We start from the raw sequence: 72,089 nt of genomic DNA on the forward strand, positions 1-72,089 counted from the left end.
TTGAAAAGACAGGTCCGAAGGAGCCATGATGCCTTCTACTGTAGAGCCGCAAGAACTGGATGTAGCGCGTCCAGCACTTGAAGTGCGCTTTTTTGCTGCTGGCGTGCGTAGGCTGGAAATCAGAGCACGCATGGCATTCATTAGTGACGTTATCATTGCAATCACTTGCATATCTGGGCCATGGCCTTGATCGTGCCTGTTGGCTGGATCAGTCGTAGGCGCTGCACACTGCCCTGAGTGCGCCAACATTCCTGACCCTGCAGGCGTAGAAGGCTTTGGCAGTGGCGGTCAAGTTGAATCTGAGGCAACAGGTCCAGCCTCACCAAGCGCCGGGCTCCCTTGTTTTGGTACGGATTTTGGTGGAGGCGGACAAGCTGCAGATGCGTTTGGGGCATTCTTCTCAAATGCGACTGCTTTCTTTGACGACCTTCGGCGGCGCGAACGACGTCGCCGCACCTTTGCGGCGGCTTCTTTGTGCGTAGAATGGTCTCGCACCATTTGCTTCAATACCGCCCGCTCGGTCTTCAGACGGGGGCAGTCTTTCGAGGAAGAGTCATCAGGGCCATGGCAGTTGGCGCACTTCAAGGTAGTCGCGCGGCAAACGTCACCGCTGTGTGACTCGGAGCATCGCGGGCACACGATGGAGTTGATGCAGACGCCGCTCACGTGGCCGATCCTCATGCACTTCCTGCATTGAAGTGGCTTAGGCACAAAAGGTCGAACTGGATGACGAACGTGTCCAACCTTCACGTACGATGGTATGCAGTCACCCTTGAAGGTCAGCTTGATGCATGTAGATCTTCATAACCGCTGAGATTGATAGGTGGAAATGCTGTTGGTTGCCGGCTTGATCAACATGTGTAAATCTGCGTCACTGATGGCGATGTCGACGTTGTAGATTACGCCAGCCGTAGTGCCGCTGTCCTGGAGAATAAGGGTAAGGGGGCGTACACTGATGTTGCCGAGTTAGGTGATTGCGGTTAAACTCTCTAGTGCACTTCGCTACACCACATCAATGGCAATGACGTTTTTGAACGGGTTGATTCTGACATCTTTAATGCCTCTCGGTACGAGGCACTCCAGATAAATAGAAATGACTTGCCTGTTCAGTAGGTTCAAGTTGTTCGTGGAGTTCAACGGCACAAACAAGGCTGTACGCGCCGAGGAACTTCGCGCCGTGATGATCGTTGGCGTTCTTGATGGGGACACCGTTGACGTGCTCGATGAGGACGAATCGGCTTGTCTACGCAGTCTGCGCTTGGCCTTCTTACCAACAACCGGTATGAAGCCGTCGTCGGCCGAGGACGAGGAATCTTCACTTGGCACCGAGTACACAACAGTGCCCTGGCTGCTCGAGTCACTCTGGCGGTGCAGGCGCTTCCTCTGGGCGGCTGCTGCCGACTCACCGGGTTCCAATAGAGGCCCAGCAGCCTCCACTTCCATCGCCGTGGCAAAATATCGCACAAATTACCAAAAAACTGCAGAGACGTGAATGCAGCGTTCTGATACAGAACAACTTCATCGTCGTCTTCTTCGGGTTATTTGGTGAAAACTGAACAAAACGCCGTGTTTAGAGTGGTTGAAACTTCAGTATCAGGAAGAGGAATGTCGTTTTGGTCAAATAATCTTATGGATTTCTTCTGGCTTGGATTTATAACCTTATAAAATTGAGGGGGTTAGTACGCAGCATATCAGGAAGCAAGGTAGAAAAGAAAGATCGCTTAGTTTTTGCAGCTAGAGACTGGAACATTTTGTCAGCGCTGCGGTACTTTTCCCATGCGCGTGACGTGTTACTTTCTTTGGCGATGCGATAGAGTCGTATCTTTTCATTGTTAAGGCGCTTTAACGTGTTATTTAACCAGGAGGAAAGACGGTCGTTCGGTTACGGTAATTGTGGGAAAATGGGCTTTGATTAATTCATGCATTTCTGTTTTAAAAATTAGCCAGTTATCTTCAGCTGAACGACACGTGAACGTATCAAGAAAAGAGAAACTAAAGTGAGTTAACTTTTCATTCAAAGCGATGTAATCACCTCTGTAGTAGAGGGTTATTTTCTTTACTTTTTTCGGGTACGCTATACGAGATTGATAAGTACCGTGAATTACGGCATGATCCCTGAGCTCGGGCAAAAAGTTAGCGAAGAAAGGTTATCAGGATATGTGGTGAACAGAAGGTCGAGCAGACTGGAAGACTGATTATTATGCCTTGTTGGGGTGGAGATAAGCTGTGACAAGCCAAGCGTAAGACACGTGTTAAGAAATTCACTTTCGGTGTTGTTTTTCGGCATTGTTAATGCTATGTCCGACCACTTTATTGCTGGAAAGCTGAAATCCCCGAACAAAAGGATTGGCGTGCTGGGAAAGAGATGTGCCGTAGTGCAAAGTGCCTCGTGAAAAAATGCGACAAAGCTTGGTAATAAGAAAGACAAAGCATGAATAAGAAAGAAGTCACTATGTTGTGTCCTTTGTAGAAGTCATGTATGCCCCAGTTACACGATGCCGCAAAGCCATGCAAATCGACTGAGATTGCATTGAAAGGTAATGTAGTACGTCCGGCATATTTACGGCCGCATTCTTTGTGAATTTCATAATTTTTTGAATAAACAGTGTTCAAGAAAAAAAGCTAGGAGTTATTACATTTTGTACCTTACTTGTAGTAAAAAACCTTTAAATGTATGCTGGACAGAAATAATTATAGATAAAATTTATTTGGATGCTCAAACCTTTCTTCTGTCATTATCTGCAAGCATCACCTACTCACCCAAATTCGCGCTCCTTTGTGTTATGTGTTTTCAAAAGGACACTTAAAAAAATAAATCTGCTCCAAGTTGCTTTTATAAGATTTGATCGTCTCAGCCGGGCAGTGAAAATGGTCGAAGTAATCACTGAAGCGGCGTGCTGAAAACAATATGACAGTTAATGTAAGAAAAAGACGAAGTGAATTTTTTGTAAATGATATGTGTCCAAGATTATAAATTTTAAGTTGTGCTCCAATTACGCCGATAGGCAGTTGTTAATGTAAGCTGTGTTCACGTTCAGCATAATATTTCAGCAATATATACCTCATAGAAAAATATTATTTCCAAGTTAACATTTGGATTTAAGATAGCCATGTTTATTAATGGGCTTAAAAATAGATAAAAAAATCCAATCTTAAAAATATTCTGATATAGCGAAAGAAAATTGATTCCCCGGCAGGTGCCCAAAGGGTTCAATATTCTCATCAAGCCGAAATAACTGAAAAAATTTCCTTACCAAACGCGACCTAACAAAGTTTTTCCGGGAAGAAATCATTACCAAAATCAGTGATCTCTGACATATGATTCTGTCGAATGATGATGATTTTGCCCGTAACATCTTGCAGCTTGTTGGTAGTGTGTCAGCAGTAACAGCTAGGAGCCCTAGACACGGTCCTAGTTTTGTTTGGCCAGGCTTGTAGGCTGATGGTGCTCCAGGGGAGCCTAAGCATATGAACGGTACGCAAGACGTCGAAGGTCCTGTGCCCCTTGCAAGCCAAGTAGTGGACACCGTCAAACTCTTTAGGCAGTTTACTGGGGAAGACGAGGGAACCTTGGACGCATTGGATGCGATTGTGGACTACAAAAACAGTGCACATCTGGTTCTGGTGAAGCGCACGCACGCGGAAATCACGAACTTCTTCCCTGAACAATAAATTGACGCATCCATTCATGCTCTTACCGACTATTTTCAAGAATGTTGGGCCAACGGTACCATCCCTCAAGAGTGGAAATGCGCCAATCTAGTCCTCATCCCCAAGCCAGGCAAACCACCAACCTTGGCCAACCTCCGTCCCATCTCTCTCACGTCCTGCGTTGGGAAGCTGATGGAACACGTTATCCAGACCAGACACTCACGATACCTTGAAGACAACCATCTTCTACCAGACTCTATGTTCGGCTTCCGCCCTCATTTAGCAGTCCCGGACATTATGCTTGTTCTCCATCATCAGGTAGTCATGAGACGTACACTAGACACGAAAGTCATCGTCGGCCTCGATGTTGCCAAGGCATTCGACAACGTCCTCCATGAAGCGATTCTTCAACAACTTCAAGCTCTCGGTGTCGGACATCGCATGTATGCGTACATCGGAAACTTTCTCACCGACCGCACAGTGCAACTTAAAGCCGGCACGGGAGATCCTTCCATCATCTCTCCGGGAAACCGTGGCACGCCGCAAGGCGCCGTACTTTCGCCGATGCTTTTTAACGTCGCACTGATAGGCCTGCCGAAGCTACTGGCCGACATCCCCCACCTGCATCACAGCATTTATGCTGACGACCTCACACTTTGGATCACGCGCGGCAGTGACGGCCAGATGGAAGAGACTTTACAGACCGCGATCGAACGGATCGGAGATTATCTAAGTACAGTTGGCCTCACGTGCTCGGCGACAAAGTCCGAGTATATCATCATTCCTTCCCCGGGACGACGCCTTTCAAAGATACTTCCTGACATCAACCTCCAGGTGCAAGAAAACCCGATTCCTCGAACAGACAACATCAGGATCCTGGGCTTGCATCTCCAGGCCAACGGCAGCAACAACATCACGATCCTACGCATCGACCAGTCGGTTGTGCAGATCGGACGCCTCCTTAAGCGAATCTCCAACAAGCATCATGGCATGCGAGAGTCCAACCTCCGGCGCCTCGTTCAAGCTTTCGTCTGCTCCTGCATCACCTACTCTGGACCCTACTTACGTCTCACTCGTGCCGAAAGCGAACGGCTAGACGCGTCACTTCGAAAAGTATACAAGACGGCCCTAGGTCTTCCCATGTCCACAGCTACCCATAAGCTCATGGCTCTCGGAATCTCCAATACCGTGAGCGAATTGATCGAAGCAACCCTCACCGCCCAGTATGAGCGGCTCTCACTCACACACGCTGGCCGAGCGGTACTGCAGCAAGTTGGGATCTCCCCGCCGAGATCGGCCCCAAGTTACGCTGAACTTAAATCGGAATATCGCCTAAATCTCCGCATTCCTCCCATTCCCAAACGGATGCACCCGGAACACCACGCCGAGAGACGGGCCGACCGGGCTCGACAGTTCAAGAAACGCTTCAGCGGACGTCCGGACGTCACGTATACGGACGCCTCTTACCATCCATCGAGGCCAGCGATGGTGGCGGTAGCTCTCGCCCCTCACCGCAGCTGGTACACAGCCTGCAGCATTCGCAATGCAGAAACAGTCACCGCAGCTGAGGAGGTTGCCATTGCGCTCGCGCTAGCCGACCCTAATACCAAAGTCGTCATCAGTGTCTCTCAACAGGCTATTCGCAATTACGATGCTGGCCGTATCTCTTGCCAGGCGTTACACATTCTACGTTCTACAGCACCCTCTTCCACATCTCGCTTACTTCTTTGGGCTCCAGCCCACGAGTCGCTCAGCGGAAACGCCCAGGCACACACTCTCGCTCGAGATCTCAGCTGCCGAGCCGAGAGTATGATCAGCCACCCTGATTCCGCTGACACTAATATCCCACGCGCTTCTCTACTCACCACTTACACGGACATACTCCAGCACTACCGACTCCAAAGGTGCACATATCGTCCCGCACACCGCCATCTAACAAGACGCGAGGCCGTCCAATGGCGCAAACTACAAACTGGCAGCTTCCCACACCCCCTCTTATACAGCAGGATCTTTCCGGAACAGATAGCCCCCATGTGTAAACACTGCTCAACTCCGGCCACACTCATACACATAGTGTGGACTTGTACACATTACAACACAGACAACGCAAACACCCCAGAGACGTGGGAGTCTCTCCTGTGTACTTCCAAGCCAGCAGACCAACGCTGGCTTATCCAGCGCGCGGTGGAGGCCGCGGCATCCCAAAGGATCCCCGCCGACCTCCTCTAAGTCAGCGCAACCGGTCCTTTGACTGGTCCCCTGTTTTTGGGCGCAATAAAAGAGTTTACCTACCTTGACACTTCTTTTGAAAATGCTGAGATGTGTTTTTTTTTCGGTTTCCCTCACAAGCGATTCAGCCCATCTTCGGGAATTTTCTTGCTGGCATGTTTGGGTTACCAGCAAATGCGATGTCTTCGTAGTATTTGTGTGCTGGTACGTTAAGATATTAGATTTCAAACGGCCGACAAATGAATTTTTCAGTTTTGCCAATTTCTTATTTAACGAATTATTTCCCGCCTCCTCTACATTAGGTTGACGTCGTAGCCATGGTTGACGTCGGCATTGAGGAGTCCCTCTTTGCTCACGTGCGGTCCAGTAGCAGTTTGTATTCAGGTGAACGTCGCTGGAAACGACGGCTGCTTCGAACTTCGTCTTCGGTTTTGACGGCTTCTGCAGTATTCTGGTAATGTGCTTCTTCAAGACACCTCGGGTTGCTTTGGTAGCTCGCAGGGGCTGAGGGCGATAGGACACCCGCAAGCACCTCTTACGAAATGTCACGTAGGGGTGACTGCAGCCCGGCAAAAAGGAAGACAGCGAAAATTGCTTCAAAAAAATCTCTTAATTTGGGCTGACTTGCTCCCGCAAATAACTAAATCACTCGGTGGCGGCGAAGGGACAAGCGTGCTCGGCGGTCGTCGAACGGAATGCCCGCCGTTGTCGGCCGTGCTCAATTTAAATCTGATAGCGAACTTTCGAGATAAAGCCTGCAAAGTTACGAGAACAATCTGGAACAACCTAGAATCGGCTCCGCTTGAATGCGTTCAATCTAGGTAAATCTTGTCGCGTCTTGCACCACAAACAAAGCGATAAAACGACGTGTCGGCCGATTTGAAGAATGAACAAACAAACAGTAAAATGCATTAAAATGATTTGAAGCAATAACGACTCACCAACGATAACAACAGTCTGCTAGCGAAGTGCGGGTCACGTGAAAGTTTAATTGCAGGCGCGTTATGTATAGGCTGAATTTCTAGCCAAGAAAATATTCGGAGATAACTTGTAATTTTTGTCGATTACAGCGAATTTGTTATCCTTAGGCAGTTCATTTCATAAGCGAAGTTTATGCCTTTAAATAGGCCACGTAAATAAAAATACAGACCTTTACGATAATATTTAGGACTCTGTGAGAATCCCTTCATGGTCAGTGGAGGAATGAATTCTTTCAGATGACTGGAGTGCAAGCTCTCTCAATTAGAAGTATCTAAGAAAAGCACAGATATATCATCCGAAGCATAGCTGCCGCAATGCAGCACCTCCCGTCCAATCACGAACTGGTGATGTCACGAAAGGCGCACAGTTCTGCTGTGTTTGAATCACTAACGTTTTACAAAAAAACATCGCAATGTTCATCTCTACGCTGGCGGATTTGCAAAGGATATGGCGAGAGTTCAATAGTCGAAGAATTAACTTTACAATACTGCCTCTGCGTTCGCGAAGCAGTTTGCGTAATTGAGTTGCGCACTGTTCTAATTACATAGTAACCTGACACGACGTCGTGCTTTAAAGTTTGTAAAGAATTCAAATGTTTTTTTTTTTTGCGCTGCATTAATTTCAATGCTCCGTACAGAGCAATATGTCATCGGAACTGACACTTATGCTCAGATTTCGCTCTAACTTGAATTCGTTTCTTTGTTTCAGACAGATGCAGAAAATAATCTTTAATAAAATCGCAAGAGTGGTAGCACGTCGTCCCTGATTTTATTGCACGCGTATTGTTTCCACCGGCACTGATCTGTATTTTATCCCTCAATTTTTTGATCAGAGCGTGCATCTACAAAAAAGAAAATGATTTCACTATGGCTGGACGAATTTCAAACTATGTGGTATTTAATATTACAGTTTTAACAAACTTTACCATTTCTAACAAATCTTGCACATGCGTGCAAAAAAGTGAATCACTGACGTGTTCCGTAGAAAGAAAATACTTTTGGCTTTTTGCAACCTAGCTGGAAATGCTCTTTAGGCGGAACAAGATTTATTAGCATCAAAATGATAAGTGACGCTGAAGTGTTTGGGTAAACAGCAAATACAACATCACTACAATTTCTACACGACAGATTCAAAAAGAGCAATTTGGGTCTCATAAGTTTCGCGAGTCATTTCAGGTAGAGCATTCAACAGCTTCGAATGCTATAGAATTGCGAAAAACAATTTAAATCGATATCTCTATGATGTTTTTGTGCGTTTATGTTTTTTATTTTTCTGTTCTTTAATGACATGAACACGCAGCATTTCTGCGTGGTGAGCCTTTATTGGTTTCATTAAGCATTTAGACAATGGGATGTTTACATTCGTATCTATCCCATTGCAACATTTGCGAATGGGGGACGACGTGGTGGTGAAGGAGACCGGCCTGCCAAGGGTGAAGGGCCGCAGGGAAGCTGCTGAGGTGGTCCACGGTTTTGGCGTTGACCGCAAGTGCAACCCGGCGCGCATTGAGAACCAGGTAGTGCTCCGGGGACGCACTACAAGGAAGAAAAAGATAAGGATTTGTGGAGAAAACAGGTTATATATGGCGTTTTCTTGAGCTTTACCAATCTCCTGAGGAAACTACACAGAAATATTGTAATAATTTTCTTTTCTCATCTCTAATACGATTAAATTCGTACAGAGTACTGCTGTTGTTTACCGAATGATACGACGCTGTGGTCTGCGCAGCGCGGCTATGCATGGATTTGGCTGGAGTGTATAAGTTTGCATGGATCTGTATCAAGATACTGTTAATAATATTAATATATGTTTGCGGTGTTAAGTCAACCAAGGAGCAATGGCACTGGCTCCGTGCAGATGTAGAGCCATTAACCAATTGTCAAAATGATGTGAAAAACAAGAAAAAAGTAAAAGGTAGGAGCAACTGGCCTGCAATATGATAATCAAGGAAAGAACACTCTTACATAAAAAGAGCACGCAAAGCTCGCCAAAATGTTTCCTGCAATCGTTACATGAAGAGAATACAGAACTCATAAGAATTTAGAACGCAAAAAGATTAAGCACTAACTTGAAAATTGTAGGGAATGTTTAACAGAAGAGAGAAGATTGAAAGGAAATTGGCTTTGTTGTAAAACAAGAATAGGGACCTTTGAGCGACCTCGATTTTAGAGCTCTGTATTGCGCACCAAGGGACGTGTCGGAGCCTTCTTTTTTTGCAGACAGGTAAGCTGACAAGCTTAACGAAGGAAATACAGAAATACGAGAGTCAAAGTACTGTGCACGAAGCGGAAATTTAATGAGCAATGAGCTAAACCATATTCATGCTTTAGCGGAGTCCATGGGATCATTGTTAAGGATTTCGCGCGAAATAGAACCTCAGCCTGTGGTAACGTTTGAATTGACTTCATTTATTACTTCTGCTTCACTCACCATTTTTATGCCAAAATCAAAATTCACCAAAATCACGAGAGCGCCCTCGGCGACAAGGTACACGTGGAAGAAATGTGACGTTGTTATGAATAATAAAAAAATGGCGTTGAATAACTTCAGCGAAAATTCAGCGAAAAGCATGGAAGCCTGCTAAGCGTCTGTGGCTCGTCCATGGCAGCTCAGCTATGCGCTCGCGATAGCCGTTCTATATGCATATACCCACACGACCAGCCACGTGGCTATGACGTGGTATCATATGGTGTTATGACACCCTCATCGGATGTCATCGCGTAGCTTCTTATCACCCCATCTGGTGTTCTTAAGGTAAAAAGTCAACCCAAAGATTGCCAATTTCCAAAGATCAACAACAGGTAATAGGTCAAGGTCAGGGATCAAGGGTTCGACTCCATAACTGTGCCACATATGGTCATACACGGCTTACGTGGTTATGCTGGTCATTCAAAGTCATTCTCCGGCCTAGCGACGACTGCTTTAAGTAGCGTGGTAAAAATTTTCGCTTTAAAATTCATAATTTTTTTTACGCCTATATTTTTACACTCAAGTTGCGCCCGTATTAAAAAGAGGAATACTTTTGAAAGAAAACTACAATCTCTGCACATTTTTGGCAGCAAGAAATTCACTGAGAACAACGGTGTTGATGCCACTTGTATAGTTTGGTGAAATTTCGGTGGTGCTGTGCTTTTCAGAGTTGTTCCTAAGCGCTGAGAATAGAGCGGATAATTAGTTACGGCATCCCTGCGCTATTTAGGTCTTTCAAAGAAGGCTTATATGCTAAGCACAAGAGGGGCAACGGACACCCAAGTGAGAGCACCTGGGCTAACGACATTAAAACTGTAAAATACAAATGGCTAGATACACCAAGTGAATGAATATATCCAGCACCAAAGCTTACCACATTTACACCGGTGAAGAACCTTTGAAAAGGGGTTTAAAAACAATTAAAGCTTCAAAGCCAGATTTGACTGAACAGTTTCTTTTTATATAGGGATCAGTTGCGCTGGATACATTGCAATGAATGCATTTAACTCAAAGCTGTTATTTTATAAAATTGAAGAGAACCATCCTGAAGTGCAAGCTTAAAGTCAGTGTTTGTGAAGAACATCTTTCGTATGAAAGAATTGAATGTGCCTATCTCTTTCGAAATTTTCTCTGTTCTTTTTCAGAGTATTGAGATATCTGATCTTTTGTGTAAGACTTTCATTTATCCCTCTCCTTGTTTATTGAAATCAGGACACCAGAACACAGTGTAAATAATGTACAATATCTTCACAGTGCTGACATGTTATTTGGGGGTAACTTCTTAATTGATAGTTTTGAATGATTCTTGTGCACAAATTTGTGTCGTGAAAAAAGAAACTTCGCAATAGTATACGCATTTTTAAATGTTTTTCATTTACTTTTTAGAGGCTTGATAACTTGGTAGTTAATATTTACTGCTTATATTTAGCTACTGAAAATACTCTCTGATTGTTTACTCTTGCATGTTAAACTTATTCCCAAGCCCTCTTTTACCGCTGGAAAATGTCACAACTCTGATGGCATATACTGTCAGCTTAAACCTAGGTTAGGAATAACAGCCGCCCTTATTAATCCACCGCCCAGTTTTCTCCACTTGTAAATGACGCGCACTGGAATAAAAAAAATTTTGAAAACTTTTGAGTGAATTATCTTTATTTTATTTTCATTATTTTACATCGTTTACTCAATCGCTGCGGATAGCTCAATTACTGAGTGAATATACTTATGTGTAATTTATACTTCTTCATAAGTCTGACCAAGGTTTATCTCACATGATCCGGAGTGGAATGAATGTCGAGTTCTTTTGATATTAAGGTGATTGTTGAGTGTGTTATTTCTTGATCGTCGTTTCTCTCTGCTGCTGTTTTCAATTGAGTTGTGTAATATTTGGCGCACTATACAGGAGCTCTTACCTACGCGCTGGGTACACCTTTCACTTACCCAAAGAGGACATTGTTGTCGTCCTGGCGGAGGCCTGGGCTGGCATCTGTAGAGAAAAGATTGTGTGCCGTGCCTTCATAAAGCGAAGTAACATCTCAAGATTGATTCATCCTGGCCTTACTTTACCTGCACCCTTCTCTTTACCTGCACCCTTCTCTTCTCAACCTAAACCCAAACAAATGAGCACCAGCGCGCCTAATAACGCATAAGACGGAACATCTCACGCAGTAATCTTTGAAGACTTACGGGAACTTAGTTGAGGGAATAAATAATGCAAATACTTCTAGCGCCAACGAAAAAAGTACAATACAAATCCCCCAGTGCATTGGTATAACACAAGCCGAGCGGGCCGGAAAAGAAAATAAAAGACAATGTGAACAGCGGTGACTATTCGGCCTGTATCTACGGCTACGTTATGCATTTTGAAGGTTAATTAGCCTGTTTCTGGCTATATTAAACCGATTATGAGACGACATGCATACCTCAGAAGGCATCAGACATAACACAGCACGGCATAATCAAACGAGTTCCAGCCGCCTTGTGCCTTAACGCTAAAAGCACGTTCTCCTGGATATTATCTTGTGTTCCTGTTTTTAATTTAGTAATTAGGCTTCGAAAAAATATTGCCACCAATTCATACATTAAAATTGTTCCATATCTTCGGAAAGCAGTATTACCCAGCCATTAAACTTCCGTCATTTATTGGGTAAAGTACACGCACTAAAAGGTGATAAAAACATGCTTACTCTGAGGCTACAATCAAAGCCCAAAGAACGGAAGCGAAGAGCACGGTAGACTTCATGTCAATGGTTCGGATTCTCCTTGGCTAAAGTTTAGTTGCGAATGGGGCAGCAGGCCTGCTCACTTGGGATAAAACCTTGATTTTATATCTTATTGATGCTTGCATGATAAATCCATTCTTTTATATATGTTTCGTTAGCGATAACACAGTGGGCTCTGCAAAATGAAATACTTTACATACTGACTATACAAAAATATCAACCACGCAATGCATTGCAAATTTTCATAAGAATTTCGATAATCTAAGCAGTGAAGCTGTCTGAATATGTAGAGAATTCATGAATTAGGCAATAATTTTTTTTTCTGCGCAACTTTATTTGTGCAAACTGCATTGACGGCTGGCAAAGTAAAATTTTGCAGGACGGCTACACTTAGACGCATTTAAATGTGCAAGCGAAAATGTATTATCTTCGCAATTATATTTGTTATTTAGAGTATATTAAAGAAAATCGCTGTAAGGGGCTGAAATCGCAAAAGCGTTTTTGTGCGTTGCCTGCTAATTGGCATTATAGTCACACATCTCTGTGTATACATCGTTTCGTACTTCAAATCCGAACTGTTCTGTCTTTTTTTTTAAATTTCTTCCGGGTGCCATATTCTTCAATCAGCCAGTGCATGTACCTCTTTCCAAGCGTTTCCTTCTAGTAATGTTTCTTCCAGTTCTACGGCTCTGGGGCTCAATTTTTATGTTTTTGTGATCAGGTACATTTGCTGCTTTTGCTGCCTACACCGCGTTTATATTTATCACATATCTAATGTATTATCTGATTCTGATGCTCTAGGGAAAAGAATAATAATAAATATGAATCACAAGCAAACAAATAAACAACTAAATAAACTATTTATGAATAATTTGCCACCTCTACTTCATTACGAACAGTCATCAGCACTCCCTTTTAACTAGCATCAACTAAAATTTAAATGACAGTTGTACCCTCTCTTGCGCTTAGAGTTTTGATTTGGCTTTAAACTTTAGCTGTAGGGACTATTTTAAAATTTTATTCTGTGATAAAAAAGTCAAAATATCCAGTAATGGCAATCACAGGGCCTGAAAATTGCTTAGTATAGCATTTTTTAAAATTTTGCTTGTTCTGGTTATAGAACAATCCGTGATTCCATGATACATTCATTGATGCGTTCTATGAACGTTCATCCGTTACTAATATGCTGAGACAGCATAGGTTGGAGCCGCTCCAGTTGCGCAAACAGATTGCTAAGTTAAAAGTTTTTCACTTACTATATCATAATAAACCATGACTGCCACGTGAATCGTATTCACTTTCTGCACGACGAAGACCATAAAAGCTGAACCACACCAAAGTGATAAGGACACACAATGCCAGGACTAAGCAGTTCCAACAATCTTTTCTTCGCATGCACAATCGAACAATGGAATCGCCTGACTGCTTCGGTTTTTGTATGTTCCTACAGTAACACCTTCGAGCGTTCTTTGCAAACTTACCTTTTGTAACCCTCTCGGGCCTAGGCAGCACTGCTGCCTGCAGTATTTAGAAAAATAAATAAATGAAACATTAAAGACATTAGCGGCAGAGGTTTCTTGTTACTGTCGAATTATGGGCTTTTATCGTCTTTTCATTGGCCCATTGTAAACTTCCACAACCATACTATTTTTCTCGCACATGATGTAATGTTTTTCACCCGCCTTGGGTCCCAGCGAGTTGATAGTGGCTTACGATATTTCATTGTGCATGTTCTTCGGTGTGGGCGCTGCATCTACACCGAGGCACTTCTCCAAGTTTTCTCCCCATCCAAATGAAATAAAGCAGATATGCACGAAATGTTATTTAATGTCTTTCCCTCACAGTGCGGCGAACATCGCTAAAAGGCGCAACTGACCGGTTAATACCGAAATTTCTCCCTGAATCGAATGCAGCAGTACAAAACTCTGCGATCCCTGTGCTCCAAACATGGATAGAAGCAATGTAGTTGCTCATCAGGTACCTTGTTCACAGATGCCTCAGGGCACGCGGACATTCCCACAGCTTCTGGCACTGTCTTTCAGTTTGTATATAGATCTTGCAAGCGACCAAATAGTCGTCTTTCTGATGATCCATTTGATTGCTCTGGGCATAAAATGTAGGGATGTAGTCGTGCTGTGCTGTGTTCGCGTAGGGACCCCGAATAACAGAAGATATATTAAGGGGTCTCTGCAGCTCCAGTGGTTTTACCGCTAGATATGAATACGATAAGGCAGGAAAGTTAGCTGTTGCGTGGCTGAGGGCGAAGAACGGCAAGAGGGCGCTACAGTGTAATCAAGAAGTGCAGAATACTGAATGCACTGTCCATCAAGAAAGACATAGATAGATAGATAGATAGATAGATAGATAGATAGATAGATAGATAGATAGATAGATAGATAGATAGATAGATAGATAGATAGATAGATAGATAGATAGATAGATAGATAGATAGATAGATAGATAGATAGATAGATAGATAGATAGATAGATAGATAGATAGATAGATAGATAGATAGATAGATAGATAGATAGATAGATAGATAGATAGATAGATAGATAGATAGATAGATAGATAGATAGATAGATAGATAGATAGATAGATAGATAGATAGATAGATAGATAGATAGATAGATAGATAGATAGATATATAGATAGATAGATAGATAGATAGATAGATAGATAGATAGATAGATAGATAGATAGATAGATAGATAGATAGATAGATAGATAGATAGATAGATAGATAGATAGATAGATAGATAGATAGATAGATAGATAGATAGATAGATAGATAGATAGATAGATAGATAGATAGATAGATAGATAGATAGATAGATAGATAGATAGATAGATAGATAGATAGATAGATAGATAGATAGATAGATAGATAGATAGATAGATAGATAAAGAGGAGGAGGGAAAGGCAGGGATTTTAACCAGAAAGGGGTTCCGGTTGGCTACCCTGCACTGGGGAAGAGGGATTAGGGGACTAAAAGGAGGAAGAGAGAAGGGAAGAAGGCATAACACACACACGCACAACGCTGTAACAATTTGTCACTCAATCGAGTCGCTCTCAAGTAGGCAAAGAGTGCCTTGTATGCCTTGAGGGCAGTCGACTGCTGTGGCCACGGACCGAGGATCTTTTGCTCTGTTAATGGGCGAGGATCGAGGAGGTCCAGGGCACAACACAGTGTATGTCTTGCACTCGTAAATGCAGGCACTCACAGAGAAGATGAGCGATGGTCTCCTCACAACCACAGCTCTCACAGGCAGGGCTGTCAGCCATCCCCATTCGGAAAGCATAGTAATTGGTAAATGCAACACCGATCCATAAACGGCATAACAGTGTTGCGTCGCGACGTTCTAAGTTACGTGGAAGACGAAGGCGCAGTTCAGGGTCCAGTGCCTTGAGGCGGAGGTTGCAAAACTCTCCCGTTTTCCACGCTGAAAATGTGAGCTCCAGTGCTGCTGAACGGGATGGCGTGTACAGAAGTTAATGTTTTGGCTGATACTTGTGTTCTCTGTCCATTTGATGGAGGGGCGGAGATTGATGGAGTTGATGGAACGGTGAGTGCCGGCATCAGAAGCGCAGGTCGCGAAAACAGCCAGGGCTCGAAAGCGCACACCTTGGCTTTACCAAGAGAACAGATTGAAGTTAATGGCAGGGCGGCAGCCAAGATACCTGGCCTGTATACGAATCGGACTCCCATAATTCGCGACAAGTCCTAGAATTGCTACGTCTTACAGAAAGTCTCGAGGCCACGCATACTATCTGTGTTTCATTTTATATACGCTCTAAGGCTAACAAGCACCCTGCACAAGAGCCGATGCCACAATCAGACACTAACATCTCCTTTTCTGTCCATGTCAATTGGAAAGGGTCAATTTACAACTAGAGCGACATTCAAAAGGATACGTAATTGCTATGGAAACCCACAGATTATAGAGGAGGAGCATTGTGGTACGCCAAGCAGACTTTATAACTAGATGTAGTAACACTAAGAATAGCCGCCGCGGTGGCTGAGTGGTTACGGCGCTCGGCTGCCGGCCCGAAAGACGCGGGTTCGATCCCGGCCACGGTGGTCGAATTTCGATGAAGGCAAAATTCTAGAGGCCCGTGTACTGTGCGATGTCAGTGCACGTTAAAGAACCTCATGTGGCCGAAATTTCCGGAGCCCTTCACTACGGCGTCTCTCATAGCCTGAGTCGCCTTGGGACGTTAAACCCCCATAAACCAAATCAAATTTTAAGAATACTTTAAGGCCAATTTTGACTGCTGAATCTTCTGTACGCAGTCTCAGAATGTAGTGGCAGTAAAAACCACAAATATTTCAAGCTGCGGTGGTGTACCACCACTCTTACTTTGTTTGGTACTGAAAGCAGCCATGATACTCCCGTAGTAAGTACGCTTATTTTGAGCTTGCTAAAAGTATTCGTGACGTAAGTCCGTCGGGAAGATTCTCGCTTCAGCCGAGCAGAGAACGTGGCTTATCATTAAGCATTTTCACTGGCACGATTTCTTTTCGCTTAGCATGCCTACCAGCCAAGCTTTTCTGCATGTGTTAGTAGACCTGCATGTTTTAAGATATAGCTTTTGAATTCTATGCTGTGGCATCGAATTTAATGTGTCCAACGCAGCCTTAATAATTATTATTAATCATTATTAATCATTATTAACCTCGGTGCCCACCACCGGAGTTTCAAATTCGACGGTTACTCCCAAAACTCGAAGTCAAGCTTTGCTTCAAGCGGCTGCAGGCCGCTCCCAAGACAAAGCCCAGATGGCGGCGTTCGGCGCCGCCTCGGCCGCCGGTTCGTCGGTCGGAAACGTGAACGCTCCCGCGACGCGCGCCACGGGAAGCAAGGACAAGGCGTTCTCGAAGTGGAAGCTGCGTCCAATGCCCAAACCGACACCTGAAGACTACGTCATAGTTATAAAGCCCAGGGAAAGCGTTTCTCTTCACGAGGCGTTCACAGAAACCGGCTACGGCACTGCCATTTCAGCGTACCTCGGGGTGAAACGGGCCCGCACCATCTCCGTTCTACCCTCACGAGAGCAAATCCTCATCATTGTGCATACCCCGGACATCGAGGCTGCCGACCAGCTTATCGGGGACTTCGCAGTAAATTCCGACAATGGGTCGATCCCCCTTCGGGGTTACCTAAGACAAGACGGCGGCAACATGTCCCATGGCGTGATCGTGGTCCGTAACTCGGACACCACGGAAACTCTTAAAGACCGAGTGTGCTGGCGCGCCGGCACCATCCTGGAAATCCGGAAGTTCGGGACATCCAACAAAGCACGCATCACTTTCGCGGGTAAGGAGAAGCCCCGTTACGTACATTATGACAACATGGTCGTCTCTGTGAGAAACTACTACAAAACTATCCCGGCGTGCGGCCAGTGTGGGGTCGTCGGGTATCGCGCTGATGCGTGTCCAAACCTGCGATCGAACACCTGTGGACTCTGCGGATTCCAAGCTCCGCTAGTGGAGGGGGAGCGGGCTCCTCACAACTGTGTTCCCCGGTGTTCCCTGTGCGGTGGATCCCATGCCACCAACTCTCGTGACTGTGCAGCAAAATTCCGCACACCCAAGAAGAAAAAGAAAAAAAACGGCGTCCAAGAAGAAAAGCCGCTATCTTGGGCCTCCCGGCGATCAGCATGGCCAGGAAATCTCCAACACCGAGAGCCCACCTACCGGAGGTGCTGCAAAACAACCATCCAAGGTGTCGCCACCACACGGCGGACTGGCGAAACAGTCGACAGAAACGCGCGGTGATACCAGGGCCTGGGTCAACGCAGTCAAAAATGGCCACCAGGTGAGCGGTTCGGGTGGGGCTGCTTCTCTTTCCCCCTTTTCACTCCCTTTCCAAGGGCGCATAGCGCCGAGCAAGATCAAATAGCAGCTCTCAGGGCCCAAAATGAGATGCTGCTAAAGAAAATTAACGAATTGGAATCTAAAATCAACCAGTCTTCTTCTTCCCCCTCGCCTCCCGCGGCTGAGGTGATGGAGAGTGAGCTCGTGGTACCGAAGGCGGTAACAAGTTTGGAGGCCGAATTCCAGGCCCGCCTCGGGGCCACAGAGGCCCGATTAGGCGCTACAGAAAATCAAATTTCAATGATGGTAAACGCCATCTCCAAATTGCAAGAGACAATCCCCGCGATGATTGCCCAACAAATTGCGAATTCCTTGCGCTCCTCGCGCAGGCCCGGCGATCCCTTACCCGGCCGCCCTCACAAAACTTCTAGACGCACCCCCGAGGTAGCCGACGACGACAACTGCTCACTCTCTAGTATGGAGGATACCCCCCTTCCTGTGAGTGTTGGCTCCGGAGCAGTGTCAGTACAACCCCTCCTCAATCTAAATGACCATGGCGAGCAGCCTTAAGATCAGGCGCTCCCCAAGAACCAATTCGGCCACCCCCGTCCAAATTGTCCAGTGGAACTGTCGGGGCTTCCGTTCTCGTGCAAAGAGGGCGGATCTCCGACTTTACCTTTCAACTTTCGATTCTCTTCCCGCGGTGGTTGCCCTCCAGGAGCCAGGGAGTGGCGTCACCCTCACGAATTACATCCCCTTTCAGCAGGACCCCTCTTCCTGCGTCTGCGTGCATAAAAATTATACGGCTAATCTAGTTGACTTGGAACTTTACACAGAATATTCCTATGTGATGGTGACACTTCTTCCGCTCAAGAAACAAGATGCACCACTCCACGTACTCAACATATACTGTTCCCCCAAACTCAAAAATGTAACGTTCGCAGCACTCTTTAGGCGCGCTCTGAAGGCTGCGGGCAGGGACCCCCTGGTGATTGTGGGCGATTTCAACGCCCACAGTACACTATGGGGATACGTGCGTGAAGAGAAGCGGGGATGCAAGCTAGCGGAACTCGCGTCCACGCTGGGCCTGACTCTTCACACTGACCCTGCATATCCAACGCGGCTGGGAAATTCCGTGACCCGGGATACATGTCCGGATCTCACCTTTACCAAAAACATTGTACACGCAGAATGGATCAACACCGAGGAAATCCTCGGTAGTGACCACTGCCTTATCAATACTACCGTAAGGACTAAACCATTGGCAAGACCCCACGCACAAGCTCGGCTTCCAGACTGGAATAAGTTCCGGCAAAACTACATCAATTCGGCGTCTATCCACGAACAAGGCTACCACGCGTGGGCACAAGGATTGGTTACACACCTTCGTTCGGTGGAAACACAAATTCAGCTCTCGGAGGCCACTCCGGAGGTGGACAACCACCTTCTGCACCTCTGGGAGGCGCGGCACAGCTTCGTCCGCAGATGGCGCCGCCAAAAACGTAACAGAAAGCTCAAATTTCGTATCGCCGAGCTCACCCAGCGAGCGGCAGAGTACGCGGCCCAACTCGCCGACGCAAACTGGGTAGACCGCTGCAACACGGCGGCCAGACAAATGTCGAGCCGGAGCACGTGGCGCCTTTTCCGCGCCCTAATTGACCCGACTCAAACCCGCGCCGAGACACAAAAACATCTCCAACGAGCTATTCATAGCTTCGATGGAAATACATCAAAATTAGCATGCAAACTGCGCGACCAGTATCTTTGCACTAAGCAGGACCCCGGAGGACCCGCGTTCTCGTATGCAGGTTCAGAGAACGCGAATCTGGATCAACCGTTCCAGTTGCATGACCTCAAGGCGGCCCTAGCTAAAATGAAACGAGGAACGGCACCGGGCAGGGACAAGATAACTGTGAAAATGCTTGCTAATCTTCCCGATCCCGCCTACGAAACCCTCCTCGCTTTCATCAACTCGATCTGGCTTGGTGAGGCACCTCTACCAATTGAATGGAAGACCGCCCTGGTAACTTTCATTCCGAAAGCCGGCAAAGCCATAAACACAGACAACCTCCGCCCCATTTCCCTCACGTCTTGCGCGGGAAAGCTGATGGAGACCATGTGCGGAATAGGCTGTCTGGGTTTCTGGAAAATGAACATACATTCGCAGATACCATGTTCGGTTTCCGCCCGCAGAGGTCCGCTCAAGATGTTCTGCTTCAACTCGACCGAGAAATTCTCAACCCTGTCGAATATCCCTTCAACGATAAGGCAGTACTCGCCCTTGACTTGAAGGGGGCTTTCGACAATGTCACACACGAAATCATCCTGCAAAAGCTCTCCTAAACGAACTGTGGACATAACACGTTTCAGTACATCAAGCAATTTCTCTCGGATCGACGAAGTTTCATCCGAATACAAGACGAAGAACACGGCCCATATAAACTGGGAACGAGAGGAACCCCACAGGGTGCGGTCCTCTCGCCATTACTTTTCAATCTGGCCATGATGAAACTCCCGGCTCAGCTGGCGAAGGTCGAAGGCATCCAGCACGCGCTGTATGCCGACGACATAACCATCTGGGCCAAACATGGATCGGTTGGAGGCATTGAGGCCAACCTGCAGCAAGCGGCGGAGATCGTGGACGCTTATGCCCGCCGCTGCGGCCTTCAGTGCTCACCGTCCAAATCCGAATTTGTGCACATTCGCCCGTCGCTTCAGTGCGCCACCAAAATGGAACTATCTCTGGCCAGCGGCCCGATACCCGAACGCGATGAGATTAGAGTACTTGGTCTCCTTATCCACAAGCATCGACGAGCTGATACCACACTAGCAAAACTGCGCAAGGTGGGGGACCACGTGGGCCGGATGGTCCGCCGGGTTTCCAACAAACGCGGGGGGTTACGGTGCAGAGACGCTTTGCGGCTGGCGCATGCATTCGTGACCAGTCGAGTCCTCTACTCGACTCCTTACCTCCACCTGCGGAAGTTTGATGAGAACGTCCTCGAAGTGATTCTCAGAAAGATGTACAAGCGTGCCCTCGATCTCCCGATCACCACATCCAACCAGCGTCTCATGGGCCTGGGGATGGTTAATACATTCGCGGAGCTCCGGGAGGCGCACTTGACAAATCAATACACAAGGCTTTCATAAACGCCGTCGGGTCGCCGCTTATAAGCCCGACTACACATCCACCACCCAACACTTACGGAAGAGCGCGTACGCATTCCTGAAATCTGGAGATACGCCCTGCACGTACGCCCTCTTCCGGCCAACATGACACGTGACGACCACAGTGGCACGCGCCTTGCGCGGGCGGAGGCACTGGCCCGTCACTAAGGGAACAAACATGGCATCTTCTACGTGGACGCCTCAGGCCCTCACCATGGGGGGTGGTACGCGGCCGCAGTCGTCAACCAAAAAATCGTGGTGAATGGCCTAACGTTCCGAGCTCAAGACATAACACATGCGGAAGAAGTTGCCATCGCGTTAGCCGCCGCAGACCAGGAGTCGCGAGTGATCGTCACCGACTCGAGAGGGGCCTGCAGAAATATTAAACAGGGGCACATTCCTCTCTTTGCGCATCGCATCCTTCAAAACAGTAACTACCTCGGGGCCCCCGCGTCTCGAACGATTGTATGGGCTCCAGCTCATATGGGCCTCGAAGGCAATGAAACGGCAGACGCCACCGCCCGCGCGCTCACTCTCCGGGCAACGCCTTCAGACCCTTTGGATACGGATCCCGAACCCAATCCGGCCCTCACTTTTAGAGAAATTACTGAATTATTCCAATTCGGCCATGCAATTTATCACAAGCCTTGTAAGGGCCTCACAAAGGTGGAGGAACGCACACACCTCCGCCTTTACACCAAAACGCTGCTGTGCCCGGCAGTTTTAAAACACTTTGATCCTGCCTGTACAGGAGAATGCCCACACTGTGCGGAGAAGTCTTCGGACATCTTTCACATGGTGTGGGCATGCCAGTCAACCACGAACCTCGCCCCCAAACCCAACCCCACCCAGGAGGACTGGGAGGCAGCCCTGCTCGGCTGCTCGGACCTAGCAAGCCAGAAGGCCCTGGTACACCGAGCCCGAGTCATGGCGGTCGCCAATGGGCTCCTGTAATGAGGAGCCCACCTAGAGATTGCGAGAGGTTGCTCCGGCTACCTCAAGCTTCCTCCCTGAAATAAAGTTTTTCACACACACACGCAGCCTTAATAATCATTTGAAAGAAATGTCTTTGAAAGCGCATTGGAGATTTACCTCCAGACCTTTCACATCTAAGTCTGCGAGACGTTAGCTTGAGCTCAATGATACTGTGTGATCACTTGTACGAATTAAATACTAAGGAAGAAATTTGAATCATTGGATTGTGTAATAGGTCCGCAATAGCGATAGCGATGGCCAATGGAATAAATACTAAAGTGTGAGGCGGCACTTTGTCGGCAGAGGAAGGCTAATCCTCCATTTATCATTATTCGAAATTCTTTCTTTCTCCCGACGCATATGTAACCATACAACGTAGATGGGGATTTGAACGTGTCTGCAGCAATTCTTTGCTTCTGATTGGTATCGAACATCATCGCATTTTTAAGACATAAGTAACTCTGCGAATGATATTTGTTGCTCAAATGGGGAGAGAAAATATGGCTTCGCAGCCGCCTATCTCCTGCGTGATTAGTCGGGCTGTCAGAGCGCATCAGCTTATAGAACTTGCGTAAATTGAAGGCACTGTCGCTTTTGCTATGCTGCCTGCCGACACAATGTGCATTGCATTTTCGACGACTGGCTATCTGTGTCTCTTCTGCCACCGCCGTGGTTCGGTGTTCGATTCTAGGCAGTCTGCGAAATAAAGCCGGTGAAACGTATACTTCGATACAAAAGCCTTTTCTGCTACCTTAATTTATCGGCAGTACACATCTTTAGTGTCTGGTACGTGGAACTATGTATGTGAGCTCTGTCTCCCTAGGACCTTTAGAATTTCACCAATGTGTAATTCGATTGCTATAACAAGAGCTTTGAAAGACAATGGAATAAGGAACACAAGTTTTCTGCATGTTAAATGAAGACACAGTTTACACGCGGAGAAGATAATAAACCTTTGCAAATTATTATGACTGCATTTTCTCGCGCATATATGATTATGAATTGCGGATTGGTGTTGGTAATTTTCTTGAAGCTAAAGTAACACAACCACAACCTTTTAGGGCAGGGGCATGCTCAGGCAAGAATTGTATGCGAATTGTTGTCACAATTAGCCACTTAGCAGGAACTGACTTTAAAACTCTGCTTTCGTACCATGAGCAACTTGAGATACATATGTTAAAAGAAGATTATTGGAATCCGAAGTGTTACTTCGTAATATTGTACAGAGGAGCTTTAGCAGTTGATTATGCGTCTGAATTTCTGATCGAGAGAGAACGCAGTCACGGCGGGTATACACTGAATAAATGCAGGCCAAATGTTGCCAAATTATCATTTTCAAATGTCAGACAGCAAATGCTTCGGTCACTGACGACTATCCTCACGCTGCTGGTCTTGCTAGCAAGAAACTGCTCTAATTTGATAAAACTCAAACTTCAGCGTCTTCAAGCTTCATGTCAATAAGTAGTGGCCACCCGCTGAATCAAAACTAAATTGCAATGAGCGAGAGGTAGCGATATAGAGTTACCTGCCATTAACCAACTTTCGGTTTCGTTCACAAATATTCGAAGCATACTTCCCAAACGCGTGAATATTTGCTTTGTTATGGATGCTTGTGACGCCGGCATAATTTGTCTTAGTGAAACTCGTAATTCTACGAATTTTAATTCCAGTGAAATGTTGTACAGTAAAACAAACATTTATCGAAGCGACAGGAGAGTTTGGTGCGGTGACGGTGAGCTTATTGACGTCTGTGATGCTTTTACGTCTTTTCCTATTCACTTTACAGACGCTTAAAAATTTGACTAGGTTCAAACTGATGCATGCTGCAGGCAATTTATATTGAGGCGCTTGCTATCGTCCTCTGTCCTGGTCCCCAACCTTTACCGACGACAGTCATAGCTGCATTCTTATGAATGCTGGGAGGTATCGAATAATCATTTCACGTTACTAGGGAACTTTATTTTCTCTAATAATTTTCTCTGTTGTATAATGTACATTCCTATTGCAATGCCTTTTCCAGTGAAAGTGACAGATTTCTGAACTTGTGCTGTGATCTCAGCTTCTCTAGCTTGCAATTCCGGCAACTGGAATTAGATCTGCTATTTCCAACATATTCGATTCAACACACCTCCCAGCCTTCTCCAGCTAATACCGTAACTGCAAGGGTTAAGTGGTTACTGATTGATGTTTCTTTGAGCTCCTTTGTGGCTCATCAGAATAATCTCACTAAATACACCATGACTGTGAAAACGCTTATTTTAATGCCATTTACCATAAGCCCTCTGCTTTTTTTATTGACTACCTACCCAACATTCATGACCGCCCGGTGGATACCAAATGACACTTATCTCAAGGAAAGGTTTCATCCCTCATTGATAAATACTTTACTCGCAAAGACGTCGCGTCTAACTGGCAATATCTATGGTTAAGTCAAGATTTAAAAATGCTCGCTACCCAGAAAAAAAATTGGTTGACATTTAACGCAGTTAAACTTACTGCATGTGCAAAGCATGTATTAAGCCTGATTTGCTCATGGTTTTGCTTTGCTGGATCATCGCCACGCAAACGTCGGCAAAGTTTGCCAATGCATATTTCACCCTGTTACGTTAAATGCCAGCGCTGTCACCCCAAAGAGCATTCGGAGCCAAAAATAATGCATCCCTTAAAAATGTGTTTTCCTGTTTGCGGCTGTACAAAATGATACTAGAACACTTGGGGCATGTGTGAGGGAAAAGAAAAATAAGCTTCATAACCACCTATTATTGTTGAGTGTTGTCTTTGTCCTTTGCTTGTCGCCTCAAACTCATTAGTTAGCCGCGCAATTATTTCAGCAGGATGCTTCTGTTATCCACAGAATACAATTTAAACTGCACTACTCAACTTCCTTCATATATAAAAACTCTGGAGCAATGTTATAATATATTAGCTTTTATTCCACATCATAAGAGATTAATGTTTCTGCTTCAAGATATTTTAACACTCGCAAACTGGCAAGCGAAGGTGAAATGTTTTTGGAGCCAAAGCGGGAACAGACTGAAGTGGCGGCAATGACAAGGATGCTTGTGATTTCAGACGCATTCGTTTTAAATAAACAGTAGAGCATAGTGGATTGCAGCACATTTTCTTTGAAATTCCCGCTGCGCCTATTTATTTTCTTAACATCCTCCCGCACTATATCAAACCGTGTACATAAAGTGAAGAAAACATACCAGAATATCCTAAGTACTTCAATATCTTAGCACAGGCAGCTCGCACGACACGTGCTCTACCACAGATTGTGTGGAATTACGAAATACAAGATGTACATTAAAATTCGGAAGCCATCTAAGGTTTTGAAGACAAAATCGCAGACGTCTTGGCCGCGCGTATTTGAAACGTTTCGTCTGATTGATGACTTTGAGGCATGTTTATGTAGAAATCCGTCGAATATGAAAGGCAAGAAGCAATTTGAACAAAAAGACGAATTTTTCCAGTCTCTAATAAACACCCGCCCGATTATTTCATATTAAATAAAATGAGAAAAGCGAATTATAAATGAGGGATAAGTGTGCTTGTCACACATGAGTAGAGAGTACTCTTGAAGAGCATGCTCAAATCTTGCTTCCATTTTTTTCGCCGCGATCTAAAATGGCCTACTTGCATAGCTTCCTTTTCATCTATTTCATGTGCTCCAGAATGTGATCGTGCGCGCTAAGTCTCTGCTGGAGTGGCATTTGCACGATGTAGTCTTTTGTGCTGAGCAGTCAAGACCGTCGAAGTTGTCGTTCAAGTCACTGTTTCAGACACAACAACAATACTGATATTTCTAAAAATTGACGAGGGCCGAAGCTGTTACATAAAAATGAACGTTCCAGTTACGCCGCAAGGCTGTAATAAAATGTAAATTGTTCTTTATGCTAGAGTTATTTGATGAGAAGAGTATACCACATAAATAGATAAGATCGCCAGACGAAGATTCAAATGTCAATAATTGTCAGTAGCATGCAAAAAAAAATATCCCGTAAGAAAACAATGGTACAAGACCGGCAAGCCGCTTTAATGTTTGATTGCGGCCGCAAATTTTTTTTACTAAATTTTAAACCGAGAGTGTTATCACCGCATAACCTTGTTCTGTTTTCCTTGCGATTAAACCATATTTCGTTCTTCTTACGTTCTCAATTCTATCATCAATGTTTACTGCCTTTCAGCAAATTGCGTGAACAAAAATTTCTCGCGCCTGGTAACTAATTTCTCGCGCCTGGTCTTTAGAAACTAGTGCATATCCTGCTTTTCAGGGACTATAAAGGCGCAGTAGCTCTAACTCAAAACACAGCCACCGCATCGTACCATCTCTCCATTCTACGGTTTGGCGGCGTCGCGAAAGGAGTATGGCTCAGGTGCATTATGATCAATGATGATTATAGAATTTGCGGACACCTAAGCTCCGCCGTAAGGGTATTACGCGACAGTATTAACGACTCCCTTCTGCGGCGCGGCGCACTCTTTGGATTTTTATTTTAAACTGGACTCAAGTGTTTTTAATTTTTGTGTTATTTTCACATTTTTATTGGGTGTGACTATGCGACACGAGGTCGCCACATAAAGTGCCTAAACAACGTCACTCAACGAAATCGTTCCTCGGTGGCGAAGAGGAAGAAGCCGTTCTGAGCGGCTGTGCTTCAACATGCTCCATGCTGGAAACAGCGCATCGGCCGTTGGCCGAGGTCTACCGACGTCTCAGGACACTACGGACTCGTACAAAGTTTTTCCTTCCCCGATTGCCAACAGGTAATGTTGTCCTTAATACCGTTTTCCTGCATGCTGACCTTAAGGGTCGCCCGTACCGAGCACCTGACTTCCGTGACGCACTCGCACAGATATTGGATCTCCGGGAAATTTTGTGCATTGGTCAATACCAAATGAGCCACGTGTGGATGGTTACCTGCGAGAGTAGTTCTTCCAAACAGAAGCTTGTTAACAAAGCGGAGTTTCCTGTCAAAGGACTACGGTGCATGGTGTTTGACCCGGATACTAAGAACGTCAAGATTAAGCTCCTTTGGCTTCCCTGCTATATAGAACACCGGAGGATTGTGGAAGCATTAGAGCCTTATGGCACGGTCCAGTCTGTGGAGCGTGAAAAGTGGCGGTGCCCAGGGATGGAGCATATGGAAACGGCGAACCGTGAACTCTCCCTCACACTCAAGGATGGAGTGTCAGCTAGCACCATTCCACACACACTTAATGTTTATGGAGTGCAGGCATTAGTCCTTATCCCAGGGAGACCTCCACTGTGCCTCCGATGTAGCCGGGTTGGACATGTCCGGCGCCAGTGTCGCACGCCTCGATGCACTCAGTGCCGACGCTTTGGCCATACTGCGGAGAACTGTGTCTTGAGTTGCGCTGACAGGCTGCGTCAAGGCCAGTGGTCACGGGAAGATGACGTGGCATCAGAACACATTATGGATGTGTCTGAGGTTGTGGACGCGACCGGAGAACTAAGTCATGAGCATCGAATAGATGGGGAACAGAAGACTTCAACACCTCAAAACAACACGGAATATGAAGCGACTGGCCATCTAGCATCCACGCCTCCAGGACAAAAACCGCCGGACCCGGGCCCCCCCGTGAGTGTTACAGAGACTGCTGTGCTTGCTGCACAGGAACACCTCGTTGCCACAGGTCAACGTCCGGATATGCCTCCTGTGGAGTCAGTCGAGGCGATACAGCCAGTGAATGCTCGCCGATCCTCCTCTGATGCTGATTCTGCTTCGTCGTTGGAGGGTAACGGTGAGACGTGTGTGGTGTCGATCTCTGGCGTGTCAGGTTCTCTTTCGGCTGTCAGTGTGGCAGCGAGTGATGTGCTCCCCTCGGGTTCGTGGGCCGAGGCCTTGGCTGTCTCAGAGGAAGACATGGACAGCACCGCACCTTTGAAACGTCCTGCAGATGCTGACGAGGAGTGTATCGATGGCACTGACCAGAAGGCACAATGTGTAGAGGCCACGGGAAGGGTGGTGTTAAAGAGGAGGGCGATGTCTGCCCGAGGGGCCGCCAATTTGGCGGCGGGCCACCACATTCCAGGGGATGGCGTTTGTTAAGACTGGCACCAAAATGGCGAGCGTCGCAGCATATCAAGTCGCTACCCTTAACGTTAGGGGTATGCGTAATCGTAGGAGGCAACAGCAGGTAAGGCATCTCTTAAAGAAATGGAGTGTGTGTGTAGCCGCTATCCAGGAAACAAAGTTGTCCTCTGATGAAGAGATAGCAGCTGCTCTTGAGCCTTTTTTGTCGGAATACAGCATTATTGTTAGCCACGCGAGAGGCTTATCCGGAGGTTGTATGCTATTCCTGGCGAACACGCTAGAAATGACAGCCATGTCTTATTGCATAGATGACGAGGGGCGACTTATATGCTGTGATCTCACAATTTCAGGTGAACAGTGGCGGATTATTTGTGTTTATGCCCCCACAAAGCAGCGCGATAGAAGGCTTTTTTTTCTGTCATTAGTTGAACATTTGTGCACGGACCGCAAAATTATATTGTTGGGAGATTTTAATTGCGTTTGTAGGGATGAGGACCGTTCAGTGGTTTGTAAGAGATACGACCATAGTGCTGCATTACTTACCGATTTGGTTTCTGAATATAGTCTTGAGGATGTGGGGCAGGAAAAAGGCGACAGTATACATTTCACTCATTTTCAGTTTTCCTCTAATGCTCGCCTTGACAGAATTTACGTTTCTGTTGACGCATTAGCAAGTGTGTTTGGCTACTGGGTGCGGCCCATTTTCTTCAGTGACCACTGTATGGTGTCTCTTCAGATAGGAAAGTACACTCGGCATGTACTTCACCCTCGATGGGAGTTGTGGAAGATGAATAACTGTCTGCTCTCAGACGAAATCTTTCAGCGTGCTGTACCTACTTGTTTGAAGGACGTATGGTCACGCCGTGATCTTTCCATTTTTCAAAAGTGGGACTTGTTTAAACAGGAGATCAAAAACTTGGCAATTGAGGCCTGAGCAAGAATCGCTCTCCTGAAGAGACACCACCTTCGTGAGCTTGGGCGCACCCTAACGGAGCTACATGAGCTAGAGAGGGTAAGCCCGGGTGCCTATCTCGAAGAGATTAATAACGTAAAAGCACAGCTTCAACAATTTGCGACAGACAGATATAAGGGGGCCTTGATACGATCTAGGTCCCGAAGGTTTCTTGATGAGCAACCTTCTCGTCGGGCCCTGAGTGATGAAAGAGAGAATGCTCTTGCGAAGGAAATATTGGAAATTCAGTATGGTGATTGCACATACAGTGATGCGCCTGGTATTCTTGCTGCTTTCTTCGACTATTATCGGAAGCTGTTTGGCAGTTGCGAAGATCCAAGTCAGGGTTTCGATTACAGTTCCTTGCTCGGAAACTTCCCTCGACTTGATGATGAGAAGTGTGCTATAGTGAAGGGACCTATCACTTTGGATGAAATTCAATCAGCCATTTCTGCCCTGCAGAGCCAGAAATCTCCTGGGCCAGATGGTATTACTAGCGAATTCTATAAAACATTTTCGCCTTGCCTAGTGCCTGTTTTGATGGAAGTTTTCAAAGCATCTTATGATGTGGGTGTCCTGCCTCCCACTTTTTATTCTGGGCACACAATATTAATTCTCAAAAGCAAAGATACTAATCGGTTGAAAACTGTTGAGGGATATCGTCCAATTTCCCTTTGCAATGTTGATTACAAAATTTTTGCCAAGGTTGTTAGCAGTCGTCTGCAGCTCGTGATTATGGACTTGATAGGTCCGCATCAGGTCTGTGGTATTAGAGGCCGCAGTATTCAAACACATATCCATATTGCACGTTCAGTATTAGAGACAGTATGAGATGAGATAGGCCAAGTAGCTCTGATTCAAATTGACTTGGCTAAGGCGTTTGAAAAAGTTCGGCACGATTTCTTGTTCGCGGTCTTGGAGTATGCAAATATTGGTGATGTCTTGCTCAAAGGCATAAGGCTGTGCTATAAGAACTCCTATACAAGGGTTATTGTTAATCAGGAGCTAACGAAACCAGTACCACTAGAAGCATCTGTTCGTCAAGGATGTCCACTGTCTCCATTGTTGTTTGCCCTATATCTGGAACCCCTCTGTCTCAGTATAATTAACAGCGCAGCTATCCGCGGTTTCTCTCTGGCTCAATGTGAATTTAAAGTTTTAGCTTACGCTGATGATGTCGCCCTCTTTTGTTCTGACAAAAAGAGTGTACTCGAGGCTCTAAACTTGACTAAACAGTTCTGCGATGTATCAGGCGCGGCTCTTAATTTAGAGAAATCCAAAGGCTTTTGGTTGGGTCATTGGGGAACTAGGCCAAGCCAGTTCGGTGGTATATGCTGGAACTGTAGCCCTCTTGAGTACCTAGGCGTTCCGCTGCACCAAGTTCGCAACAGTACAGCCTACTGGGATTCACAAACTGTAACTCTACGGCGGCAAACACAGGCTTGGATGGGTAGGGAACTCTCAGTGTTTGCGAGGGCACAGGTCTGTAACATTTTTTTTGTTTGCAAAGCTCGCGTATGTCCTTCAAGTCCTGCATTGTGCGAGGAGGAAGGTGCAAGCAATACATAGAATATTTGCAGCATTCGTTTGGCGCTCTCAATGGGAGCCGATGAGGCGTGACAACTTGTTCCTTCCCTTAGAGGCTGGTGGAGTGGGCCTTGTTCACCTGTTCGTGCATCAACTCGTTTCCGGTTTTTTCTTTTTCAAATCGGCAAACGACCCGTTTCTGGTAGCTGTGCTCATTAGGCGGCTTAGTTTTCATTTGCCTTACTTATTCGCACCGACTGTGCAGGCTCGTGAGGGGACTTTATGGGGATTTCTTAAGGAGGTTGCTGACAATTTCAATTTTCTCACTGTGCGCTTCTCTTTAGATTACCTGTATAGCCTCTCGAGAAAGCAGATGACCCAGGCTCTCACTGAGTCTTTGTTCCCTACACCATTGTATCGGCAGCCTTATCTGGGGTCTTTGGACATCAGTGTTCTAAAGCGTGTTAGGCAGTTGTGCATTCAGGCAGCCGCTAAAACGTTCTTTTTCAAACTACACACAGCGACGCTGCCTGTCAAGACATTTCTTAATGACAAGGGGATGTTTGTACCCTGGAATGTGAATTGTCGTCTGTGTAACGTGCCTGAGACAATTGATCATTGCTTCATCCTGTGCCGTCATGCCATGTTCTTTTGGGACATACTACAACGAACTCTTAAGAAGGACATTGAAATTACACCATACACTATTAGATTTCTGCCTGTTGACAAAAACTCTGTTGTGCCTTATGACGTGTTTGTGTTGATGGGACTATTCAGTCTTTGGAAAAGCCGTATGATGGACAGACATGCCGAGCCACCAAGATCGTCCAAATCTGTGTTTCGGGAACAGTGTGCGTTGGTGAGGAGTGTATATGCTGCTCGCGACGAACCTCCAAGCTGGCTGCCGTGCCTAGATGCTTGTGTGTGCCTCCCTGAATTTTGATGATTTGATGGGGATGCAGTGGTGAGTTAGGGCTATGGGGGGCTCATATTAAGCAGCCCGGTAACTTGAGACGCGAACTAGTCTGATTGAAGTTTCCTCCTTTCTACAGAAGTTCTTCCATGCAATAAAGAAAAAAAGTTCCTCGGTGGTCGAGGGGGTATGCGCCCGCCTCGCGATTCACGGGGCAGCGGTTCGAGCCCCAGTCAACCCTTTTTCTTTTCCAATTCCTTTTCCTTCTTTAGCAGCTCTATGTAATCGTGGTGGAAGGAATTCATGACCCTGTAGACCGGTAAAGAACCATGTAGTGACATCATCACTATTGTGCTGTGTGATCTTTGTGGGGTGTTTACCTTGGCTAGGTCATGTGGTTGTGTCTACACAACCGTCCCGCGGAATGCTGAGTTCTTCGACACGTCAGTGCGAACTATGGTGGCTTCTTCACAGAACAGGGCACTTAACTTCATCGCGTTGAAATATACAGAATTTTTCATGCACACACTGCTCGATTAAGAAGAGATATAGATATAACCATTCATCACAAGAAATCTTTTCTCGGTAACCTACCTGCATTCCAGGCGTAGTTATTGCCGTGGTACACCACTACAGTCGTGTAACTGCGAAGTAAACTTTAACGACGTGGCGTGTTGAAGTTCACAGTGAAGTCAAAAGGCGATTTTAGCACGTTAATTAAGCAGAAACTTGAGTATCAAAGCGTGTTCAACATGACACCTTTGATAAGCTTCTGTTCCTGCAAGGGATGGAGAGAGGAAGGTACTGCCGCATATAATTCGCGCATTTCAATATAACCTCTGTACAAAAGCACTTTTTCTTTGCATCCGGCGCCAAGATTTTTTTAGCAGCCCAATATGTCCTTTAAAAAAACACCCTTTTGATTAATAAGTACCTCTCAAGCCAGCGCGATAAAGGCATCCAGTGTTTTTGTTTCAACAAGAACAGCAAGGAAAACTTCAAGCACGTATAGGGACAAGGCACGCCTCCCCAAGCAGCACAAGTAATCGGACCAATATTGTGAATGGATGGTGTCACTCTGGTCCTTTGTTGCACTGGCCTTTGCCAATACATTTCCGATATTGGGCATATTACCGTACTTCTTGGGTCGGAACAAGCACTATGGTACAACACTTCGTTATATTATGTACATTAGGAGCGGACCACACTAAAGCGCGTGCAAGCTGAACGAATTAAGCTTCATTGCCGACAGTTACCCAGCGAGTGAGTGTACATAAACTAACCTAGCGCTCATGGGGCTGAAGGAGTGGCAGAACTAACCTCGCCCGTATCTAGACGAAGGGACTGAAACAGGATCGGTGAGCCGTGGTCCGCGGTCTGGGTGCTGACCATTGAAATCCGCTCCGAGGAGTAACGTCTGCGTTGTGTGGCACGACGCGCCACCCTACCCGATCGAATTCGGTCACCTCATCTGAAGACTCCTTATGAGGTACTGTAGATATTGCCCCCCTTGACGTAGACTGAGAAAACCGTACTGACGAATCTTTCAAGGATTTTCAAAGAAAAGTTGTGTCGTAAAAGAAAACATTCTTTATATTGGTTCACTTCTTGTGTCTCTTCTTAACATGACTTGCAACGTGTGCGTGCTCTACGTTAAACAACCATTTTGTTGAGCCAAGAATTTTTCGTACGTGGACGTGTAAGTTTTTCTGATAAGGTAGGCTTCAGCTTGATAGTATTTTAATGTTAAGAAATAATTTTGAATCCTCATTTTTTATGCATCTGGTCCACTTAAGTCGCCTGCATTGCCGAAAAGGCTTCAAGCGTTGATCATATTGTGTAATGAAAATTCGCTATCGATTTAACAAGGAAGAGAAAAATATTAAAAGTTAGAAGACGGGAAGCATGCACATGTTCGCCGGAACAGAGCGTCTCCATGAGATTGCAACCGTTTGTTCTGTCCTGAGCGCTACTATTTCCACCATGACTGCCGCGATTGGCTCTGTGAAGGTATATTCTACACAAAATTCTGCTCCTTCTTTAAATATCCGACCTCAATCAATCATGCAATTTGCTTGTTAGGCCTTAAACGGAATCTTTTTTTTTGTTGCCTTCCTCAATCTGCATCAACTCATTCTACCATGCTCAGTGGCTAAGTAATCCTTTGCATATTAACATGTGGCTTACTTACCATTTGGTGGGCTTCCTGACGGTTTCTTAACTGTAGATGATTTGTGAAGTTCAAGGCTTCTACCGCATAGGCGTAATAGTTTTTCAGTATCTTTATTTCAAACTCTCATGAAAACCTCACTTCAGCATGTCGTGACCATTAGTGATGGCAGGGCTCGAACAAAACCGAGCTAAGAAAACAAAAAAGTGTCTTTTTTTCTCGACCTGTTCCGAGAAACAGAAGGTTGTAAAAGTACCAAGCATAATTGGTGGCCCTTTTGGTTCATGAATAAATAGAAGATTAGTATGCTCGATGTTTTTTCTTTATGTTTTGTAACCTGTGTAATAAATTGGTCTGTAAAATTGGCATTTATTTTACATGAAGTCTTTAATCATGCACATCTAACATTAGGTCGCCGCCCTACTTTTGAGCCACCAATCTTACAAACACAATTTTTTTATATTCGACGACATATTCATTTTCATCGTCATGATTGACTATAAGCCCTAGGGAGTGAGGGAAATTAACTGTGACTGCATGAACATCCGGATGGTTACCGGAAAATACGAGTATAAGATGTTCAATTGTTTCTACGCATTTACCGCACATTGCACATGTGTCGCCTTCTTGGTGGAATTTCTTTTTGTAGCTCCGCAATCTGAGACGCCTTAATCTAATTCAAAAAGTAGGGTACTGCCTCTTGAGTTATCATAGAACCATTCCTGCCTTGTCTGTCTTTTCGAATTTGTTTATACGTCTGCAGTCGGCGTCTTTTCCGTTGAATAATATAGCTTTTACCTGCTGCACTTGATTACCTGTCGCCCAAAGCTATATTTCACCTTCCTTGTTCCCTGAACACTCTCTGTTTAGTTTAATAGCCCTTTTGCGCCAGTCTGCGCTGACGCTCTTTTTTGATAAGTATTTAAATGCCTTAACTGTAGATTCGCTATCGTAAAGTTTCCTTAGGAATTCGTTATATTTGTATATTATTCTGAACTTCCCGCACTTGGAACGATGCCCAGCCCATGTCCTCTGTACTGGCGCGTTTGTGGGTTTGTCTTGAGCACCTATCGCTAATCTTGCGGCAGCTCTCTTAATTATTATTGCTTCCAACTGAACTTGTGCCTTTAAGCACAAAACAGCGTTTCCGATAGCAAGCTCTGGCACTCTTATTCTTTTGTAAATACTTGTCACTGCGTCATATTTTTTGCACTCTCAAAATGCCCTTTGTTTCATTATGGCGGCATCTCTTCGTGCTTTCGCCCGACTGTCTACTCGAAGTTTTCCATGGATACGTGTTCTTCGTTTACCCCTACCACGATGTATTTGCATTCTGCCAGACTGGACATTTCATGTCTATTGTAAGCGCCTGATCAGTAATGACTCTAAGTCATCAGACCTCGCTCCACTGCGCTGAAGTTTCGCCTTTGTCTCCACAAGAATTAACCAGTCTGCAAATCTTCCTGGCTACCAACTAATCAAACAATATGGTCGGCACACATTAAACTGGAGATGCACAAGCCTACAGCGACTGCTTATAAACATAAATTACTTTCTTGTAGCTTTCTTTCTAAATTTATCATATAAAACATGAACATCAGTGGTGGTTATAGAGCACAACCTTGCCTTCATGCTTTCAGTGCCTCGACATGGTTCGCACTTTTAATCCTTTTGCTTGTAATATACACTTTATTATCTCGTTATATTTCCTATAGGCAATCAATTACATCCCGAAAGATACCTTCATTTTCGGCATGTTCCACAGGAGTTCTCTGTATTGCAAACATCATCATGCGATATTACCGTCAACGTTCAAAAACGGACAGCTGACTGTGTCAAAAAGCAACGCGAAAAAGTATGCTTCACAATTACAAATTTTAAGATTATGTTGCAAAATATTTACGGGTTTATGCCATGACCTTACGATTTCTTGAAAACTCAATAAAAAAGCGTCGACGACAGCAGCACGAGGCGCTGGCTTGCTTTATTGTCGTTTTGCGGCTTATCTGTCCACCAGCCAAGGTGGACAGATTGCTCATTATCCGGCGGGCAGGTTGTGGTGACGCCGGAAGGTCGCGTGGCCTAGGTGGCCCACTTGCCTCCTAGATTGCTTGTCTAGGGATATTTTGGGGATTTTTCGCTCACAATAAACGACGCCGACGGCGGCGACACCGGATTTTCTGCGAGGCGGGCTCCTTAACGCTATCGCATTAAATTAGATGAAGAAAACGAAGACGCCGAGAACGAAAAATAAAAGAAAGAAAAAAAGGTCATGCTTTGAAAGAGCAAGGCTCAATTGCATGTGTAAGCAGTTGACTACCATAGGCAAGTTGCAAGTGCTAGGAGGCGCCCCGTCGTTCGGACCTCTGGCGCCATCTGGGGAGTAGCTGCTCAAATGCGGCAGGATTACTCCCGCAGTCAGCTGCTCGCGCTGCGTGTTTGACACCCAGTGATGGCGGCAAACAACGTGCCGATATTAATTTTAGCCGGGTTTCGGGAGCTACACGACCTTGACAGCTTTTTTCGTGGAAAGAATTTGCAGAAAGGAAGACTTCTATTTGAAGCGGGGCACGTCTACGAGGTGAGGGAACTGCTCGACTCGCAAGGATCGGAGGTGACAGCTAGGTGCATACCGCAGACGAAAATCAACGCACCGGCGAGATGCGTGAAGCTCAGCGTAAGTACCTTCGTTTTACCGTGTGGTAGCATGGAATTATAGATGACACAATGCTTGCAGATCGACGGCAGAAGACGAATCTTCGCGGGGAGCTGCGATTGCCGTGCTGGCATCGCAGGGAAGTGCAAGCACGCCGCGGCAGTTGCCCTGTACATACAAGACGGCAAATGCGACTCGAAAACCTCTCATCCACGATCGTGGGGCGTACCGGCGTCTCGTAAGGCATACCCGAGGCACTCTAACGTTGCTTTCCCCAAAAAAGAAAAAGGTGAGGAACTTACCACCTGTGTTTACTCTGGAAAAATATTTTCGCGCAAGTTGCTGAAAGTTCGAGTCTTTTTATGTTGCGATTTTTCAGTGCGTGCAAATGAGGTTCCACTGAACCATGTCACACAATATTTCGGTGACCTCAACTGCCCCTTAATTGATATGTTGAGCGCAGAAGAGTGTATGCCAGCTGAGCCCGCTACAACCCCTCCTCATAGCTCTCCGCAATCCTTGGTGATTTTTGAATGGGAGAGGATTGAGAAAGAGTTCCACAGCTTTACTGTCATGCAGTGTGGAAACAAAATACTTCTTAAACGAGTTAACTTACTAGAGAGGTTTGTATCCTAGTGTACAGTACTGAAGTATTCGTATTTTTTCTTCTATAAGAGAACCTAACTAAAAACAAAGATGTAGTAACTGCTATTGTGTCTGGCTCGCTATGCCCTCCCCCCCTCCTCCCCACAAAGGCTGTCAGGCCCGGAGCGACGAATTTATGAACGCTACGTCGCTGTGTCGCCTGAAGATGTACCTGACCTGTCAGCTAGGACGGCGCTTGGTAGTCTTTGGGCTAATGAAAGGTTTCCGAGAATTACTGCTACAAAGGTACAGAGAAGTATCTTGCAGCTTGATCAATTTTCTGACCCTGACACTGATTACGCTAAGACAGACGTGGTCTTATCCTTGCCTTTTGTCTTCAGCAGGCACACAGGATTCTGACCTGCTGTAAAAGCCTCTCCGAGCGTGCAAAGAGCATTGTTACCGAGGTGCCGTACAATGGCTACCAGGTGCAGTATGGGCTGTTAAAGGAGCCATCAGCCCGTAAGGCGTTTGAAAAGAAGCACGACGTGAATGTCGCCCAATTCGGCCTGGTAGTTTGTCCTGGAGAGCCGTGGCTTGCGTGCTCCCCCGACGGCATTTTCAGGTAATCACTTTTATCGGGTTGTTCTTCCAAATAGAAAGTTTAACTTTCAGGGATGAAGACGGCAGCGCAGTGCTACTTGAAATCAAGTGTCCATTCTCAAGAAGACAGCAGAGCTTGACCAAGAGACCCCTGCTGAAATACCTGTGCGGTGAAGACATTCTGGATTTAAGACGCAGCCATTCGTACTTCACACAAATACAAATCTGCTTGCATGTGCTAGGCTTGCAGCGCTGCTACTTTTATGTACACACAAAAGTGGACTCACTTACAATCCATGTAAAAAGAAATGATGAGTTCCTGTCGTCTGCTGTGCCCAAACTGCGAAACTTTTATTTTGAGCACTTTCTCAGGGCATTGCATGAATGTACAGACATGTGATGTTTACTTATTTTAATATTGTTCGTGTAGAGGCAATATCCTTTCACAAGTGTCGCCATCCCATCACCAACAGAGACCAGAAAACAGTGCCTGTTAATGAGAACTGCTTTATTTAATATCTACACTTTTCATACTGTGACATGTAAAGCCTCTTATATGTCGCAGTAAGGGCCGTCATTTTGACCCTTCTTGTGTATATAAAAAACGTGCAATAAATTTGTTTCCCTTTTCAGCCTCATTATTTCGGTGGCTTGGAAAAAATCGGCGCCTTCAGGTTTGTTAGCACTGCTAGTACATGAAGAATCTCATCAGCATAACCAGTCAGCTCATGTGGTATCCTGCGTGTAATGATATCAAAAATTTTCAGCCTCTGAATTACTCTTTCCACATGAATGCGCTGGAGGCAGTTTCATATGTGGCATCCACCTCAGACTCCGTGAATTGTGGACTGGTAGCAAAAGGTGGCATCACCAACGTTGCATCCTGCGAGCCAACACCTGTTTTTATGCCTGGAAATCCTTTATCGGCTAAGACGAGATCTCCTGGTTCAAGAAGAGAGAAAAAACCTGATTCAACTGTTAGCGTAGTATCACTAGTTCTACCTCCAAACCCCTTTGAATGAAAAGTTATAAGGCCGTTCGGAGCTATTCCAACAAGGTACTTGATGGTGTGCCTTCCTTTGTAGTCCGAATACCACACGTTTTGTTTTTCAATTCCTGGAGGCATTTCAGTTTCAAGTTCAGTGCAATCTATGACAACTCTGCATTTTGGATAGTGTACTTTGAAGCATGGAGGTAATGTGGCCAGAACGGCTCTTTGTGATGGCCAGTATAACCATTTCCTTGTTGCAGCATGGATGTTTACAAGTAGACCCTTGAAGATGTGAGAGGCCGTTGTTTTGTGGACGCCAAAGAGAACAGCGAGAACAGAAAATGGCAGCCCATGTTTCAGTTTGATCAGAAATAACAGAATCTTGTTCTCAATGGACAACTCATTCAACTTTCTTGGAGCATGTGGCAGTATGCTTAAAAGCTGAGCAAATAATGAAACATTAATCGCTGTAAGCGCATGAAAGGCGTTTTCATCGTGTTGAAGAGATCTGAACCCCGCGAAGAAAGGCTCTTTGCACGCTGGTCCAGTGCTTTTGTCTGAAAAGCCTGGACTGCATGAGCTGCCCAAGCTTGTGCTGCACACTTCTTTGTGACTTATGTAGGATGAAGCATTTCCATCGCACAACTCTGAAATAAATGTGAAGTTCACGCTGAAAGTAACATTGCCGTCTTCAGTCATTGTTGAGGCCTGAAACCAGCATTTTAAATTTAGCTTAGCACACCAGTCAAATTAAATGCAATGAAAAGCACAAATTACATGCAGTAAACTTTTGCTTACATCCACACGATGTGCGTCATCTGCAGACTGGCCGCCGACGGAGGCCACTACGTTGTCACTGTAAAGCGGGCAGTCTGAAATCTGTGGTTCGGGGCTTGAGACACACCCTGTTTGTTGACTGTCATAACTGGATATCTGTCGCTCCTCCTGCATCTTTTGATTCTGGCGCTTTCTTTTTCTGGCAATAAATAAATAAATAAATAAATAAGGACCTCGACGCTTTGCATTTGTGGGGTAGTCACAGCCAAACAATATTGGTTCACTAAAGCACCGCGATCACGCAACCAAATCAACTGTCAATGCACAAAATGAGGTGGCATTAGCCACAATACGTCAAGCTGAGGGCAAATTCAAAAAATATATGCTCTACCTCATATAGCGGTCGCTTGAGAGAGGCCCACTCGTCGCTTTATATGCAGCGGGAAATATCGACGGGTGGTAAGCAGGGTGGCCTTCTTCATTAGATTTCACACCACCGACGAAATGCTTGCTGCATATCCTGCTATGCACTGCAGGTCTCCAGTTGCTGCCGTCATCGCTGTAAAAGCAACACATTCATCGTTAACGCAATTCGCATATCGCCGGAACATAAAACAGCTTACTTCTGCCGTCGGACGAGCGCGATCCAGCGGTGACGCCGCTCTATTTCATACGGTCGGCTCGGAAGCCTATAAAACTTCGTTCCTGATGAGTTGGTGTACGTGCTGTTACAGCCCACGACGCAGCAATTCGTGTTGCACTTCGGCATTGTTCTGAAAAGGCAACAGCTACGCGCGAAACAGAGACCAAACAGGCTTTCCGAACGCCAGCGGGCCGATCGTATCCTTCCGAGTGTGCGCTCGCCGCCGTGAGGGGCGCCCTAGTCGGCGCGGGAACGACGTTCGCTACGAGCCTATAATGACTGCTTTGCTATTCTTCAAAGCACAGCAAACACCTTTTGTTGGCCACTGCAAACACCTTCATTAATTTAACTTTTCTTTTTACTTCATTTTGCATAGTCCTGGTCTGGCGCGCGGCCGATGCGACTGGGGCTACGCGCGGTGGTCTATAGGCGAGTGCGCTTTAGCTTTCCATGACATTAGAGAAGGCGGAGTTTCTATGTCATCCACCTTCTGTTGGTTAACGCTGCCTAGCATGACGTCATGGAATGTTCCACCACATTGCTGCTGCTTTGCCGCGCATACTATGCTCATCTCTATCCATTAAGTTACGCTGCACTCGCCATGGCTATGACAGGGCCGCGTTACTTGATGGATAGCGGTGAACATAGTAAGCGCGGCAAAGCATCAGATGCGGAGGCGGAATGTTTCGTCCTGTATGGCGTCAGCGAACCTACCTTCAGCATTGAGTTCAAGTAAAAGGCAGGAGCCGGGACGTTTAATTCAATTTAAGTTAAGGAAATCGGAATTAAAAGTTTCTAAGAATTCTTGGAACGTGTAGATAGAGTTCCCGCGGTAAAGAGACGAGTTGACATTCCTCTTAAGTGCACCTGTAAGGTGCAGCGGGTATCTTGCCTTCGAAATACATGCCCTGCCCAAGCCCCTTCCTTCCTCTTGATGTCATTAACCCGCATTTTTTTCTCTCACCTACTCTGCCCGCTTCCGCTCTATTAACATTACACTTATCACTTTCTTTTCCATAGCTCGCTGCGCTGTACTTAAGTCAAACCCTTTTCGTTAGCCTCCGCGTTTGTGCCCCTTAGGAGAGTACCAGTAAGATACAGCTGTAATATGCTTTTCACTTGAGGGATATTGGTAAAATGCCATTCATAATTTGAGAGAGCCTGCCTTATATTCTCCACTCCATTCTTATTCGTCTAGTTATTTCCCTCTCGTGACCCCGATCATCGCACACTGCCTGCCCTAAGTAGACAGATTCCTAACCACTTCCAGAACTTTGTTACCAATCGTGAACTGTTGTTACCTTGCGAGACTATTGAACATTACTATGGTTTTCTGCATGTTATTTTTTAGACATACAGTACTGCTCTGTCTGTCTAACTCATTGATCATGCTTTGTAGCTGATCTCCTGCTTGACTTAGCAAGGCAATGTCTTCAAGAAATCGTAGGTTACTTAGATGTTCTCCAGTAACTCTTATCCTCAACTGTTTCCAGTTCAGGCCTCGGAGTACCTCCTGTAAACAGGCGATGAATACCATTGAGGAGATTGTGTCGCTCTTCTAAACACCTTTCCTTAGGAATATCATTGCTGATTTTGTTTAGGACCAGGGCAGTTAAGCAGTCATTATAGATATCTTTCAGTATTTTCACATATCTCCACTACACGCTTATTCCTGCTGGACTGCTCAGGTTTCCACTGAGTGAAATGCTTTCTCGTGATCAACGAAGGCTATATGCAACGGTTCGTTATATTCTGGGCATTTCTCTATCACGTTATTAACAGCGTAAATATGGTATGTTGTCTAGTATCCTTTATGATAGCCAGCCTGATCGTATGAATGATTGAACTCTGACTTGCACATCCAGAACGATGCCAGGTTGAGCGCATAGTATGAAGTCTTCTTTATTTTTAGTCTAACCCGGTGCTCGTCCTCATCGACTTCCTGTTAATTCGTTTCTGGGAAGAGGTATTCATGATCCATAAATCATTTCTCGCTGCTAATTCTACTAATAACACCCTCCGGTCTTCCTGCAGCCAATGATATATTCACCTATCGCATGGTCTCCGGCCTGCTTTTTACCTACCCTTGCATTGAAGTCGCCCATCAGTACAATCTACTGTCATTTTACTTTGTTCATAGTCGATTCCACGTCTTCATAGTAGTTTTCAACGATCTGGTCATCATGGCTGGATGTAGGGGCGCGGGCCTGCACCAAGTTCAACTTTTACCTCATATTGAGATTAATTACTATAGCTGCCACCCTCTCGTTAATCCCATAGAACTCCTCTATGTTCCAAGTATATCCTGATTGATGAGGAATCTCACACCTAATTCTCGTCTATTAGGCTAGCCGCACTAGGCAAGGTTCCAGCGGTAAACGTTGATAGGCTCAGCTTCCAATGGCGGCCTGTCAAGAGCCAGACAACTTGGCGCCTTCCGCAACGTCACAGGCCTGACCGTTGCCTTGGTCAGCTGCTCTGGAGCCGCTGAGGACTGAGGGCCAAGGGTTATATGATTTGTTCATAGAAAGTTTGGTCAAGTTCTACACCACTGTGGTGAAAAAGGCGCTGTCGGTTCTGGTCACCGAGACCAGACCGCAACCTAGTGCTGGTTCTTTATTTATTTATTTATTTACATATACTGCAGCCCCGATGGGGCTATTGCAGGAGTGGGAGGAAGAGGAGAGAAAAAAAAGGCAGAGAGGGACAACATATTCAGAAGTGAACACCATTAAAATACAGAACAGAAATGCAACAGACTAATCACAGATTTGAAACAACATTGAAAAATATGTTTGGTTCCAGGGAGCGTATATCACCGGGTAAAGAATTCCATCGTTCGATAACACGAGGAAAAAAACTAAATTTGAACACATCAGTGCGTTCAAATTTAGTTTTTTTCCTGGTTATGCAGCTGCGTTATGCAACCTAGGCGTGGTTATGCAGCTGCGTCGACATGCGGATGTTTTTTTTTTCAAATCTGGTGGACAATTTCTCGGCACCGCGATTCGCGCTCCGATCCGTTTGTACGCGAGGCGGGTGGTCTAGCTCCATGCCATTACAGCATGTATGCCCCTAATCACTTTACCGTATACGCTGAATCACCAGGAAGGCATGAACTTGATCTCAGTGCGAAAGGAAATCAAGAGCAGAGTGGGCGGCTTGAAATTGCGAAGATGCTTCACGGGAGAATAGCGAAAGAGTGCGAGCCTGCAAAATCTGGCATCAGGAAAATGAAGGTGACATATTTGTCACTCCACTTGAGGTCTGCAATAACTTTTTAGAGCGCAGCTCTTCAGCGCCCGTTCGTGAGCTCAGCGCCGTCGCTGTCGCTGCAGCTGAGCGATCAAAAGTACCGCCAGGCGTTCATAGATGGCGCCAGGGTGGGGCGCGCCGTTTCTCATCACCGCTGCATTAGTGGAAGTAGGGTGGTAGGGGAGGGGAGGGGAGGGAGGGAAGGTCTCTCTGCGGCGGCACTCGCCCACGCGCACCCACGCGCTGCTTCCTCGCAGTCACTGGTTCCCATTTGGTCTTTTCCGCGATCTATGACGTCACACCGTTTTGCCAATAGAGCCTTTTGTGACGCCACTTCTTGTGAGAATAATTTTGGCAATGCTGGGTTTGCGGCGCTGAGTGAGACATTGTTTTGGATTATGGACTACGCATGGTATACTCAATATTCCTAACAAGAGCATCCATCGCAACTTGCCGGTGGCTGTTTCAGTGCATAGGAAGTAAGAAAACGTTTTTTTTTTTGTGTTACTATGATGGGAGTTCTGGGAAACAATCAGCAATACATTTTCTTGACTTTACCACCTAGGTACAATGTGTGAGTTCTCACACTGGAAAGAAGATCGGAATGTGTTGGAAACTATAATTTTTCAGCTGTGCTTCTTGAATTCGCTTTTGCGGTTGGTTGCCCGACATGTATACCCTCTGCGAAACCAATTAAAATTCTGCAATGAACGAGTAACTTAAAAGTTTTTGAGTTTCTTTTCGACCGACAAAGAGAATAAGGGGCACAGCAGCCGTGTTTATTAGCTGTTTTTTTTTCATTGACGCACAATAACCTGTGGCACTAATCTCAGGAGAACAATACGTTTCCAAGGTGCGCATTCTCTGCAGGTGTTTGCGCTCGCTTTTATCCACGTGTAAGATATAGAGAAATCACTCACAGTGCGGGGACACGCACGCTGTACAAGTGGAAACCGAATGCCAGGCTGGCATCTGAAAGAAAAATACAGCTTTGAGAAATGCGACAAGGATATGGTATCGCAAAAACGCGTCCATATTTAGTGCATGAAAGTAAACAACAGACTAAATAAAACGGTAATAATCTATTGTTGCAAGCGGCGCAAAGCTGCACACACAACATATCTAAAATCAGACGAACCTTCAACCAAAATATGAATTATCATTGTGAATAAGGCATAAATTGTAGCCAACGCCACTATGAGTCGCTTACAGTACAATCAACAAAACACTGAAGCAGGTTCCCACGCCGATGACCGAATCTAGCAATGCACTGAATACATTATTCCATTGCGGCCATTTTACGTTCCTTCAGGCTGAATACAAGAGACGGTTGCGAAGGGCACCCGATGAAAGCCGCATTCGTCTTACATCCCTATATTTTTTTCGAAGTGCCTTTATGTACAACTGGTAACAGAAGAAGGCTTAGGCGCATGAGAGCCAGGGTAAATCGTTAAACTTAATCACCATGTCGTACGGGTGCCGTGCGCCGTAACTCAAATTTGCGCATTCAAGTCCTTCCGTCGAACAATTTGGTGGTTCGCAGCGACAGGCCCGAGGAGTCTCTGCTTTTCACCGCCATGTTGCCCGCGTAGATCGACGCCGCGTGACGGGATATGCAGCATGCACTGTTCGCATTCGGGTGGTTTCGGAGATAAGATAATGGCACCAGACCCTGCAGTTGGTACGGCATAAGCTGTTAAGAGAATTGATGCTCGTGTAAAGCAGCGACAATCCAGACACAAACAACGCTGCCCCCCCCCCCACCCACACAACACTACACAAACACAGGCTGTCATGCAGGGACCGAGGCCTTCTGTACAAAAGTCTTGATCATGAGAATTTGAGGATTAGTGAACACAATAGAGCTGATGAACACTCCCTCCACTCCTGCTCCCACACCTCCTCGTTACCGCCCCATTTTCAGCCGTTACCCAACTCTCACAAGGTACCGTCGCACGCAGTTCAAAGGCACCGCCCACCTGCAGGAGCCATCGCTCTCTCAAAACTTCGCTTTACAGACGTCGACGTAGCTGGTCCACTGAGTTGAAGGCAATCCCAGGTACCGATCTACCCAAGGCCCAAAATTTCGCCCACATGCTCAAAAACTATCCCAGTCTTGAATGCGAAAACACTAACCCGGCCGTTCAGAGCCATCAAAGTCGTCTCTTCCGTGTAAGCATTCATCATCTGCCTATTGCGTGTACTGCGTCCAGCGGTGCAGCCCACTCATGGTCGTCTTCAATGGCTCATTAATCCGGTAGTCCTGCCACGAGCAAAACCGTCTTTTACTTGTACGCTGCTGGCCAAGTGTGAGGGCCCCGTCCCGCGGCACTGCACGCTCATCATCGTCTTCTAAAAAGCATTAATCCGGAGCTTCTGATACGAACAAAATTGTGTTGTAAAAATCGGTGACGTTCCAGATGCAATGAAAATTTGTTTATTCTACACATGAAGGTAATGTTGATGGTTAGGTGCATGGCATAACACTTCTGAGGTCTTACTAGCGTTAGGTTAAAACAAATACTGGCTAACTAGGCCAAGAGGTTGGAAGTTTCCGTTCTTATCTTGGCCTGAAACATCTGAAGAAAAAAAAAACGTTGAGAAACTGGATGCCAAAAGGTTCAGGTTTTGTGGCGTATGCTGCCTACCAATGTTTTCCAATGTGTGTCAGGATTGTTCAGTGTTCTAGACTATGATCATTGCGCTGAGTGCGTTAAAAAATTTTTACTTCCTATCCCCACTTTGCCATCTTTAAAGCATGGTTGCTCCAAGGCCTGTGGCCAAAAGAGTCACTTCGGTGGGCAAAACAGGCATACAGTTATTCATATGAGCTATTTCAAGAAGGAAGGAGGAACGCCCCGAGAAACGGAGCGTGGAAAAGACTTTGCAATTTGAATGAGCAAGTTCCACGCGGCCAACTGTAGCTATCGCGTCACTGCAGGCTTAACCAGAGCTAAACCACCGCCAGTTTTTTTTCTCACAAATCGTCGTTAATATTCGCACAGTCCAAGGAATCTGCGTACTGCTTTCTTATCGGCCGGCTGTGGAAACTGTTCAATAGCAGCGGCTTTCTGCGGGCCTGTGCGTACTGCCTCCTTCCTAACGATGTGGCCTAGAAACAGCAGCTTTACGTAGCCAAATTGGCACTTCTCGCCTTTCAAACTTAGGCCAGACGACTTTATGGCATCTAGTACTGTTCGAAGCCTTTTGAGGTGTTCTTCAAAGTTCGAGGCGAAGACAACGATGTCATGTAAATATACCAGACACATTTTCCACTTCAGGCCTGCCTGTATTGTATCCATTACTCGCTGAAACGTCGCTGGTGCGGAACACAGACCAAATGGCATCACCTTGAACTCGAAGAGGCCATCCGGAGTGGTAAATGCGGTCTTCTCGCGATCTCATTCATCGACTTCAATTTGCCATTAGTCGCTCTTTAGGTCTATCGACGAGAAATACTTGGCGTTGCAGAGCCGGTCCAGTGTGCAGTCAATGCGGGGGAGGGGGTAGATGTCCTTCTTTGTTATGTTGTTCAAGCGGCGGTAATCAACGCAGAATCGAAGTGCGCTGTCTTTCTTTCTCACTAGAACAACCGGTACCGCTCATGGGCTGTTCGAAGGCTGGACGACGTCGTCGCGAAGCATTTCTTTCTCTTCGTCCCGGATGACTTGTCGTTCTTGCGGCGACACACGGTAGGGGCTTCGGCGGATAGGTCGGGCGTGCTGGTCGGTTATAATGCGATACTTGCCAAATGACGTTTGTCGGACCTTCGGCGATAACGAAAAACAGTCGCTGTAGCTTCTAAGCAGATTGCAGATCTGGTATTGTCTATTCAGAGGCAGCGCTGGGTTGATGCCGATAGTGGGCGAGTTTTCTTGTTCAGACGAATCTTCTGCGGATGGGTCGGAGAGGGCGAATGAATCCCGTACGTCGGATATTTCGTCGACGAAATTAATCGTCGTTCCTCTGTTAATGTGTCGGTATTCATCGCCGAAGTTACTCAGCAGTACTTCGGGCTGGCCATTGCGGAACAGTGCGGTGCTTCTTGTGATGATGATTCCTAGGTCTAGAAGCAACTGCATGTTTCCCTAGATGACGGCTTCAGCGTTGATGGCTTTCGTGGTGCCTAAGGTCACGGTAACTCTTGAACGGGGTGGGACGCTCATTTCTACGTCCAGGACACTCAAGGAGACGCGATTTTCCAGAGTTCTCACCGAAGGGATGGCATCGTCCGTAGAAAGCGCGATCAGATTGGATCGCAGGTCGATGATCACTTGATGGTCATTAAGGAAATATATGCCCAATATCACTTCGCGGGAACACTGCGTTAGCACAACGAAGGTCGCCGGATAGGTAGGTCTTTTGACAGTCACTGATGCTGTGCGTCGCCCTGATGGCGTAAGGAGGTGGCCCTTTGCGGTGCGAATTTGTGGGCCTCCCAAGCGGTCGTGACTTTCCTCAGCTGCGCAGCGAATGTTCCGTTCATCACCGAGTAATCGGCTCCTGTGTCGACTAGAGCGGTAACTTTCCGGTCGTCGATAAGTACTTCTAAGTCAGACGTCCTCGCTCTTGCGTTGCACGTCGTCCTGGGCGTCGAGTCACGGCTTCGTCGGGTATCGGAATCGTGGGTAAAGCGTGTCGTCGAAGCTTTTCTCGGTAGCGGCGTCGTTTTGAAGGCGGTTTGCATCGTGGTCGAGGTTGTCTATGTAGGCTTCGTCGGCGTGTCGGAGGCGGTGTCTTCGTGCGGCATGGTCGTTAGAGGATCTTCGGCGTTTCACTCGTGAGCAACCTCACCTCCAGAGGGGAGGTTGCCTGTACCTGCGTCGAGAGACGCAGGTACTCGTCGATTTCTTGCGAACGTTGGCCGAAGGGTGGTCGTGGGGCGTCAACGGCAAATCCACGAAGACTGATACATTTGTACGGGCAGGGAAGAAGAATGTAGCCGACCTCACCACAATGGAAGCAGAATGGTCAGTTGTCGGAAGTCCTCCAGGTGCGGCATTTCGTGGGGCTTGAGCGTCGTTAGTAGGCTGGGCGGGCGGGGGCTGGGAGGCGGCGTTCTGTAACAAGTGACTTATCTCGGATAGGACGTAGGGGTTGTCGTTGCGGCTTAGGAATCCGTACTGCAGCGGCGTAGGTCATGGCCTGGGCTTCTGTGGCCGTCTGGGTGCCAAGTGCCCGTTGCACTTCTTCCCCTACCACATCCATAAGAGTCGCTGATTGCGGCTGCGGGGAGAATGGTAATAATCGGCGTAGCTCCTCACGGACGATTTCGGGGATAACTTCCCGCAAGTTGTCGCTGGTGGTCGTCGTCGTGTCCGTACGGATATCACAGACAGAGGAAGGGCGGTTGTACTGCCGAGCCCGGGAGTCGAGGGTCTTCTCGGTCGTGAAGGCTCCTTGAAGCTCTTCTTAGATTCTTGCATGAATACGTCGACTGTTTTTGGCGGCTGGCGGACGAGGCTGCCCAGGAGTTGTTCTTTAACGCCGCGCATTAAAAACGGAACCTTCTTTTCCTCGGTCATCTCGGTGTCGGTGTGGCGAAATAGGCCCTTCATCTCTTCGACATAACCACGGACAAGCTCATTCGGAAGCTGGATCCGGGACTCGAGGAGTCGTTCAGCTCTTTTTTTCCTCACGACACTGGTGAATACTTACAAAAGTTCCCTCTTGAATAGTTTCCATGTCGTTAGGGACGACTCGTGGTGTTTGTACCACGTACGTATTGAGCCCTCCAATGAGAAAAATCCGTGTGAAATTTTTGCCGCATCATTCCAAATTATTGAATGATGCCACGCTCTTAAATTGGTCCAACCATGCTTCGGGGTCTTCGCCGAGGGATCCATTGAAAGTTGGCGGCACCCACGGCTGCTGCAGTATGGTCGGTGTCGACATCTTTGGCGAGGTTGCGGTGCTCGTAGCAGCGAATTTTCGCTGTCTGGTACGGTCCGGCAGGGTCCCGAACTCAGGCTCCTCTCCCTGGAGACGTTGGCTGGCTCGGTGACCTGCTGGCTCGTCCTCGGGTGCGACGCGCTGAGGGCTGGCGTCACGACTTGAAGGGGGCGTCCGGAACATGGAAGGCTACCCCGCACCTCCACCAGATGTCAGGAAGTGGCGGAAGCAATCCGAGGAGCTGAACGACAGCGAAGATGGCGTCTAAACAAAACTTACTTGGGGCAGACTTGCGCCCACATTGGACGGAATAACTGAGCGGCAGCGTAGAAACAAGCGTGCTCGGCGGTCGACGAGCGGAATGCCCGCCGCTGTAGGCCGCGCTCAGTTTAAAGCTCAGAGCGAACTTTCGAAACTAAGCGTGCAAAGTTACGAGAACATTCTGGAACAACGTAGAATCAGCTCTGCCTGGCTGCGATCAATCGAGATAAATCTAGTCGCGTCTTGCATCGCAAACAAAGCGATAAAGCGGCGTGCCGGCAGCTTTGAAGACTGAACAAACAAACACTGCAAAGGCTCGCGGCAAGATCAAAACGGCGTCGGTAAAATTCGGAGCTCCTGTGTCCAGCAATCGCCTGGGAGGGAAAATGGTTCGTTGAGAACTAGACTGACAAGTGTCTCACGTCTTGCTATCATTGGAAAGTGTACGTACACTTGCAATCTGTGAGCCACATTTTCCTCCCATTCCCTATGGGTTCGATTTGCTCTTGCTATTTGATAATCTGTGTTGAGACGGCTATATATACTGCTGTTCCCATATCACTAGTTCTCTTTGCTTGTTCGCCCTCATTCGCATTCCGTGGGAAGCCAGCGTAGCTTATTACTTCATTTCATACTATGCGCTCACCGCGGTCATCGTGCAGGGTGTAGAGGTCGTCGGAAAGGTGCGTTGTAGCGAGCGCAGAACGCTAAGGTCTCAAATAAGCTCAGATTTGAAGAGGAAACAGAAGAAACTAGTGAAGCGGAAGCCCATGGACGAGTTAGCGGTAAAGAGGAAAGTAGGGGATTTCAAGATTTGGCTGCAGAACAGATATTCGGCCTTAATTCAGGCAGACTGCCTTAATGTTCAAACAATGAACGATAATCTCACAGCTATAACTACATTGTGCGCCGAGGAAGTTGTCGGTATCATGATTCGAGAGAAAACCAGAAAGCTACATTAGGAGGCGAAAGATATGATTGCGAAACGCCAAAGCATGTGGGTGTCTAACTTATGGACAGAATAGAATTAGAAGAGCTATCAGAGCTAGTAATTAAGAGCAAGGTAGCCAACATAAAGAAGTTTAATACCGAGAAAATAGAGCATGCCGTAAACAATGAAGATAGCATAAAAGCTGTAAAGAGTAAACTAGGCTTAGGTAAAACCAGATGCATCCGTTAAGAGACAAAGACGGCAATGTCATTAGCAATATGAATAGGATAGTTAAAATAGCCAAAGAGCTGTACACGAATCCATACAGTAACTAATGTAATCAGAACGTTATCAGCCAGTCTGTAGCACGCAACAAAGGGTCATTCCGCAAATAACGAAATAAGAAGTGAAGAAATACAAGGATCAATACAAAGAGGGAAAGCAGCTGGTGAAGATGAGGTAACAGCAGTCATTTCTATATCAAGTTTCTTAGGCTAAAAAGGTTACTCTTTCACATTTGAAATGTTTGCCCTCTTGTGTGATCATGTATAATGTATTTTTCTTTTTTTCAGATGTATTGTTGAATGTCTGTCAAAGTGTCAAGTCGAATGTATCGACATTCTCCTATAGGTTTTAGCGATGAGCGCCAGTGGTGATATTTGTTGTGTTTTTAAACTTATTATTGTATGATATCCTCAACATACCACGATCACCACATCACATCACCACCATCATTATCACATTCTCAGCATTCCACCATCCCCACGTCACATCTTCACCATCACATACTCCCAATCACCAGATGGGTGACACATAGTTCGCGATTCTTTCTATAACTCTCGTGTATATTTTAATTGTTTATCTATATTTGTGTCCGTATTGTCGCTTGCAAATTGCTTTAAACTACTTGTAAGTATACTCACTTTATCCCTAATCCCCTAGCATAGATCACTGCCTTTTCAGTTTCATGTTTTAAGACAAAAACTGTAAGGTGATCGTGCTTCGAAAGCTTAAGGACGTCGGCCAGCTCCGTGCTTGTGCATTTTCTCGTGCGGTTTGATTGTGCCTGATCCATTCAGAGAAGATGCGCATCTCAAAAATAATTGTAATATATTCAAAATAATACCACCTCTGCGTCATGTTACATGTTTGCGAATGTGGAGAATTCTATAAAAGACAAAAAGTCACGCTTACTGTGTGGCTGCAACCAAGGCCAAAAGAATATACACGATATGCTTTCTGGACTTCATCCTAAGAGATTTGAACTTTCCTGGGAATGAACGCTGCATAATGTTGCTACTGCAATTGCAGCGTTTATGTGAATTTCTCGGAACGCATTTTTATTAGTGTGAAGGTGTCTTTTATGAATTCTTTGATTTTACTGCTATTACGAAACACGAAAATTGATTAGAAATTGCCATGCAACAAAATTATCAGCTGGTCGACAGCCTGATGAATATTGAACATTGCATTTTATAGACATTTTGGGGCTCATATAATTGTTTCATTTTCTCAAAATACCTCTAGCCATGTTTGATTACTCACTGCCACCGACTAGCCGCATAGGAGATATTTATCATATATTTTCATCTTATGAGGCTGCTATCCTCCTTTTAGCATGATTCTTCATATTTCCAGCTGTAATATTTATGTCTACAGTGCCCTTTAGTTCGCCACGAATAAGCCAAGTAAATTCGTCTTCAAACGGGTTCCTTTTCCTGTACTGCTGCAGTCGGGCATTTTTGACATCATATGATGCAAAACCTCATTATTTTCGATCTAAGCGCATACTGGAAAAATATTGGGAACCATCTTGACAACTTGTGGGTAAGGCCGTTAACTGCTGAACCTATAGTTGGGCGACCCAATCATAACCATGGCGGCCTCATTTGATTGCAAGTCGAAGCCATATACTGCCAAACTGCAGCACGAAATCAATTTACGCTGCGGAACCTCAGATAATTGTGCTCACACCATTGACCTCCACTGCGCTCTCCCAACATAATGTTTTATAGCAACAATGAAATATTGTACAATGAGAAACGCAGATTCGTCTAATTTTTTAATGGAGCATGAGGTATGTTTCAAGCACACCGACAAAAAGCAAAGCTACATGCAGTCTTTATAGCGCAGGCAAATGAAGTGAACCTAAGGGCTTGTTAAGACACATATACAAAAAAAGTAGCTGAAAGTCTCAAAACATAGAAAGAGGAAGGTAGTAGTTATTTTAAATATTTTTCTCTGTGGGCTATGGTGAAAAACAGTCTCAAAGTAAGGTTTGATAGAACATGAAAACCAATTAAGGTACAAAGACGGTAGCTGTAACAAAAGACAGTTTTAATTTCCTGTACGCAGTGACATTGCGGGCAACGAATGTGCATGCGCAGAGAGCTACTTATCTCCCAGCGCCCAGAACACCCTGCGAGATACCAAGCGTGGTAACCAACGGACCATTTAGCCCGGTTTGCTGCCGCTTAGAAGGAGACAGGCCAGCTACGCGATGGACGCCAACGGTAGGCTTGAGAGGCGAAGGACACAAGCTGTCTTCCCCTAACGTCCATCCTAACGCCTCCCCACAATGTGTGATGAGCATTGAAGTCACCCATAATGACCCACGGAGCAGGTGTAGCTTCTATCAAACCACTCAACCTTCTGGCTTCGAAACGACTTGATGGCGCCAAGTACACCGCCAGTAACGTAAACGTCAGGTCTCGGCTCTTCACTGTCAAGCAAACGTATTGATTGTCTTCGTTCGGAGGAACTGAATGTTGCACATATGTAAGTTCACGTCGAATGTAGACGATGACTTTGCTGGATCTGTTTCGCGTGGGTGATGCAAATACCTCGTAACCGGATATTCGCAAAATTGCCGTGGTCTTCGTTTCACAAATCACAAGAATGGGGAAGTTATTCTCGTAGACGTAGTGCCGAAAGTCGGAAATCCGGGACTGGAGTCCACGAGCATTCCATTGGAAAATGAAAGCTTGCTTGACTTTCTTTTGAAAAGACAGGACCGAAGGAGCCATGATGCATTCTACTGTAGAGCCGCAAGAACTGGATGTAGCGCGTCCAGCACTTGAAGTGCACTTTTTTGCTGCTGGCGTGCGTAGGCTGGAAATCAGAGCACGCATGGCATTCATTAGTGACGTTATCATTGCAATCACTTGCATATCTGGGCCCTGGCCTTGATCGTGCCTGTTGGCTGCATCAGTCGTAGGCGCTGCACACTGCCCTGAGTGCGCCAACATTGCTGACCCTGCAGGCGTTGAAGGCTTTGGCAGTGGCGGTCAAGTTGAATCTGAGGCAACAGGTCCAGCCTCACCAAGCGCCGGGCTCCCTTGTTTTGGTACGGATTTTGGTGGAGGCGGACAAGCTGCAGATGCGTTTGGGGCATTCTTCTCAAATGCGACTGCTTTCTTTGACGACCTTCGGCGGCGCGAACGACGTCGCCGCACCTTTGCGGCGGCTTCTTTGTGCGTAGAATGGTCTCGCACAATGTGCTTCAGTACCGCCCGCTCGGTTTTGAGACGGGGGCAGTCTTTCGAGGAAGAGTCATGAGGGCCATGGCAGTTGGCGCACTTCAAGGTAGTCGCGCGGCAAACGTCACCGCTGTGTGACTCGGAGCATCGCGGGCACACGATGGAGTTGATGCAGACGCCGCTCACGTGGCCGATCCTCATGCACTTCCTGCATTGAAGTGGCTTAGGCACAAAAGGTCGAACTGGATGACGTAAGTTTCCAACCTTCACGTACGATGGTATGCAGTCACCCTTGAAGGTCAGCTTGACGCATGTAGATCTTCATAACCGCTGAGCTTGAATGATGGAAATGCTGTTGGTTGCCGGCTTGATCAACATGTGTAAATCTGCGTCACTGATGGCGATGTCGACTTTGTAGATTACGCCAGCCGTAGTGCCGCTGTCCTGGAGAATAAGGGTAAGGGGGCGTACACTGATGTTGCCGAGTTTGGTGATTGCGGTTAAACTCTCTAGTGCACTTCGCTCCACCAAATCAATGGCAATGACGTTTTTGAACGGGTTGATTCTGACATCTTTAATGCCTCTCGGTACGAGGCACTCCAGATAAATATAAATGACTTGCCTGTTCAGTAGGTTCAAGTTGTCCGTGGAGTTCAACGGCACAAACAAGGCTGTATGCGCCGAGGAACTTCGCGCCGTGATGATCGTTGGCGTTCTTGATGGGGACACCGTTGACGTGCTCGATGAGGACGAATCGGCTTGTCTAAGCAGTCTGCGCTTGGCCTTCTTACCAACAACCGGTATGAAGCCGTCGTCGGCCGAGGACGAGGAATCTTCACTTGGCACCGAGTACACAACAGTGCCCTGGCTGCTCGAGTCACTCTGGCGGTGCAGGCGCTTCCTATGGGCGGCTGCTGCCGACTCACCGGGTTCCAATAGAGGCCCAGCAGCCTCTACTTCCATCGCCGTGGCAAAAAGGAAGCGGTGCCTCCCAGATTATAGCACAAATTACCAAAAAACTGCAGAGACGTGAAGGCAGCGTTCTGATACAGAACAACTTCGTCGTCGTCTTCTTCGAATTACTTGGTAAAAACTGAACAAAACGCAGTGTTTAGAGTGGTTGAAACTTCAGTATAAGGACGAGGAATGTCGTTTTGGTCAAGTAATCTTATGGATTTTTTCGGGCTTGGATTTATAACCTTCCAAAATTGAGGGGGTTAGTACGCAGCATATCAGGAAGCAAGGAAGAAAAGAAAGATCGCTCAGTTTTTGCAGCTAGAGACTGGAACATTTTATCATCGCTGCGGTACTTTTCCTATGCGCGTGACGTGTTACTTTCTTTGGCGATGCGATAGAGTCGTATCTTTTCATTGTTAAGGCGCTTTAACGTGTTATTGAACCAGGAGGAAAGACGGCCGTTCGGTTACGGTAATTGTGGGAATATGGGTTTTGATTAATTCATGCATTTCTGTTTTAAAAATTAGCCAGTTATCTTCAGCTGAACGACACGAGAACGTATCAAGAAAAGAGAAACTAAAGTGAGTTAACTTTTCATTGAAAGCGATGTAATCACCTCTGTAGTAGAGGGTTATTTTCTTTACTTTTTTCGGGAACGCTATACGAGATTGATAAGTAGCGTGAATTACGGCATGATCCCTGAGCTCGGGCAAAAAGTTAGCGAAGAAAGGTTATCAGGATATGTGGTGAACAGAAGGTCCTGCAGACTGGAAAACTGATTATTATGTCTTCTTGGGGTGGAGATAAGCTGTGACAAGCCAAGCGTAAGACACATGTTAAGAAATTCACGTTCGGTGTTGTTTTTCGGCATTGTTAATGCTATGTCCGACCACGTTATTGCTGGAAAGCTGAAATCCCCGAACAAAAGGATTGATGTGCTGGGAAAGAGATGTGCCGGAGTGCAAAGTGCCTCGTGAAAAAATGCGACAAAGCTTGGTAATAAGAAAGACAAAGCATGAATAAGAAAGAAGTCAATATGTTGTGTCCTGTGTAGAAGACATGTATGCCCCAGTTACACGATGCCGCAAAGCCATGCAAATTGACTGAGATTGCATTGAAAGGTAATGTACGGCCGGCAGATTTACGGCCGCATTCTTTGTGAATTTCATAATTTTTTGAATAAACAGTGTTCAAGAAAAAAAGCTAAGGGTTATTACATTTTGTACCTTACTTGTAGTAAAAAACCTTTAAATGTGTGCTGGACACAAATAATTATAGATAAAATTTATTTGGATGCTCAAACCTTTCTTGTGTCATTATCTCCAAGTTGCATTTATAAGATTTGATCGTCTCAGCCGAGCAGTGAAAATTGTCGAAGTAATCACTGAAGCGACGTGCTGAAAACAATATGACAGTTAATGTAAGAAAAAGACGAAGTGAATTTTTTGTAAATGATAAGTGTCCAAGATTATAAATTTTAAGTTGTGCTCGAAGTACGTCGATAGGCAGTTGTTAATGTAAACTGTGTTCACGTTCAGCATAATATTTCAGCAATATATACCTCATAGAAAAATATTATTTCCAAGTTAACATTTGGATTTAAGATGGCCATGTTTAATAATGGGCTTAAAAATAGATCAAACAAAATCCAATCTTAAAAATACCCTGATATAGCGAAAGAAAATTGATTCCCCGGCAGGTCCCCAAAGGGTTCAATATTCTCATCAAGCCGAAATAACTAAAAAAATTTCCTTACTAAACGCGACCTAACAAAGTTTTTCCGGGAAGAAATCATTACCAAAATCAGTGATTTCTGACATATGATTTTGTCGAATGATGATGATTTTGCCCGTAACATCTTGCAGCTTGTTGGTAGTGTGTCAGCAGTAACAGCTAGGAGCCCTAGACACGGTCCTAGTTTTGTTTGGTCAGGCTTGTAGGCTGATGGTGCTCTAGGGGAGCCTAAGCGTATGAACGGTACGCAAGACGTCGAAGGTCCTGTGCCCCTTGCAAGCGAAGTAGTGGACACCGTCAGCCACTTTAGGCAGTTTACTGGGGAAGACGAGGGAACCTAGGACGCATTGGATGCGATTGTGGACTACAAAAACAGTGCACATCTGGTTCTGCTGAAGCGCACACACGCGGAAATCACGAACTTCTTCCCTGAACAATAAATTGACACTTCTTTTGAAAATGCTGAGATGTGTTTTTTTTTCGGTTTCCCTCACAAGCGATTCAGCCCATCTTCGGGAATTTTCTTGCTGGCATGTTTGGGTTACCAGCAAATGCGATGTCTTCGTAGTATTTGTGTGCTGGTACGTTAAGATATTAGATTTCAAACGGCCGACAAATGAATTTTTCAGTTTTGCCAATTTCTCCTTTAACGAGATATTTCCCTCCTCCTCTACATTTGGTTGACGTCGTAGCCATGGTTGACGTCGGCATTGAGGAGTCCCTCTTTGTTCACGTGCGGTCCAGTAGCAGTTCGTATTCAGGTGAACGTCGCTGGAAACGACGGCTGCTTCGAAGTTCGTCTTTGGTTGGGACGGCTTCTGCAGTTTTCTGGTAATGTGCTTCTTCAAGACACCTCGGGTTGCTTTGGTAGCTCGCAGGGGCTGAGGGCGATAGGACACCCGCAAGCACCTCTTACGAAATGTCACGTAGGGGTGACTGCAGCCCGGCAAACAGGAAGAGAGCGAAAATTGCTTCAAAAAAATCTCTTAATTTGGGCTGACTTGCTCCCGCAAATAACTAAATCACTCGGTGGCGGCGAAGGGACAAACGCGCTCGGCGGTCGTCGAACGGAATGCCCGCCGTTGTCGGCCGTGCTCAATTTAAAGCTGATAGCGAACTTTCGAGATAAAGCCTGCAAAGTTACGAGGACAATCTGGAACAACCTAGAATCGGCTCTGCTTGAATGCGTTCAATATAGGTAAAGCTGGTCGCGTCTTGCACCACAAACAAAGCGATAAAACGGCGTGTCGGGAGATTTGCAGAATGAACAAACAAACAGTAAAATGCAGTAAAATAATTTGAAGCAATAACGACTGACCAACGATAACAACAGTCTGCTAGCGAAGTGCGGGTCACGTGAAAGTTTAATTGCAGCCGCGTTATGTATAGGCTGAATTTCTAGCCAAGAAAATAATCGGAGATAACTTGTAATTTTTGTCGATTACAGCGAATTTGTTATCCTCAGGCAGTTCATTTCATAAGCGAAGTTTATGCCTTTAAATAGGCCACGTAAATAAAAATACAGACCTTTACGATAATATTTAGGACTCTGTGAGAATCCCTTCATGGTAACTGGAGGAATGAATTCCTTCAGATGACCGGAGTGCAAGCTCTCTCAATTAGAAATATCTAAGAAAAGCACAGATATATCATCCGAAGCATAGCTGCCGCAATGCAGCACCTCCCGTCCAATCACGAACTGGTGATGTCACGAAAGGCGCACAGGTCTGCTGTGTTTGAATCACTAACGTTTTACAAAAAAACACCGCAATGTTCATCTCTACGCTGGCGGATTTGCAAAGGATATGGGGAGAGTTCAATAGTCGAAGAATTAACTTTACAATACTGCCTCTGCGTTCACGAAGCAGTTTGCGTAATGGAGTTGCGCACTGCTCTAATTACATAGTAGCTTGACAGGACGTCGTGTTTTAAAGTTTCTAAGGAATTCAAATGTTTTTTTTTTTTTGCGCCGCAATAATTTCGATGCTCCGTACAGAGCAATATGTCATCGGAACTGACACTTATGCTCAGATTTCGCTCTAACTTGAATTCGTTTCTTTGTTTCAGACGGATGTAGAAAATAATCTTTAATAAAATGACAAGAGTGGTAGCACGTCGCCCTTGATTTTATTGCACGCATATTGTTTCCACCGGCACTGATCTGTATTTTATTCCTAAATTTTTTTATCAGAGCGTGCATCTACAAAAAAGAAAATGATTTCACTATGGCTGGACGAATTTCAAACTATGTGGTATTTAATATCACAGTTTTAACAAACTTTACCGTTTCTTACAAATCTTGCATATGCGTGCAAAAAAGTGAATCATTAACGTGTTCCGTAGAAAAAAAATACTTTTGGCTTTTTGAGACCTAGCTGGAAATGTTCTTTAGGCGGAACTAGATATATTAGCATCAAAATGATAAGTGACGCTGAAGTGTTTAGGTAAACAGCAAATACAACACCACTACAATTTCTACACGACAGATTCAAAAAGAGCAATTTGGGTCTCATAAGTTTCACGAGTCATTTCAGGTGGAGCATTCAACAGCTTCGAATGCTATAGAATAGCGAAAAATAATTTAAATCGATATCTCTATGATGTTTTTGTGCGTTTATGTTTTTTATTTTTCTGTTTTTTAATCACATGAACACGCAGCATTTCTGCGTGGTGAGCCTTTATTGGTTTCATTCAGCATTTAGACAATGGGATGTTTACATTCGTATCTATCCCGCTGCAACATTGGCATTGGTGCTTGGGGGACGACGTGGTGGTGAAGGAGACCGGCCTGCCAAGGGTGAAGGGTTGCAGTGAAGCAGATGACGTGGAATAAGGTTTTGGCGTTGACCGCAAGTGCAACCCGGCGCGCATTGAGAACCAGGTAGCGCTCCGGGGACGCACTACAAGGAAGAAAAAGATAAGGATTTGTGGAGAAGATAACAGGTTATATATGGCGTTTTCTTGAGCTTTACCAATCTCCTGAGGAAACTACACAGAAAAGTTATAATAACGTTCTTTTCTCATCTATAATACGATTAAATTCGTACAGAGTACTGCTCTTGTTTACCGAATGATACAACGCCGTGGTCTGCGCAGCGCGGCTATGCATGGATTTGGCTGGAGTGTATAAGTTTGCATGGATCTGTATCAAGATACTGTTAATAATATTAATATATGTTTGCGGTGTTAAGTCAACCAAGGAGCAATGGCGCTGGCTCCGTGCAGATGTACAGCCATTAACCAATTGTCAAAATGATGTGAAAAACAAGAAAAAAGTACAAGGTAGGAGCAACTGGCCTGCAATCGGATAATCAAGGAAAGAACACGCTTACATAAAAAAGAGCACGCCAAGCTCGCCAAAATGTTTCCTGCAATCGTTACGTGAAGAGAATACGGAACTCATAAGAATTCCGAACGCAAAAAGATTAAGCACTAACTTGAAAATTGTAGGGAATGTTTAACAGCAGAGAGAAGATTGAAAGGAAAGTGGCTTTGTTGTAAAACAAGAATAGGGACCTTTGAGCGACATCGATTTTAAAGTTCTGTATTGCGCACCAAGGGACGTGTCGGAGCCTTCTTTTTTTTGCAGACAGGTAAGCTGACAAGCTTAACAAAGGAAATACAGAAATACGAGAGTCAAAGTACTGTGCACGAAGCGGAAATTTAATGAGCAATGAGCTAAACCATATTCATGCTTTAGCGGAGTCCATGGGATCATTGTTAAGGATTTCGCGCGAAATAGAACCTCAGCCTGTGGTAACGTTTGAATTGACTTCATTTATTACTTCTGCTTCACTCACCATTTTATGCCAACATCAAAATCCACCAAAATCACGAGAGCGCCCTCGGCGACAAGGTACACGTGGAAGAAATGTGACGCTGTTATGAATAATAAAAAAATGGCGATGATTATCTTGGCTAACCCTGGAATTCAGCGAAAAGCAAGAACGCCTGCTAAGCGTCTCGGTCTCGTCCATGGCAGCTCCGCTACGCGCTCGCGATAGCCGTTCTATATGCATATACCCACACGACCAACCACGTGGCTATGACGTGGTATCATATGGTGTTATGACACCCTCATCGAATGTCATCGCGTAGCTTCTTATCACCCCATCTGGTGTTCTTAAGGTAAAAGGTCAACCCAAAGATTGCCATTTGCCAAAGGTCAACAACAGGTAATAGGTCAAGGTCAGGGATCAAGGGTTCAACACCATAACTGTGCCACATATGGTCATACACGGCTTACGTGGTTGGGCTGGTCATTCAAAGTCATTCTCCGGCCTAGCGACGACTGCTTTACGTAGCGTGGTGAAAATTTTCGCTTTAAAATCCATAATTATTTTACGCCTATATTTTCACACTCAAGCTGCGCACGGTTAAAAGAGGAATACTTTTGAAAGAAGGCTACAATCTCTGCACAATTTTTGCAGGAAGTAATTCGCTCAGAACAACGCGTTGGTGCCACTTGTACAGTTTGGTGAAATTTCGGTGGTGCTGTGCTTTTCAGAGTTGTTCCTAAGCGCTGAGAATAGAACGGATAATTAGTTACGGCATCCCTGCGCTATGTAGGTCTTTCAACGATGACCTATATGCTAAGCACAAGAGGGGCAACGGACACCCAAGTGAGAGCACCTGGGCTAACGTCATTAAAACTGTAAAATACAAATGGCTAGATACACCAAGTGAATAAATATATCCAGCACCAAAGCTTACCACATTTACGCCGGTGAAGAACCTTTGAAAAGGGGTTTAAGAACAATTAAAGCTTCAAAGCCAGATTTGACTGAACAGTTTCTTTTTATATAGGAATCAGTTGCGCTGGATACATTGCAATGAAAGCATTTAACTCAAAGCTGTTACTTTATAAAATTGAAGAGAACAATCCTGCAGTGCCAGCTTAAAGTCAGTGTTTGTGAAGAACACCTTTCGTATGAAAGAACTGAATGTGCCTATTTCTTGCAAAATTTTCTCTGTTCTTTTTCAGAGTATTGAGATATCTGATCTTTTGTGTAAGACTTTCATTTATCCCTCTCCTTGTTTATTGAAATAAGGACAACTGAACACAGTGTCAATAATGTACATCTCTTCACAGTGCTGACATGTTATTTGGGGGTAACTTCTTAATTGATAGTTTTGAATGATTCTTGTGCACAAATTTGTGTCGTGAAAAAAGAAACTTCGCAATAGTATACACATTTTTCAATGTTTTTCATTTACTTTTTAGAGGCTTGATAACTTGGTAGTTAATATATACTGCTTATAATTAGCTACTGAAACTACTCTCTGATTGTATACTGTTGCATGTTAAACGTATTCCCAAGCCCTCTTTTACCGCTGGAAAATGCCACAACTCTGATGGCATGTACTGTCAGCTTAAACCTAGGTTAGGAAGAACAGCCGCCCTTATTAATCCACCGCCAAGTTTTCTCCACTTGTAAATGACGCGCACTGGATTACAAAAAAAATATTTAAAACTTTTGATTGAATTATCTTTAATTTTATTTTCATTATTTTACATCGTTTACTCAATCGCTGCGGATAGCTCAATTACTGACTGAATATACTTATGTGTAATTTATACTTCCTCATAAGTCTGACCAAGGTTTATCTCACATGATCCGGAGTGGAATGAATGTCGAGTTCTTTTGATATTAAGGTGATTGTTGAGCTATATGGCACATGATAAATTTAAAAACCGCAGCAGAAAAAACGAATATCAAGAAGTAACGAACACATGACGAAGATGATGCATAATCCTCATCGTGTGTGTTACTCCTTGATCGTCGTTTCTCTCTGCTACTGTTTTTAATTGAGTTGTGTAATATTTGGCGCACTATACAGGAGCTCTTACCTACGCGCTGGGTACACCTTTCACTTACCCAAAGGGGACATTTTTGTCGTCCTGGTGGAGGCCTGGGCTGGCATCTGTAGAGAAAAGATTGTGTGCAGTGCATTCATAAAGCGAAGTAACATCTCAAAAATTGATTCATCTTGGCCTTACTTTACCTGCACCCTTCTCTTCTCAACCTATACCCAAACAATTGAGCACCGGCGCGCCTAATAACGCATAAGACGGAACATCTCACGCAGTTCTCTTTGAAGGCTTACGAGAACTTAGTTGAGGGAATAAATAATGCAAGTACTTCTAGCGCCAACGAAAAAAAGAACAATACAAATCCCCCAGTGCAGTGGTATAACACAAGCCGAGCGGGCCGGAAAAGAAAATAAAAGACAATGTGAACAGCGGTGACTATTCGGCCGGTATCTACGGCTATGTTATGCATTTTGAAGGTTATTTAGCCTGTTTCTGGCTATATTAAACACATTATGAGATGACATGCCCTACCTCAGAAGGCATCAAACATAACACAGCACGGCATAATCAAACGATTTCCAACCGCCTTGTGCCTTAACGCTAAAAGCACGTTCTCCTGGATATTATCTTGTGTTGCTGTTTTTAATTTAGTAATTAGGCTTCAAAAAATATTGCCACCAATTCAAACATTTAAAATTGTTCCATATCTTCGGAAAGCAGTTTTACCCAGCCATTAAACTTCCGTCATTTATTGGGTAAAGTACACGCAGTAAAAGGTGATAAAAACATGCTTACTCTGAGGCTACAATCAAAGCCCAAAGAACGGAAGCGAAGAGCACGGTAGACTTCATGTCAATGGTTCGGATTCCCTTTGGCTTAAAGTTTAGTTGCGAATGGGGCAGCAGGCCTGCTCAATTGGGATAAAACCTTGATTTTATATCTTATTGATGCTTGCATAATAAATCCATGTCATTTCTTTTATATATGTTTCGTTAGCGATAACACAGTGGGCTCTGCAAAATGAATTACTTTACTTACTGACGATACAAAAATACCAACGCAATGCATTGCAAATTTTCGCAAGAGTTTCAATAATCTAAGCAGTGAAGCTGTCTGAATATGTAGAGAATTCATGAATTAGGCAATAATTTTTTTTTCCGCGCAACTTTATTTGTTCAAACTGCATTGACGGATGGCAAGGTAATATTTTGCATGACGGCTACACTTAGACGCATTTAAATGTGCAAGCGAAAATGCATTAGCTTCTCAAATCTATTTCTTATTTAGAGTATATTAAAGAAAATCGCTGTAAGGGGTCGAAATCGCAAAAGCGTTTTTGTGCGTTGCCTGCTAATTGGCTTTATAGTGACACATCTCTGTGTATTCATTGTTTCGTACTTCAAATCCGAACTGTTCCGTGTTTTTTTTTTTTTAATTTCTTCCTGGTGCCATATTCTTCAATCAGCCAGTGCATGTACCTCTTTCCAAGCGTTTTTTTCTAGTAATATTTCTTTCAGTTCTATGGCTCTGGGGCTCAGTTTTTATGTTTTTATGATCAGGTACATTTGCTGCTTTTGCTGCCTAAACCGCGTTAATATTTATCACATATGTTATGTATTATCTGATTCTGATGCTCTAGGGAAAAGAATAATAATAAATATGAATCACAAGCAAACAAATAAACAACTAAATAAACTATTTATGAATAATTTGCCACCTCTACTTCTTTACAAACAGTCATCAGCACTCCCTTTTAACTAGCATCAACTACAATCTAAATCACAGTTGTACCCTCTCTTGCGTTTAGAGTTTTGATTTGGCCTTAAACTTTAGTTGTAGGGACTATTTTACAATTTTATTCTGTGATAAAAAAGTCAAAATATCCAGTAATGACAATCACAGGGCATGATAATTGCTTAGTATAGTATTTTTTAAAATTTTGCTTGTTGTGGTTATAGAACAATCCGTGATTCCATGATACATTCATTGATACGTTCTATGAACGTTCATCCGTTACTAATATGCTAAGACAGCTTAGGTTGGAGCCGCTCCAGTTGCGCAAACAGATTGCTTGGTTAAAATTTTTTCACTTACTATATCATAATAAACCATGACTGCCATGTGAATCGTATTCACTTTCTGCACGACGAAGACCATAAAGGCTGAACCACACCAAAGTGATAAGGCCACACAATGCCAGGACTAAGCAGTTCCAACAATCTTTTCTTCGCATGCACAATCGAACAATGGAATCTCCTGCCTGCTTCGGTTTTTGTATGTGGTAACAGTAACACCTTTGAGCGTTCTTTGCAAACTTATCTTTTGTAACCCTCTTGGGCCTGGGCAGCACTGCTGCCTACAGTATTTAGAAAAAAAAATAAAGGAAACAATAAAGACATTAGCGGCAGAGGTTTCTTGTTACTGTCGAATTATGGGCTTTTATCGTCTTTTCATTGGCCCATTGTAAACTTCCACAACCATAGTCTTTTTCTCGCACATGATGTAATGTTTTTCACTCGCCTTGGGTCCCAGCGAGTTGATAGTGGCTTACGATATTTCATTGGGCATGTTCTTCGGTGTGGGCGCTGCATCCACACCGAGGCACTTCTCCAAGTTTCCTCGCCATCCAGATAAAATAAAGCAGATAAACCACGAAATGTTCTTTGCTGTCTTTCCCTGCACAGTGCGGCGAACATCCGCTAAAAGGCGCAACTGACCGGTTAATACCAATATTTTCCATCTCAATAGAATGCAGCAGAATGAAACTCTGCGATCCCTGTGCTCCAAACATGGACAGAAGCAATGTAGTTGCTCATGAGGTACCTTGTTCACAGATGCCTCAGGGCAAGCGGACATTCCCACAGCTTCTGGCACTGTCTTTCAGTTTGTATATAGAGCTTGCAAGCGACCAAATAGTCGTCTTTCTGATGTTCCATTTGATTGCTCTGGGCATAAAATGTAGGGGTGTAGTCGTGCTGTGCTGTGTTCGCGTAGGGCCCCGAATGACAGAAGATATATTAAGGGGTCTCTGCAGCTCCAGTGGTTTATACAGCTAGATATGAATATGATAAGGCAAGAAAGTTAGCTATTGCGTGGCTGAGGGCGAAGAACGGCAAGAAAGCGCTGTAGTGTAATCAAGAAGAGCAGAATACTGAATGCACTGTCCATCAAGAAAGGGAGAACCTGCTGAACGTGATGGCGTCTACAGAATTTAATGTTTTGGCTGATACTTGTGTTCTCCGTCCATTTGATGGAGGGGCGGAGATTAATGGAGTTTATGGAACAGTGGGTGCCGGCATCAGAAGCGCAGGTGCGGTGGTGGCAGACAGCGGTTCGCAGCCTAATTGCTCCGTACAACTGGTTGCAGATTGCAGACTGCGCGACGGATTTCTCCTTCGCCTGGAATTCCCAAGGCTGTGGGACCTGCAGTAACCTTCTTTGAACTGATCGGCTGTGGATGCACGGCATTTCGTTTCCTCAAGCAACTACTGCTGCTAGCGTCACCAAGCTGCTATCACCGGAATGATTTGTGCCGCTCCTGTCACGCCCACTGCTCGTCACTTCGGCTGCGGTGGTGGCAGACAGCGGTTCGCAGCCTAATTGCTCCGTACAACTGGTTGTAGGTTGGTGCTTTCGCCTTTACATTTTCAGTCTTGGTCTTACCCTGGTGCCACCGCTGCCGAAAGTGTCTTGCTTTGTGCTGTGCCTTTTTGACTTGTTGGCCCGTGTTAGATAAGACATGGCTGGCCGCGATAAAATATGTGCGGCATGTTCGAAAGCAATTCCAGCCAAACGCCATGTAATGGAATGCTCTGAATGTAGCAACTTGTTCCACCTAGGAAAATGTTCTGGGGTGCCTGAGGCTGCTGCGAAGGGAAAGGCAGAGGATTTTTTCGAGGTCTGGAAATGTGGCACATGCTATTCGTCACGCATGAGAGGGGCGGGAGGCGGCAAGGAGGAAGACGAAGTCAATATACCTGTCATTCTCAGTGCTATCCCTGAGAGACTTGAGAAACTTGAACATCTTCCAGAAAAAGTTGACAATATTGACAAGTCGATCAATATGATGTCAGAGAAATATGATGAAGTGTTAAAAACAATGGCTAGACAAGAGGCAGAGATTAAGGAACTTCGAAAGCGAGTTGTTGTCCTTGAAAGTTGTAGTAACAATGAGGAAGTGAATCATCTGAAGGTCACTGTGAATGATTTGGAGTGGAGGAGTAGACGGCAAAATTTGGTATTCCATGGTATTTCGGAGTCAGATGGTGAGAATTTGCTTGAAAAAGTGATTGATGTGGCCCACTCAATTGAGCTTCCTGAGCTGTGCGAAGGCGATGTGGATGCCGTACACAGGCTTCCCGCAAAACAAGGCAAAGTTCCAGGTGTGTTAGTTCGTTTCACTTCCCAGAAGCTCAGAGATCAATGGTTTTTGAAAGGCAAATCACTCAGAACGTCTGACTCTGAGGCCTCAATCGTAGAAAACCTGACTCGGTTGAACAGAACGCTTCTCGATTCTGCAAAGAAATGGGCTGATGCGAATGCCTACAAGTATGCCTGGCACCGGAACAACAAAGTGCTTGTACGAAAGGCGAACGGGTAACTGGCACACGTGATTCGATGCGATGACGATTTGAGGGGGCTGTTGCAGTGAGTCACTGCTCTTGATGGTAATTAGTTCCTTCTAGATGGGTGATACTTACCTCTCTCCGAATGATAATAATAATGAGGTTCAGGGTCAGTCTAACCATTTTTCAGTGCTATGTTTGAATATTCAGTCTGTTCGCGATAAACATGACCTTTTACGTGCATTCCTTGAACAGTTTAAATTCATGTTCTCTGTGGTAATGCTTACTGAGACATGGGTCAAAGACAAAGTTGATTGTCCTGAGCTGCTCAACTATCAGTCTTACTTCCTAAACAGAACAAGCGGAAGAGGTGGAGGCGTTTCTTTGTTTGTGCTTGATAGTGTTCAGTGTGAAAGGGCTGATGAGATTACTTCGGTTACACCTGAATATGAGGTGCTCTCCGTTTGTAGCAATAAGAACCTCTTCACTGTTGTGTATCGCCCCCCGACTGGTTGTGTTGAGAACTTTTTTCACTATATGGAGCATGTTTTTCAATTTGCCACTGAATATAATTACACTGCATATATAGGTGGTGATTTCAATGTCGATATTCATGAAAATACACCCATAAAGTCACGACTATCATTACTAATGGAATCATATTGTCTTGTAAACGTTGTGGCATTACCTACACGCATAACACCCACTACGGCAACACTTCTTGATTTGCTGATTACAAATAACGCAACAAATGTGCTCTCAACCGGGGTTATTAATTATGCTATTAGTGACCATCTGCCTGTTTACATCGTATGTAATAGTGTGCCTGTATTAAAATCAACCTGTAAACAAACAAAAGTAAAAATACAGCAGATCACCCCAACCACGTTAGAAACATTTCGACGCAAAATAATGAACGTCAACTGGGAACCAGTTTTTGCTGCATTGACTGCTGACATAGCGTTTAGTTGTTTTCTGAAGATATTCGCTTGTATATATTGTAACGGTTTTCCGTACAAAGATGTAAAGAAACCAAAACGAGCTCGTAAACCCTGGATTACCTCGCATATTCTTCGAATGATTGCCAGGAAAAATTCCCTCTATCAGAAATTCTTACAAAGTCGCAGTCCAGAATCGTGGGCAACGTTCAAGAGGTACCGAAACAAACTGAACTTAACTTTAAGAAAAGCGAGGAATGCATATCACCTTAACAAGTTCGCTGGTCTGACCGATCAAAAGAAAGTTTGGAATAGGTTGAATCGAGTCTTGAACCCTAACTCTAGAAATACAATTGACAGTATTACAATGGAAGGCATTAATTATAGTGGACTCGCACTCGCAAATAAGTTTAATAGCTATTTCAGTGGACTTGTTGATAGTGAACACAACAATATGGCATTGGATTACATTACGAATCATACAAGTAACAGTATTTTTATAACATGTTGTGACGAAAATGAGGTGCTTAATATATATAAAGGCATGAACAATACAAACAGTGAAGATGCTTTTGGACTGAAAATTAAACCTGTTATGTACGTCTTGGACATTATCTGCCCAATTTTAACTTATATTTATAACTTGTCTTTGACTACCGGCATTTTCCCTTCGGACATAAAAATAGCAAAAGTAGTTGTTCTTTATGAAGGTGGTTCGAAAAACGATCTTGGTAATTATTGACCAGTGTCTATATTGCCTATTTTTTCTAAGGGCTTGGAAAAAACAATACATTTACGACTTTCCAACTTTCTTGAAAAATACAACGTGATAACTCCAAGACAGTTTGGATTTAGACCTAAGTCCTCTACTGAAATGGCTCTCTTGAAGCAAAAAGAAATAATCTTAAATAACATTGAATGTAAGCAAATAACCCTTGGAATATACATAGATTTCTCCAAAGCCTTCGATAGGATTCATCACGAAACTCTTCTTCTTAAACTTTCTGCATACGGTGTCCGGAACAAAGCACTATCTCTTATCACCAGCTATTTAAATGACCGATATCAGTACGTTTCTATACATAATCATCGCTCTACTTACAATAAAATAAAGCATGGTGTACCTCAAGGTAGTATCCTTGGTCCCTTATTATTTAATGTATATATTAATGATTTAGTACAGATTGACTCCGAAACAGAATACGTAATTTACGCTGACGACACTACTTTATTTCTGACCGGCACCAACGCGAATAATGACGCTAGGGCAAAGGCAGCCTCTTCGGCCTCCTCAATCCTGCCATCCCTGATAGTTGCGCTGGCTATTTCTTTGAGCTCATGATTAATTTCCGTTGCAACCGCTCTATTTCTGTTATGTTGTCTAGTTCTCCGTATGCAGCCACATCTGTGCACTTAATGTTTTCTTTGTTGGCCAGGTTCTGTTGCACATACTGTGCCCTAGCCTCCCGTCGCTCTTTGTGCAGGTTCGGATCCATATTTTGGGGAATTCGTGCTACCCTAATTTTTTGCCAGAGTTCATCGGGTATTCGCTTTGATCTTTTTTATCTTTGACAGTGCACCCTCGTAGCCGCATCTTTTGAGCAGCTCTGTCCCTGTTTTGGTCTTTTTTAGCCTCTGGAGCTGAGCTACGATTTGGGCCTCCCTTAGCTCCTCAAAGGTGTTATACAGACCTAGAGCCATTAGCTTCTCCGTCGAGGTTGATTACGGTAGGTGTAGCGCTGTTTTGTATGCTCTCCTAAGTATCGTGTCCGCTAGCTTTATTTCTGCTTTGTTGCAGTTGTAGTGGCGCAAAGGTTGAGCGTTGCGCCTCTTCTATGTACCTGACTGTTTCAAACACAGCCACCAGTGAGGTGTGGAAGATCAAAGGTGGTCTTGTGAAGCAATGCCAGAAGGAATAGGTCCGGCAAGGCTCATTATTTGCACAAAGGGTTCTTCGGGAGGCTGCATACTTTTATTGTTGCGCCTGGTGTTAAAAGCGCAATTTACTTCCTAATTGCTTCGTGCCTTCCTAATTATTGCGTCTCTGCGTGTGTGGAGGCCCCGAGAACCTCATTTCTAAACCCACTCGCGTATTATCCGGTGTCCCACAGGGCTCAGTATTAGGGCCATTACTTTTTCTAATTTATATAAACGACATAGCCTCTAATATTACTTCATCAATACGGCTTTTCGCAGACGACTGCGTAATATACAGGCAGATAACCACCCCGACTGATGCACTAGCTCTCCAATCAGATCTAACAGAACTACCTGAATGGTGTTCAACGTGGCAGATGGATATTAATGTCAGTAAAACTAAGCATGAAAGATTCTCTAGCGTAGCAGAAACATCACAGATAAATTACCGGTTAAATAATAGTGGAATTGACTCCGTGTCGTGTATAAAATATGTGGGAGTATTTTTCAGTCAGAACTTAACCTGGGATGCTCACATTGAATACATAACTAATAAAGCCTTTAAAAAAATTGGTCTCTTGAAACTCCGTTTACCCCTTGCGAACGCTGAAACACGGCACAGCGCTTATACAACGCTTATCAGATCATCTGTTGAATACGCTTCTGTTATATGGAACCCCTCCCACGCGATTCTTACAAATGCTCTAGAAGCAGTACAAAATAAAGCCGTCAGATTCATACTGTCATCCTACTCACGTCATCAAAGCGTATCATTAATGAAGCAAGCCATGAATCTTCAACCTCTTGCTACACGTAGAAAGTTCGCCCGGTTGTCATTATTTCACACCTTATACTATAGCGAAACGCCATTCTCCAGAAATCATCTTTCCTGCACCTCATTGTTCAGCTCGCCTGGATCATGCGCATAAGGTACGTCCGATTTTCGCTCGCACACTAAAATATCAGAAGTCACCGCTGGTTCTGTCAATAAATGAATGGAACTCATTGCCACCCAGCATTGTCGGCCATACTGAATTATCATCTTTTCAAACAGCTTTACTAACATTTCTGAACACGGAAAATGCGTCATGAGTGCTGAATGATTTACCGTGTCCGTGACTTTTTGGCGGTCCTTTTTTGCTTTGCCAATTCTTGTGTGCTGAACAGCTCCGGAGCCTCTTTTATGTGGCATTGTATTTTTAGTTACCTCTTTTGCCCTAATTATTACTCACTTGTTTGAACGTGTTGAATTTTGTGGTTTCAATACGTTATACTGCACTTAACCAAATGTTACCCAAACTCTGCCCCCTGTATATTTACCATCATTTGTTATGAGTTGATTTGTTATGTGTGCTTTCTTTTCATCATTCCCCCCCTATGTAATGCCCTCTTCTGGGTCTTTAGGGTAAATAAATAAATAAATAAAAATAAATAAATCTGCCATCCAGCCACACAGGGATGTTATTACTATTGTTATTTCAAGCAATGAAATATTGCGAAGATAAACCTAAACTCACGGACCACCCCATCTCAGGAGCACACTTTGTGTAGATACACAAGCCAACAACTGCCATGCGTATCTAAAATGGTTGCAGTGCTGTTTTTATACCGTAGTGGAAGTGACGGTGTTTTTTTTGGAGGGGGGGAGGGGGGGCACTTGCAGAACACCGTATTCATAACCTCTTCAACTGACCTTAAATGCTTAACGAGGGCTTCGAAATGCTTTTTTAAATACGATCATAAACACCATGACGCCATGCCTGGTACGTTGAGAGGGTAACGAGAAATTTGCTCCTTCGTTCTACTTCAGTACGCTGAGCTGGTCTGCCCAACTTAAGGCGTTTCTTTTCTTCCTGACGCGACGTTTTTTCCGTGCGTTCACTTTACCTTTCACCTAAGATCTGTTAATAGTTCTTGGAGCTAAACAAGCCGCACCTCAACCCTAAGAAGGTTTGCCTCTGGTGCGGAATGCTTGCTTGTTTCAACTTTTCAGCGCTCTTTCGAGAAGGATTTCCAGACGCGACAGCTATGTGCATTACCATTTGTGGACAAGTAAGCTGACCACCTGGTCTCCCAGGCCTTGCGCCTGGACGTTGAGGTCTTGGCTGACACCTGAAAAAGCAACAAAATATGTATGAAATCTTCAACTCTAGCTGATTATTGGATGAAAGTATTCTTTTCCACAGCATTCCCCCTCTTTACACTCTCTTTCAAAATCTAGCAGTATTCTTATGCAGACCCAGAGTCTAATAGCTTCGAGCTAGATTTATAATTTAAAGTTTGGACCTTAGAGGAAGGAATATTACTGAAGTACCACTGAATTCTTACCATTGAGGCAGCGCAAAATGAGGAGACTTTTCCTCCTGATTGGGGCCTAGCCTGGATGATATTGCTAATGTTTCTAGTTTTATTTATGTGTAAAATTGCAGGGTTCATACTTACTCTGAGGGTAC

General features: G+C 45.0%; 2 protein-coding genes, 2 long non-coding RNA genes and 1 pseudogene across 4 annotated transcripts; 2 read left to right on the forward strand and 3 right to left on the reverse strand.

Moving 5' to 3' along the window:
• Positions 1-8,088: 8,088 nt before the first annotated feature.
• LOC144110331 (uncharacterized) lies at positions 8,089-12,164 on the reverse strand. Its single transcript, XR_013309809.1, has 3 exons — positions 12,018-12,164; positions 11,272-11,317; positions 8,089-8,396 (listed from the first exon to the last, which is right to left on the reverse strand). It is a non-coding gene; the product is annotated as an uncharacterized LOC144110331 (long non-coding RNA).
• A 14,515-nt stretch (positions 12,165-26,679) lies between these two features.
• On the forward strand, positions 26,680-32,007 carry LOC144109560 (uncharacterized; annotated as a pseudogene).
• A 4,029-nt stretch (positions 32,008-36,036) lies between these two features.
• On the forward strand, positions 36,037-37,881 carry LOC144109562 (uncharacterized). The gene is made up of 6 exons (XM_077642385.1): positions 36,037-36,314; positions 36,375-36,585; positions 36,667-36,916; positions 37,049-37,184; positions 37,283-37,503; positions 37,554-37,881. The coding sequence occupies exons 1-6, from the start codon at positions 36,090-36,092 to the stop codon at positions 37,879-37,881; spliced, it is 1,371 nt and encodes a 456-aa protein (XP_077498511.1). The 5' UTR covers positions 36,037-36,089.
• Positions 37,882-37,976: 95 nt separating this feature from the next.
• LOC144110305 (uncharacterized) lies at positions 37,977-39,444 on the reverse strand. Its single transcript, XM_077643154.1, has 2 exons — positions 39,271-39,444; positions 37,977-39,180 (listed from the first exon to the last, which is right to left on the reverse strand). The coding sequence occupies exons 1-2, from the start codon at positions 39,421-39,423 to the stop codon at positions 38,257-38,259; spliced, it is 1,077 nt and encodes a 358-aa protein (XP_077499280.1). The 5' UTR covers positions 39,424-39,444; the 3' UTR covers positions 37,977-38,256.
• Positions 39,445-58,987: 19,543 nt separating this feature from the next.
• LOC144110436 (uncharacterized) lies at positions 58,988-63,119 on the reverse strand. Its single transcript, XR_013309838.1, has 3 exons — positions 63,012-63,119; positions 62,281-62,326; positions 58,988-59,301 (listed from the first exon to the last, which is right to left on the reverse strand). It is a non-coding gene; the product is annotated as an uncharacterized LOC144110436 (long non-coding RNA).
• Positions 63,120-72,089: the final 8,970 nt, after the last annotated feature.

Source organism: Amblyomma americanum, chromosome 11 (assembly GCF_052857255.1).
Source record: "Amblyomma americanum isolate KBUSLIRL-KWMA chromosome 11, ASM5285725v1, whole genome shotgun sequence".
Lineage (NCBI taxonomy): Eukaryota > Metazoa > Arthropoda > Arachnida > Ixodida > Ixodidae > Amblyomma > Amblyomma americanum.

Coding starts and splice junctions, on each gene's coding strand:
- LOC144109562 (XM_077642385.1), top strand. CDS start 36,090: ATGGCGGCAAACAACGTGCCGATATTAATTTTAGCCGGGTTTCGGGAG. Junction 36,315..36,374: donor CGAGATGCGTGAAGCTCAGC/GTAAGTACCTTC, acceptor CAATGCTTGCAG/ATCGACGGCAGAAGACGAAT. Junction 37,504..37,553: donor TCCCCCGACGGCATTTTCAG/GTAATCACTTTT, acceptor TTTAACTTTCAG/GGATGAAGACGGCAGCGCAG.
- LOC144110305 (XM_077643154.1), bottom strand. CDS start 39,423: ATGCAGGAGGAGCGACAGATATCCAGTTATGACAGTCAACAAACAGGG. Junction 39,181..39,270: donor ATGACGCACATCGTGTGGAT/GTAAGCAAAAGT, acceptor TGCTGGTTTCAG/GCCTCAACAATGACTGAAGA.